The 72,089-nt window shown below is 34.0% G+C and overlaps 7 protein-coding genes and 1 pseudogene across 7 annotated transcripts; 3 read left to right on the top strand and 5 right to left on the bottom strand.

Moving 5' to 3' along the window:
* Nucleotides 1-4,827: 4,827 nt before the first annotated feature.
* Nucleotides 4,828-6,495, top strand: LOC132047755 (uncharacterized). The gene is made up of 2 exons (XM_059438753.1): nt 4,828-5,846; nt 6,183-6,495. Exons 1-2 carry the CDS (start codon nt 4,828-4,830, stop codon nt 6,493-6,495), a joined length of 1,332 nt encoding a protein of 443 aa, XP_059294736.1.
* Nucleotides 6,496-22,671: 16,176 nt separating this feature from the next.
* On the bottom strand, nt 22,672-24,128 carry LOC132048196 (uncharacterized). The gene is made up of 2 exons (XM_059439106.1): nt 23,961-24,128; nt 22,672-23,281 (listed from the first exon to the last, which is right to left on the bottom strand). Exons 1-2 carry the CDS (start codon nt 24,126-24,128, stop codon nt 22,787-22,789), a joined length of 663 nt encoding a protein of 220 aa, XP_059295089.1. The 3' UTR covers nt 22,672-22,786.
* A 342-nt stretch (nt 24,129-24,470) lies between these two features.
* On the bottom strand, nt 24,471-25,841 carry LOC132048195 (uncharacterized). The gene is made up of 2 exons (XM_059439105.1): nt 25,638-25,841; nt 24,471-25,186 (listed from the first exon to the last, which is right to left on the bottom strand). Exons 1-2 carry the CDS (start codon nt 25,803-25,805, stop codon nt 24,632-24,634), a joined length of 723 nt encoding a protein of 240 aa, XP_059295088.1. The 5' UTR covers nt 25,806-25,841; the 3' UTR covers nt 24,471-24,631.
* A 1,972-nt stretch (nt 25,842-27,813) lies between these two features.
* On the top strand, nt 27,814-30,028 carry LOC132047754 (trans-resveratrol di-O-methyltransferase-like; annotated as a pseudogene).
* A 9,501-nt stretch (nt 30,029-39,529) lies between these two features.
* On the bottom strand, nt 39,530-41,754 carry LOC132044757 (trans-resveratrol di-O-methyltransferase-like). Its single transcript, XM_059435267.1, has 2 exons — nt 40,452-41,754; nt 39,530-40,023 (listed from the first exon to the last, which is right to left on the bottom strand). Exons 1-2 carry the CDS (start codon nt 41,214-41,216, stop codon nt 39,715-39,717), a joined length of 1,074 nt encoding a protein of 357 aa, XP_059291250.1. The 5' UTR covers nt 41,217-41,754; the 3' UTR covers nt 39,530-39,714.
* Nucleotides 41,755-47,477: 5,723 nt separating this feature from the next.
* On the bottom strand, nt 47,478-48,167 carry LOC132047752 (uncharacterized). Its single transcript, XM_059438752.1, has one exon. The coding sequence runs from the start codon at nt 48,165-48,167 to the stop codon at nt 47,478-47,480; it is 690 nt and encodes a 229-aa protein (XP_059294735.1).
* A 967-nt stretch (nt 48,168-49,134) lies between these two features.
* LOC132047751 (secreted RxLR effector protein 161-like) lies at nt 49,135-52,936 on the top strand. Its single transcript, XM_059438751.1, has 2 exons — nt 49,135-49,718; nt 52,864-52,936. Exons 1-2 carry the CDS (start codon nt 49,135-49,137, stop codon nt 52,934-52,936), a joined length of 657 nt encoding a protein of 218 aa, XP_059294734.1.
* An 11,431-nt stretch (nt 52,937-64,367) lies between these two features.
* LOC132048194 (pluviatolide O-methyltransferase-like) lies at nt 64,368-67,271 on the bottom strand. Its single transcript, XM_059439104.1, has 2 exons — nt 66,280-67,271; nt 64,368-64,777 (listed from the first exon to the last, which is right to left on the bottom strand). Exons 1-2 carry the CDS (start codon nt 66,892-66,894, stop codon nt 64,469-64,471), a joined length of 924 nt encoding a protein of 307 aa, XP_059295087.1. The 5' UTR covers nt 66,895-67,271; the 3' UTR covers nt 64,368-64,468.
* Nucleotides 67,272-72,089: the final 4,818 nt, after the last annotated feature.

The following is a 72,089-nucleotide window of genomic DNA, read 5'->3' as shown; positions in this document are numbered from 1 at the left end:
ATGTCTATTGTGTCCCCTTGTTAATCAACAAATCTCTACCATGTCCCTTTTAACATTATTTTAATTTTCTTGGTTCAAAATTATTGACTCTAGATTTCCAGACACAATAATATTTTATTCATTTCTTTTTTGGTTTTAACTAAAAGAATGCAATAATTTTGGTGCTTTTTTTATAGAGTTTTTTCTTTGTTGATTTTAAGGTACTTTAGTTCCATAGGACCATATTTTATTGTGTGATTCATGAAGACAAATAGAATGAGTTATTTCTTCAATACTTAGCAACTTCCTAAGCAGAATGTTCATTGTTCGACGTGCATCTCGTATTAAACTATAAGTATGTTTTTTTTAAAACAAAACACAAAAAAGTATGTTTTTCAATATGATGAAAATGCATGCCGATGAAGTTCTTAACTTTTATGTTGGTCAATAATCTGCTCGAAGCAGATTTGAGATTTTACTGCAGTACATGTAAAGTATGATTGCACCTACTGAACTACTTTTTGTAATAAAGAGTTAAACGTTGTCTGTGTCTATACATCTTGAATTAAATGTACGGCGGACAAGCTGCCTATAATATTCAATCATTTTTAAATTGTAAAAGTATAAAAATCTTCTTAACAAAATAATATGAGATAAATAATATTGGCTTGCAAAAGATTTAAAAAGTGGGATCGTCAGGGGTGGATATACCTTGTCCCAAGTGGTATCACGGACATCGCTAGCTTCGTCTAAATATTTTACTATGTAAAGCTAAGATAATAAGTAAAATGAACGTATTGGGTATAAATATTTAAAAAATTGGCACTACTTGCTATTATGAAGTATTCATTTTATTAATTTTTTTCAAATATTAACACCGTCAATGAAAAATCATGCATACACCATTACATTAATTTAAAAAACTTTGCAAAACTAAAATTAAAAGTAAAAAAGATCTATACTTGTGGTGGGTAGAAATCACCTACTATAATATTTTGTTAATTATAAGGGACTTAAATAAAAGTACATGTGTTAGGCTTATAAAGTTGCAAGTTAGGAGAATCGCTATTATAGTTGTCAATTTGTCGTTGTCTAAATTGTAAACTTTGCTGAAGGAATTAATTAGTATTTCGAGTCCATTCAATAAACAACTTGTCGACCCTAGTTTGGTTACTACAAAATTAATTAGTGGGTGTATAGTACTCCTAGCTTACTTATTTTGTTGTGAGCTATAATGGCTAACATGTCTCAAGCACAAATTGGGGGGTGGCCTCTATGGTAGGTGTGAATGAAATGTGTGTGTCTAAACTCTCAATTTTAATAGTGCATTAATTACAGTTGTTATTTCTAACTTTTACAGACAATATGTTAAACATTAGATTGATAATTAAAAAGCAAACTTAAGAGATCACTGAGTTCTTGATGATCTCTTCACTTAACTCGTATGGTTATATAAGGGTTTTTAATGGATGATATTATTTTTCTTTTAAGTAATTATTCGTTAGATCATTTTTTTTACGCTTGATTGAGTTATGTACACTACTTGAAAACAGGAAATTAGCGACGCACAAAATTTTGTAGCTAAACATCAAAAATCCACGCTAATCCCTTTTAGCTATGGATTAGCGATAGCTTTAAGAAAATTCAATTAGCTAGGAACAATTTAACGACGAATTAGCTGCGGATTACCGACAAATCTGTAGCTAATTCCACGTTCTCTAGTAGTGAAAGTTAATGAAATATGGCAATGCAGAAAGTGGAGAATAGGGTATTGGAATAATGCAATTATTCGAAAGAAGTGCATGCACTAAATATATCAATTTATCATGATTAAGTAATAAATTAATATAAACAATACATGTCAACCATACACAGTGAAGTTATACAGGTTATATAAAAAATATATGACATTAAGTTATTATTTTGGTGCATGAACCAAGTGCTCTCATGCGCAATACAACAAATACACCAACTTCTTTTTCCTCTTTTCGTTCAAAGTTTTCTTATCACTAATTGCCTTGCTCAAACAACAAATCTAATAATGAAAATGAAACATTTACTCAAAAAGGGTCAAACAAAAGCTAAAAAGGCAATCAAAGTGAATGGTTTGAAAGTTCTTATTGAACTAATTATTTCTATACTAAATAGTGACACAACAAATTGCATGAACCATTAGCATGGTCTAACAAACATAGTTAATACTGCATCAAATTGCCCAAGAAATAAAGGAGGCGTTTAATAGGTAAGTAGAAAGGACCTAGCATAAAAGTGGTCCACATGAATTTTAAATTTGGCAAAAGAATAAGGCAAAAAGGACAATCCCAATTTGATACTACCTCATTTATGAGTACTAATTATGATAATTACTTATACCAAAAGGGTAGCTGTGTCAACTTGGTCCTAGTCTGGACAAAGTTGTCTCGCAGTAATAGAGAAGGGAAAAAAATGAAAGGCAATGACTTTTTTTTCAGTGGTCTTTGAATTGAATTGCTAAGAACCCAACACATATAGTAGCTTATAGGGGGGCCACAGCCAGCAAATTGCTGTTTGGCTTTAGTACGCCTGAGAGAAGGATAATACTAACTCGGACAAAAAGGGTTGTAGTTCCGGTTCTATCCTATTTCTGGATAATTTTCTCTACCGCGCGCGTTGACGTTGCTGTTCAAATTACTCAAAAAATTTAGAAGTTACTCTACTTATACTTGTAATTACCATCTCAAGTGCATATGTCTTGTAAAAGCTCAATTGTAATGACGGAATTATAATACTTCTATAAATTAAATAATAGTAGAATTATTCAGTCGGCATACTTCTATTGATAGATATTTTTATAAGATTAGAAATAGAAATTTTAATCTTAAAATTTTATAGGACTTAAGGAGAAAGACATCTTGGTCTTTTTGATGTTTTATCCCGAAATTAGTAATTTTGAGATTATTATCCTGCATTGAAGTTGAATAAAAATGATATCACAACTATGGTAGATTATCCCTAGTAGTGGTGTAATAAATCCTAGGACTGCTAATTTCAGAATTAAAAAATCAATCAAATACGAAATTATTCCACAAACCCAGCGACCCCTCAAGAGGTCATTTAATTCAAATCAGGTTATTCCAAGATTATAATCATGATTATAATAATATATAATTTCACCTTCTATATGAGTTGTATAATCTCATGATTTGATATAATTTTATTCTAGTTTAGCTAATACTCACAACTAAACATTGAATGAATTTAACTCATCTTTTTTGTCATGACTCAAACGCATGACACATATTGTCCTCTTTGTTCAACACATCTCACTGATTTATTCCTTAAAAGATTTATCACTTTCTTCTCGTATTCCGATAGGCGGGTCAAAACGGGACGACGACCGAGTTCAATTCAATAGCCTAGCCCTTCATTAGAAAGGCCTTCAAAATGTTAGTCCCAATCCAATCCTGAACGGGCAGCAGGCTGGCTCGTGGATTAGTCCTGTAAATTTTATTTTGTATGAAATTTCTATGAGATAACTTTTTAAGAAGAAAAAACATTTAAATGTTAAATATTAATACGGTTCATTATTTGCTTTTAGTTATTAAAGATTAAATAATAAAATTTAAAAACTACATATATTTAATTAACTTTTCTTTCGAATAGTTAAAGCAGTCACATTTTCCTCTAAAGCTTCCTAGTTATACTGCAATATTATAGTAATATTTTCCCCTAAAGATTCTTAGTTACACTGCAATGTTGAAAAATTACCTCAACTTCAGTATTTTTAATGTGTATACATTTACTACATTTACCAAATGTGTAAGAGGTCAGTAAAAGAAAATTGCGTAAAGAGAGAACGTAGCATTTTTTAACTCATCATAATATTGACTAATGAATATGATTTACACGTCAATGTATATTACTAGTCCAATTTAAGTACTTCTTACAAATTTGATCAGTGTTAACACGATATTAATTAGTCTTTATCCTTTCTTATAATTGCATTGGTTGTACGCATCAAGGCTTCGAAATAAAAAGCACTTGTGGGGTTAATAAGAGTCCTAAAGTCAAAGTGCTGAACTAACAGCGTGTTTTACCAAACTTTCAATATCTGTTTATTTTTGTATACGGACCAAATCGAGGGCAAGGTTGCCCTCGATTTCCCGTCGAGAAACTTAAGATTACGATGGTCGTTACTGGCTCGGACGAGCCCCAATCGGGGTCAAAATCAAACGAGGGATCGTAACAAGATCGAGCATAGCTGAGCCCGAGTTACTGAACTCGGTTGGAATTGGATACCGAGATAGGACAAGAGGCGGTTAATAGTGATAAACGAGAGTCCGGAAAATCCACTATCAGCGAGATATGGCGGCGCCGATTTCGCTCATCAGTAACTGAAGATTTTGTACCTTATTTAGACTTGTACTAGGGTTAGGACTCCTCTACTATATAAAGAGGAGGACCCCTTTTATTTTGAGGGGATTCTTTTCACACACAAGCATACTAAGCAATACAATTTGGTTCTAAGTGTTCTACAATTGTTCATTGATTGACCACTGAAACACGAGCCCGGTTCTGAAGACCCGAGCCAACAGGTCGGTCACTTCTAAGGATCCATCGTTGTTTTATCGTGGTTTGATTGTTCTTATTCGCCTTTACATTATTTATTTATTGCTCTATAATCATTCGTATTAAATTGACCGCATATCCTTTGAACCGCGTACAAGTTTAATTAATATCCAATTTTAAGGGTAAACAGTTTGGCGCCCACTATGGGGCCTAGAATAATAGTGGTGGTTTTATACGAATTTCAATAACGCACGTTATTTTACGCTTGCTCTTTGAAGTTTGATTTCAGGACCATTCAACATGTCAGACTCTCACTCCGTTAACTTTCATACTGAATCAAGCCACCACGAGGAAAACGACAACGGGGTACCTAACAATAACGTGCCCCCAGTTGATCCAAATAGAGCCTATCCTCACTCTCAAAACAATGTGAACACCGACCGATCATCGGTGCGTGACGCTCATGCAGATGAGGGCAACGGGGCCACATTTCAACAACTCAGGAATCAATTGGAGATGGATATGGCACAATTGCAGGCCCAACAAGCGGTTATAGCACAATTGCAAAACCAGAATCGAGCACCCAACGTTGTTCAGTCCGAACAGACCGAGAAAATCGCCCCGAGGGAGGAAAGGACCATTGCTGAGAACAACGGGAACGGACCCGGGCAAACTGCTGAACTGATGAGAATGCTCGAAGAACTGACAAAGTGGGTAGAGGCAAATGATAAGAAAGTGAAAACTTATAATTCGAGGGTCGATCAAATTCTCGGAGCACCCCCGATATTGAAGGGACCGGATTCCGAGAAATTTGTTCAGATGCCTTTCCCCCCAAGCGCTGCACCGAAGCCGATCTCGAAGAGATTCCGAATGCCTGATATTCCCAAATACAACAGGACCACTGACCCGAACGAGCATGTGACCACGTACACATGCGCCATTAAAGGCAACGACCTCGCAAAGGACGAGATAGAGTCAGTACTACTCAAGAAATTCGGGGAGACCCTATCAAAGGGAGCAATGGTATGGTATCACAATTTACCCGAACATTCTATTGATTCGTTTGCTATGCATGCAGATGCCTTTGTCAAAGCTCATGCTGGAGCCATAAAGGTGGAAACGAGGAAATCGAACCTGTTCAATGTCAAAAAGCAAGAGAACGAGACCCTCCGAGAGTTTGTGGCCCGATTTCAAATGGAACGTATGGATCTACCATCAGTCCAAGATGATTGGGCCGTTCAAGCATTTACTCAGAGACTCAACCCAAGAAGCTCGATCACATCTCTAGAATTGAAGCAAAATTTGGTAGAGTACCGAGAGTTCTTTCGGGCCGATGTACACACAATGATATCAAAAATCGGTCAAAGACGATCAATTTCTGAGTAAAGCATCGAAATCGTTACGTCCGGACAAAGAAAATGATCTATCGAGGAGGGCGACAGATCGAGAATCAAGACAATCTCGTGATACGTATCAACCTTATCCACCCGATCGAAGAGGAAACGGATGCGATTACAACTTTAATAGAATCAATAAAAGGAACGACCGTGGTCCGAGTAATCGACGACTAATGAATAAGAATGGGTCCGACAAACCATCGGGAAATAAAGATGCCCCGAGAATATCAGAATACTCTTTCAATGTGGATGTAGCAGGCATAACAGCAGCTCTCGGTCGCATTGGAGAGACAAGTTGGCCAAGCTTCTCCAGTCTGACCCAGAGCGAAGAGATAAAAGCTTGATTTGCAAGTTCCATGGCACTCACGGGCACAGAACAGAGGATTGTCGGCAACTAAGGGAGGAAGTCGCTCGGTTGTTTAATTTGGGATATCTTCGAGAATTCCCAAGTGCACCAGCTAAGACTCATTTCAAAAACAAAGATGCCAACAAGCAGGTCAAACAAGAAGAACCTGAACATGTGCTCAACATGGTCATTGGGGGAGTGGACATTCCCAGGGACCGATATTGAAGTGCACCAAAGCCTCCATCACAAGAGAAAAGCGAATTCGGAGTTATGATCCCGAGGGTTTCATCTCGTTCTGCGACGAGGACATAGAAGGCATCGTTCAGCCTCACAACGATGCACTGGTAATATCTGTACTAGTCAATAAATTTCGAATTAGATGTGTGTTATTTGATCCAGGTAGCTCGGCTAATATCATTCGATGGAGAGTCGTTGAGTAGCTGGGATTATTAGACCAGATTGTTCCAGCAGTCTGACTACTTAAGGGGTTCAACATGGCATGTGAAACGACGAAGGGTGAAATCAGTCTGCTAGTCAACACGTCTGGAACCACACAACAATCTAAGTTCTAAGTGATCGAATGAGACATAGGGTACAACGCCTTGTTTGGAAGACCGTGGATACATAACATGAGGGCATTACCCTCAACTATATATCAAGTGCTAAAATTCCCCGACCCTAGAGGGAATTAAGAGGTCTGTGGTAAGCAGCAAAAGAAATGTTCGTGATCGAGGAAGTAGCTTCGACCTCTAAGGCTCTGGTACAGAAGGATGAGAAGCCGACCGAGGGAAAAGACGATAAATAGCAATCACAGGCCCCGATCCCGATGGCCCCGGAAGATCGGGAGGAGTACGCTGCAGACGATGAGACCGATTATAGGGTCCCGAGATCCTTTGTGGAACCCGATGATTCGGATGCTACTAAGTCCACGATCGATGAGCTGGAACAAGTCATACTATTTGTACATCTATCGGAGAGGAAGGTATACTTGGGCACGGGGTTAACCTCCGAGCTCAGGGAAAAATTCATTGAATTCCTTAAAACTAACGATGATTGCTTTGCTTGGTCCCATTTAGACATGACAGCTGTTGCACCAGAGGTGACAACTCACAAGCTGAGCTTGGATCTAAATTGTCATCTGGTTAAGCAGAAAAGAAGGCCGCAGTCCGAGACCTAATTCATCCATTCTTTAAAATCTTCCAAACTTGGTCAAAAGCATCGAGGCTTCGAAATAAAAAGCACTTGTGGGGTTAATAAGAGTCCTAAAGTCAAAGTCTTGTGAACTAACAGCGTGTTTTACCAAACTTTCAATATCTGTTTATTTTCTACTACTCAAAAGCACTTTATTTTTTTTGTAAAATCTTGGTCAAACACCTCCATTCTTTAAAACAAACACTTTAAAAAAACAAACTTTTAGCTTCACAGTAGCTTAGCCAAACAAATGATAACTAATATTCCTAGTTTGAAGTCTTCAAACAGAGAAAATCTAATTCCAGGAGAACAACTATTTTTGTTATAACGCTCACTTGTGATTTTTTTCCCTTAGTTTTTCGTCATTTTCTTTTCCTTTTATACTTTTTGTGTTAAAATTAATTAACTTTTTTTGCCTCAAGGACCAACCCAACCCAGCCTCATGAGACCGGATGGCTAACTGACCTGGGCTTAATAGCCTCGGTGTAAAGTAAGTTGAAAATTCTTAACCCAGCCTCACCCATCCAGGGACTAGCCTCATAGGTCAAGCCTATTTTGATGGCTCCACATTCCGATGTGGGCGTTGTCTAAGATGTCTTGTGCATCATTCTTTAGAATCTTGTCAATCTAAAAGCATGGCAATCCCTCTTTAACTCGTCCTCGTCACATCACCCCCTCCCCCCTTTATGTACTTAGTGTCCTCATTATGTTTGCTCCACCATTACACTGAGGGGAGTGTCAGCTCGGATATCATACTTTTCACGATATAAGCTCATGACATATATATATATTATCTGCTTTGACCAAACATCCCTCACAAATTTCTCTCTTGAGGTTTGCCACACCATCGAAACCAAAACCACACATACTATGTGAACTTGTTTTAATACCTTATACAACTCTTTACTTTCGAAAGGGCTCCTCACTTTTAGTTTCTGGACCAAGCCGGCTCAGTTGACAGGTACAACGGTTCAAGGTGAACGATCTAACAATGAATTACATTAATATGAGAATCTAAACATACGCCGACCTAGCAAAAAACAAAAATATACAGGAAGAAATCATCATGGTAGGCAAAAGTTGATCTCCTTTTACCACAGATAAATTATGAAAAAGAATGCAAGGGTAGGGCTCACGTGTGCCATTTTGGAAATCAACCAAATGAAATGGCAAATGCTGGTGCCATCATTTTGTTACACTAATCATTTTTTAGCGTAAATCTTATCTTAATCTTATCATTATGTTGCCCTTGACCAATTTTTTGATAATGCTGTTTAACTTTGTCGCTTGTGGTAATGGTCTATTTAAGTGTTTTCTCTTTTCGAATTCACTTGCTTTCTCTAACTTTAGTAGAAGTTGATGATTTTTACTATGAGAATGCAAATCATTACTTATGCACCATCTAAATTGCTTGTTAAATAATCCAAATATACTTAGTACTTTAATAAAACGAGTAAAGGTGCACCCTGTTTCAAGAAAGTGTACTTTGTTAAATGAAGCCAAGAGAAATAGAAAGAAATTATGGGGTCTTATAGAAAAGAACAGTTCTTCTTTTATTGCTACTTTCAAGAGTTTCAATGTGCTCATCAGTCATCACACACAAAAATCCTCGTATTCCTCCACAAGCGTAAATATAAGTACCTAAAGCCTAAAAGTAAATGATATTTTACTTCTTTTTTTTTTTCTTCTCATTTGGTGTCGATATCTACTTTGAAGTTGACTCTCGACTAATTTGAATTTGTACCCCGTAAGGACTCGTGAAAAGGAGAAGAGTTCCTATTAAAGCATTCATTAATCTAAGGTTTAACCCGAAATCTCTAATTAAATATAAATTGATCCTTCCCACCACATTGATGCTTTACTTTAACTTTAGTTAACTGCAAATGAATTGTAATGGTTTACTACTTATCTAAGCCAAAGAAAGAAACAGAGGGGAAAAAGACTAAGCAAGAAATATACGTACTTCTATGTATTTTTTAGAATAGATTTCCTCCCAGAAAAAAATAAAAAGTATGGTTTTTCTCCATTATTTAAAAATTCTGGTAACTGTGGTCGCCACAAATTAAAAGGAACTGCCATACGATGGCGTGTCCTTATTGAAAAACAGTAAAGATGTCCGTACTGCCCATTTCTCAAAGATTCATCTAAATTAAGAAACTACATAGGAATGACTAATATATTAAATTAACTACTTTTAATTTTAAACTCTGATATGACATTTCCATGTCAAATTACTACTTTATCTTTTAAAAATTATACTACTGGGGTGCGCAAATATTAGATTATATCCGTTCTAACGTTCTTTCCTCTTTTTAGATGAATAAAAACATTAGCTAAAAGAAATTTTGAGAGATCAAATGAAACATTATAAAGATCAAAGATAAAGCCTAATATCTTTTTTGAGTCAATCAAGCTGGCTAATTTCCTTAACTTGCTTCAAAGGGTGTATAGACCGGAGGAGTTTTGACTCTAATGATTAGATTTGGTCCATAGATTTGCTATCTGGGAAATAGCCATTCACAAAACCTTATCCTAAAAAGGTAGGATTATAATAATTGTAATCATTATATTGCACTAACCTCTTCAGGCATGATATTTTATGTGTTGAATGCTCGGATCCTCTATTTCTTTCTAAAGAATTTTTTAAAGTATTACGTTCATATTATTTGTCATTTAAGTTTTTTTTTGTGCATCCATTAAAAACATACTAATATCCTTAATCCGTAAGAGTACCTTAAAATGCTCTTTATCTCAATTAATTAACACTTATTGAAACAATAAGGGTGAATCTGAAAAAAAAAATACTCCACTTCGTATTTCTAAAATATCAAATATTGTTAGTTAATTTTTTTTGTCAAAACGACTAATCGTTGAAACTGAAAAGAGTTTTTTTTTTTCTAACCAATTGATCAAAATAATAGATTAAAAAAATAGAGTGATGGTTCTACAATTATTATCATACCATTGATGATCACTCGACAATTTTGGTGGCAAAAGTTGTAAGTTGTAGCTATTTTTAACTAATTTCAACTCTCCAATACAAATTAAAGAAGGAAACTCAATTGATGACATTATCTATTCAATTATCATGGATATGACTAATAACGCTTTTGTTTAATTGGTTGTACAACACTTAAGATAAACAATCGAAAAATTACTTCTGTTTTAGCCCAGAAAGGATTGTCGTCATTGATTCCCCATGAATAAGTCTCGTTGCAAAGTCTACTTAGTAATTATTTTGTCGCTCATTGTTGTCTATTCCTTTATTTTTCTCAATTAATTAATCGAAATCTGAAATGTACTAACTCATCTAATTTTTGCCATTGTAACAAGAAACAGAAATAGAAAAAGACATGGTTGCAGGTTGTTTGTTAAGTTATTAATGTAAGTCCCCTCAAATATATTAACGGCAACGTTAGCCATCTATGATATATGTGTCTGAATTCCTTATTAGCAAATATTATTGTTACGTTTATTTGGATGTGAAAAAACAAATAGTGGAGAAAAATCCGATTTAACATTTGACAAGAGTTTGGTACTTCATTATCTTCACTTTGAATTAATCTTCCTCTCCACTTGAGTCTCCTAGACTTTAGCAGACACTAAAATGAATGCCAACACGTGTCTAGAATTGATTGACTTATTTTGTTTCATTAAACAATACAATCAATTGTTGTCAATTGTAGCAACCATGATTACCACTCCCTCCCGTTCAAAATGAGAGCCCAGTTAGGCTCTTTCACATTCTTTAAGAAAAAATTAACTTCTAAAAAAAATAAGTATTTTAATTAAACTATTCTTAATTAAAAAGACTTTTATTTATTTATTACCTTGAGTAAGTATGGGTAAATCTGAAAAAATAAAATTAATTCCATCTTAATTAGGTAAGTGGACAATTATTTTGAACCAAAATAAAAAGGCTAAGTAGACACTTATTTTGAAATGTATAGAATAATACTCCCTCCGGTTCAAAAAGAATGTTCACTTAGTCATTTGCACACCCCTTAAGAAAAGAAGAAAATAAGTAATTTGACTAAACTATTCCTAATTAAATATGCATTGGGATTTGATCAATTAACACTTAATAAGGGCAAATATAAAAAAATAAAGTTAATTTTTTTTAGATTTATAAGTAAAACTCTTTTTGAATCAAGAAAAAAAAAGTTAAGTGGACATTTTTTTTTTTTTGAATATGAGGGAATATCTACTAGTAAAACAAATGAATCTAATACTACAAATATTAAATTACTAGGTAATTACCAAACATTTTGAACATTTGTAAAGGAGAAAGAAAAGAACAAAACAGAGATTATGAAGATTGAAGATGCTCCCCAAAAAACGGGTGAGGATAAAAAAAATAAAGTGATGACTGCCAAAAGATATATGGTCTTAAAAAGCAAATTTAATAGCGCAGTGGTTATTACTTTGGTCTGCAACAACTGCGTCAGCTAGTTTCTGTCCTGTTGTGTAGGTAGAAGATAAAAGGCGTTTACTGACAGAAACCCCTCGACTTTTTCGCGGGGTTGCTTTTACTGTATGCACAGTCACCCCCTCTCTCTTTGTGTCTGTTAATTTGTCTCTCACTTCTCATCAAAAATATCAGCCTTTTGCTTAGTACTTTAGTCATATCATTGAAGGTTGTACACGTTCTTTCATGTAATGTTGTTGTAGTGGTACTGTTTTAATTACCAGTAGGCAGAGCAAAGGGTCCTAATCCAGGAGCCACACAAAGCTTAACAGGTCATCCCCCCTTTTGTCTCCTTTCTCACCCTTCACGTGTTCCCCTCATCTTTTTCTAATTTAATTTTAAAGGTGAGGAAAGCTAATTATTGAATCTTTGTGAAAAAACATTGAAGTTCATACATTCAATTCATTGCTTGTTAACCTAAAGTTTGTTTATTGGGTCAATTAATCAGATTATTTAGGGTGATTCACAAACAACGTAATTTGGTCAAATTATACTATTCCTTCGACAATATAAATATAATGAGACTGGCGTAATAAGAACACCAAGACACATAATCGGATCAAAACACTACAAGAAAGTATAGAAATAACAACTTTTTTTACAACAAAAATAATATAGTTGGCAAAATTTAATATTTGGCAACAACTTAATTTTATTGTTGGCATATATGATTGATGAATCTTTTAAAAATAATTTTTTTTTTGTTACCAAACAATTTAATTTTATTGTCATAGTATTAACTGTTGTTGCGAAAAGTATTTTTGACAACAACAAAAAAGTTGTTGCATGTCGTTGTAATAACAGCCGTTGGGAAAAGTTTATGTAACAACAAAAAAATATTATTCTTCAAAAGATTTTTTTTAATAATAATGCATATCTACAACAAAAATATTTTTGTTGGCAAATGTCTTCTTTCTTGTAGTGAAATAATTAAGAAAGCAAGAGATAAATAGATTCTTAGTAGTAATCCTGGTTCAGATAAAGTAAATCTCTAAAGATCAATGATCAACAACAAATTCGCCAGAAAATAAGAGTAAATTCATGTGTAATCAAGCGAAATTAGATAACAACAATAGTGGGAAAGTGGATAGCTAATGGTAACTACTTTCGTAATCCTCGCATGTTTCAGTCATTACACGGCTAAGATCATGGACGGTCAAGTGAGATTAAATTGTATCCTTAGGGTCTGGCTGTTATTTGAGTGATTCTTCATTCAAGCATTCTGAACCTCTCCGGATGAATCCTCGTGGGCTCCAGCTGTCCGGTGTGAGTAAGGTGAGTTGATTCTCACATGGTCTAACGAGTTCTTGGTTCACCTACATTGACTGATTCAACAATTGACTGTAGTCCTCTCAATATTTGCCATGCATCCGGCCAAATAGTCTTCGCTTCCGTTTATTTCTACCAATACAGGTACAATATTTTATTTAAACGTTATTAAGTTAAATTGTTTAACTAATTGCGGGACCCTTTAATCATATATTTTTTCAACAAATTAGACTCTTCCATCGTCTATGAAATCGCATCGATACTTATTATCAAATTCAGTATCTTCAACTCAAACGCAAAACTAGTTACTTTAAAAAATAATTTCAATATAAATAAATATTCATCAGCACTTAATATTTGTGAGCTATTTTTAATCAGCTAATTCAACCACAATCCAGCCTCATTATTTGAACAAAAGGACAAGAGAAGCAGAAACAATGTATAGGAATTGGGGAAGGACTTTATATTATTTTGAAGGGCAAAGAGAAATAATAAAAAAAAAGTGGTGAAATATTGCAACTCTTATCCTGAGGCGTTAGGATTAACGTGGCAATAGTTGATTGGTGTATAATGGGACCGTAGTACGGTTTGCCAAAAGGAACTAGACCGGTCCTTTTCTGAGCCAGTAGTGTGTGTGAGCTACTCACTCAGTTACATCGCTGCTCCAAAGCTGGGTAGAAGTCGTGGCTGTGAAAAAATTTACTCCTATCCCACTTTTACACTATATTCTATTAGTAGTACTAATTTACTCTAATTATATGATGAAATGATTTGAGAATTTATATTACTTCTTTATAAGTTGGTGATAACGATGTGAGGAGAAGGGTTGCTCATATGATAAGTATCTTCTACCTCCAATTCGAAGATTATAGGTTCGAATCACTAAGGGAGCAAAAAAGGAAAACTTTGGGAAGGAAGGTAAAAAATAATGATAACCTGTGAGGAGTAAAATCCACGTGCTAAGCTGAGAGCCTGTGGTAATACTTTGTTGAATGACGCTGATATTTAGATCAGCAAAAGGGCACATTGGTCAATTCACTGGGTGACCCTCAGCTGGTCTAGATAGCAGCTTACATATAGGTAGTAATACATGTCATTTGACTGATTTAGTATCATTCCCTCTCAATTTTATGATACTACATTGATATGTTTATAAAGAATTTTAACTTTTTTTTTTATTGTATATTCAATGAGAAGCTTATGTAACCTTACCACTGTTATAAATTTATCCCAGATATATTTATACCTCATAATCAATAACAAGAGTCTTTTTTTACCTTCTTATAGAATTTTATATCAAAAATTAAAAATCAAACCGAATCGAACTGAAATTTCAACAAACCGAATCGAACCGAAACTTCAACAAACCGAATCAAATCGAACTAGTTTGGTTCGGTGTTTGGAGTAAAAAAATCGAAATTTCACATGTTATAAAACCGATAAAATCATTATCACAAAAAAATTAAAATATGTGATGATTTAAAGAAAAAAAACCCAATTGTAGCACTTTGATTTGTATCAATTTTCCACTTCAGATTGAAAAAATCAAATATCCTTAACAAAAAAAGGAAGATGTCTTTTTAATTATTTGTTTGTTTTCTTAATTATTCATTTATATAAAGATTAAACTTTTTTTATAGTTTTCTGAATGTGTATCATGTTTGTTTGATTTTGATTCGTCAAACAGGTTTTATTTTTTAATATTTCACTGGCTTCTAATATTATATTAAAAAAACCGACTCCACTAAAAATCGAAACCGTTCAACCGAACCGATCTGCAAATACCTTCAAAAAAACAACCCGAAAACCATTATATGAACAAATAAACTGCCCAAATTAGAATGACACATTGATATGTTTAGAAAGATTTTTTTTTTTTTTTTTATTGTATATTCAATGAGAAGCTTCTGTAACCTTACCAATGTTATATGATATATTTAGTCATAATCAATAACAAGAGTCTTTTTTTTCTTCATAGAATTTTATGTCGAGCTAAATTAGATCACATAAATTGGACCAGATGGAGTAATACATTTCAAATGTTATGATAAGTCATTATCACATATTGTGATGATTTATTAAGTAGCACTTTGAACAATATTAGATTGAAGTTGACAGGAAGAGTAAATTTGTTTGGACATAAATTTCATTTGAAAAAGATTAAACTTTTTGAATGAAAAACTTCTTCACTTAAATATTCCTCAAACAAGTTTCTTTTTAATATTTCACTGGTATTTTAAATACTACTCCACTAAAATTCAGTATCTGCAAATACTAATCGGTAAACCATTATATGCAAATACTGAAATTAGATATAGGTGTTTCAATTTCGTTTGGTATATCTAAAGCTTAAACAACATATTCCTCTGAATGGTCTTTATCTAAGTGATGTTGCGGCCAGTAAACACATTTTCTTTGTAATCTCAAGATTAGTTTCGTTTAGGTTTGAGGAAAGAAAAATTGGAAAAATCAAAATCTGCAAGCTTCATATTATCATATAGACAGACATCGCCTAACAAAGTCACTAATGCTTATTTGCTACTAGCCTGCTACATATTAAGAGCTTGACTCAAGCAAAAAACAAAGAATCCTACATATGATAATTTAACGCAGTTAAGAGCTTAACGTAAGGCCGATGCATTATTTCTCATTTATATGTCCAATTTTTAAAAATAAAATTTTAATGAAAAATAAAAATAACTATTCTAAAAATTACTAGTTACGCTTATGTACTTTATAGACTTTTTGCCGATAGACCATTGGTGTACATAATAATCTTATTAAATGAATAACTATTGGAAAGTTGAATATTCAGATTTTGTACAAAAATAATAAATACTAAAGAACATATGTTTGCACATTAACTTTTACTCCATCTCTTAATCATGATTAATTTTTACATATTTTCACTTCATTTCATATATCACGTAACTAATAAGTTTATATAGTTTGGTTAAAAAGATTAGGTTCGCATAATTAGTTTTCTACTAGGCGTCCTTGCGGTATGTAGAGGTTAATCTAATAAAAGAGCCCACTTCTTACGGGTTAGGTTCAACACATTAAATCAACATTTAAACTTTAATCAACTAAAAAGCACCTAAACAAGTACTACATATATAAATCGGCCAAAATCCTTACAATTTGCCACATTAAATTTCTATAGTTAGGAAGCACCCATGAATAAGTAATAAATACAATTTGGTGCCCCTACTAAGGTAGTAGCAGTTTCGAAACGTAGGATACTCATTTAAGTGTTTGTTTTATGAGTAACATCTACTATAATTGAACTAAGGTAGTTCTAAAAAGTAGTATACTGAATTAAGTGTTTGTTTACTTTTATGAGTATTATTATATATGTAAACTCATAGTAGTACTTCATATTTAGGAGGGTTAAATAGCATAGGTGGTAGGACCATTTAAACTTTCCTAGATTGATCCACATACTGCATAATTGTGGCGCAATCACTAATTACTCCCTCCGTCCCATAATAAGTGTCATCTTAGCAAAAAATAAGCATATTGAGAAACTAATAATGCAATGCGAAGTTTACCAAATTACCCCTATATTACTTTTTCTTCTTGATTAGAGCATGCACAAGTAGTAGACCTTTTGACATTGGAAATTCAACAATACCAAGTTACTATGTGGCTTTTCCAATCATCATTTAGATGTTGCTTTAACTTACCAATTTTTGTCTAAGGGTAGAAATGAAAAAAGCTAGCAAATTTATGTCTTGGTTTCCTAAGGTGACACTTATTATGGGACAATTTTTTTTTTGGCTAAAATGACACTTATTATGAGACGGAGGGAGTAATAGTTAATTTTCCTCTATTTTGTTAAGTGTTACATTCTACCTTAAGATACACCTTCACTAGAAGAAAATTAAGAAAAAAAAAATCTCAAGAAAAGAAAAGAATATTATAACAGGAAAACTTCTTTTGATCTAAACTCACAATTCACAAACAAGAAAGCCATAAAATAAAATACTAAAAATCACTAGCTATTCCACGTAAGCTCAACTGATCATGTCATCAATGTTAGCGTTTGCTTAAAAAATCATAAAAGCTTGTTCGTGATTTGTTTTTCACGAGTTTTACATAAATTGTTTCCGACCAAACTCCAAGGAATATTTTCTTTAGATTTTAGAAACAATTTTTTTTAAAAAAAACTATCCACTTCCGAAGAAATTGAAAAAAGTGTGCAAAAACTTTCACTACAGCTGTTGGAACAAAGGCCCGGCTTTATAGGGACAATGGAACAGTAATAGTACAAACATTATCTTTACTTCGAATATTTTAAAGTTCTAAGGATACAGGCTTTTCAAGCATCAACCCAGGTGATGGAACAACCATCAGAAGTGCAGCTATAAATAGAAAACAATATATAAAAAGAAGAATATTTACGTATTCTTTTTTAACTTCAAAATGGAAGCCTCAATATATCCAACGTGCACATATTTGTAGAGAACTGTTGGATTATCCATAGGAGTCATGTTGTAATTTACTTTTGTGAGTTGTGAATGTAACTAAGAGTGGTAAAAAGCCCAGATTTCAAAAGTAGTTTGCCTGAGTCTAAGCCTTTAGGGCCAGCTTTTAAAGAAAAATAGGCCTAGCCTGTCAAATTTGAATGTAGGTTTGGAGGGTGGGGGTTAAGGGGGTTTTATAGTACAAATTACATTTGTTGTGAACCATTTTAAGCAGGGGCCACTACAAGAAACCTAGAGATAATTAATGGATCTTCCTATGTCTATACTTAGATTGGTATTTGGTAAAAGAAGTTAATATTGATAATAATGAGACGCAATGTTTGGAAGCTCTACAGGTTGAGATAGTTAACAAAGAGCGGAAGATGTCTAAAATTGAACAATGACCACAAGAATTTGTTCTCGTACAATTGAGTTTGAATGCAATTTGACCGGTCTCCTTGTTAATGTGCAACATTGATTGAAGATTCTTCTTTGCAATAACTACACCTATGACCTATGACCAAACTCATTTTATATTGGGTTGTTTGCAGCCGCTATGAGCTATCCTAGACTTTTATAGGTCTTTTTTAGCCTTGGGAAAAAAAAAATTCATTTTGATTTTTGATTTTTGATTTAGACGATTCCAACGTCTTATTAATTGGTGGTGTCTGGTTCTTCTGCGACAGAGCAATCTTTAATTTGGTTTGCCAAGGCCCAAGAGGTAGTTATTATGGGCCTTCCAAAATATATAATTTTCTGTTAAATAAATATAAGAAGCTAATGAAATAAGTACTCCTTTCTCGCTAGCTAGTCGTCACGAACTTAGACTGGTGGGCAAAATTGCAGCACTTTGTGGTAGGCCGTTAAATTCAAAGTTATCCCGTTCGGCATAACCTGTGAACAAGATAATATGTCCCCATTCATTAAGACTTGTTAACAATTTATACCAAAGTTATGATCCCCTACATAACTTGTTGTGTGAAAGTGTAATTATCCAATATTCCACCCCGCATAACTTGTGAGAAGTCATGACCCACGAGATTGTTTTAGCAAAAATCCTTTAAGCAAGGACAAAATTTAAACAACGATCTTAAACGATTGTATTTGTGCAAATCGCCCATTAAATCAGAGATTTTTTCATGGGCTAGTTGCCCAGTTTATTAGCATTTTTTTTTGCGTGGATTACCCTTCTTTTGCGGTGGTCTTTAATTTTTGGCCTTCGCTTAAAAAGGTAGCCGAAAATATCTCGAGGTTCTGGGTTCGAACCCCACTCAGTAAGAATTTTTTTTTTTTGCAAGACAAGACTTTTGCCAAAAATCTACCTTATGCGGCAGACTTTGCCACAAGACATAGCTAGAAGTCTGCCTTAAGGTAAGACACAACTAAAAGTTTGCCTTACAAGGCAAAGTCTGCTGTCTCGGGCAAAGGTTCTATGTTATTATTTTTTACTTTACTAGATTTCGAACCCAGAACCTCGGGATATTTTCGGCCACCTTTTTAAGCGAAGGACAAAAATTAAAGACTTGTTATATGCGTAAAGAGTATAGGTGTTTGGGTCCAAGAGATGATAAAGGGTCCAATTTCCAATTTTTTGTGCGAATTTCCTTCAAACGCGCTGGTCTTTAATTTTACCCCTCAAATTGCTGGTCTTTAAGTTTTTTCCTTCTCCTAAAAAGTGACCGAAAATACCCCGAGGTTCTGGGTTGAATCCCAGCTCAGTTAAAAAAAAAAAAAAAAAAAAAAAAACAATTTCGCAAGGCAAGGTTTCGTAAAAGTTAGTTAAGCTGCAGTTCCAAGTTACCTTATAAGGCATAACTTCTATAGTTCTAAGTTATGCCTGAGGCAAAATTTTGTGCCAGACAAGGGGTAACTTCTATATAGAAACTATGCCTTACAAATTTTTTCTTTACTCTGCTGGAATTCTACGGAAGTTAGGCCCTAAGACCTAACTTTTGCCCGAATAGACCTAATTTGCTAATGAAATTTTGCCTTGCAATTTTTTTTTTTTAATACTCTGCTGGGGTTCGAACCCAGAATCTTAAGGGTATTTTCGACCACTTAAAGTGCCGAAGGCAAAAATTAAATACCAACAATCTGAGGGGAAAAAATTAAAGACCAACCCCCAAATAAGGACATTTGTCCAAATGGCCCTCCAATTTCCTGCTTTTTTAGGCCACCATTTAAATTTTGTCCATATTTTAAAAGTTATGCAGATACAGCCCTTAGAAAATTAAGCTTCCAGACAATGTTAGACTCGGGTCTAATATTTGCTCATATATTGCTTAATCGTACAAACAAAACACTAGACTCCTGTCTAACATTTGCAATTATGTATAAAGTTTAGAGCGTGGTCTAATTTTTTTTTTTTTTTTGGTAAGATTTTTAGTTTGCTAAAATTGGATCTCTAGACCATGATTTAGAAGATCCGTAAAGAGAAATAAAAAAAAGGCCATTTATTAAATGATTATTCCTAAAAAGTGACAACCGACCCAAATTTCAGATCAAACGATATATCAAAATAGAAGATTATAAGACACCCTCCCTCATGATTGTTACACCCCGTATCTTAGTACTAAGGTTAGACTCATATCATTAGAGTTTTAGTGGAAAAACTGAAGGTTTGAACGTTTTGCGAAAATGGTTGATAGGAGAGATAGGCCTACTTCGGGCAGTGATAACTCCTTGATTAGTTGGGAATTTGGGAAAGTATCCTCAATGAAAGTTGTAGTACGTAAAAATAGCTTTCTAACGATATAAGTACCAAGCCAATCAGAGATCGGAGCAAGGAGATATGATCGTCTCAATATGGCTAATAGTAAGGCATTTAAAAGTCTATAGAATCGGCTAAGTTTTGATACGTACGCACTTCCAGTCGAATTTCGTGAAAATCCGTTGGGAATTTGAGGAAACTTAAAACATGAAAGTTGTAGCCCTTTGAAATATCTTTCCAACGGTATATTATGGGCCTTGAACAGAGCTATGTAAAAGAAGTTATGCCTATTTTACCGAACACTATGCAGAACTGATAGTGTCGCGCGTGTGGGAGTGTGCGGGCGCGTGCCATGGCTCCGTATCGCGGGCCGATCGCACAATCTGAATATTTACCTGTAGGATGTCGCGCAATGCCCGTGCATCGCTGACCCAACGCGCAAAAGGTCGGGTTTCGAGTCAAAAGTTGGGATTTCGCGTTTTAAGTTATATTTAAGCTTGGGGTTTATTTCCCTAACATCCCTAGTCACGAAAAATCACCCTAAAGTCAGAGGGAACAAGTCCCAAGCCTCAAGAACCCTTCAAGGTAAGTTTTATCATGATTCTAGGTTGAATTCAAGTCCCTAATCCCTTTCTAACTTGAGTAAACCCTACTAATCCATAGAGTTGTGATTGGAACATTATTGTTGGATGTGGAAACCCCAGAACCCAAATTCAAGAGGATTGAACGTCAAAAAGGTAATGCTTCTACACTCTAATCATTTATAATAGTGAATTGATGAGTTCTTGGGAGAATAGTAAATGGGTTTAGTAAAGAGAATTACACGAACTATAGTAGGGTTTTAAATTGTTGACTTGAGATTGTTATAATCATATGGGTGATGGAGAATGATGTTAATTACACCTAATTGAGATTGTAGAATCAGCTAGAAGTAATAAAATGGGGATTGGGTGAAGAAAACACCATTAATGAAGGTTGTGGAGCTTCATGCCCACCAAGTTTTTGATAAAATGCTTAGATGACCAAAGCATGAATATTATTGCTAATATAGAATCCCTTTGACTTGTATTGATATAGATCAAAGTTGAAAGGGTTGACGAACATTGTATTACGCTCAAAGGCTGGAATTAAGGTATGTGAGGCTAACTATCTACGTTAGGGAATGTTCATGATTCTCCTTACGCCTCATTCTTCATACTTGTCAGTAATTTGACTCAGAATATAGTTTAGCCCTAGTTTCATGATATGATATAGAACTGTTATCTTCTAGGGTTGCAGTTACAGAATTCGTTCATGGTTGTCAATTTGAATATCATGAACTCAGCACGTAATCTTTATAGACTTATGTATTGTTACCACATGAGTCTCGATCTAGAAATTCGGTATGCTCGAAACGGTCGGTGTTTTCAATTCGGTCCAACATGTCTATTTCGGTTCAAAGATTGTTCATTGTTGTTATGGTCTCGGTCCTTATTAATTAACCATAATTAAACATATGTGATTTTGCCCAAGGGCACGGCACGATCTTGTGTATACGTATACATAGGTCGAGGCCATTGGTGACGCACTACTAGGCCGAGGCCATAGCGTGCGTTTATTATTGGGCCGAGGCCCCACATATACAAACATAGATAATACGGATGATTCGGATACGGAAGCGGGGAGTATTCATATCTCTACTTCCTTGTTATTACGATTACGATTACGATTATCGGTTTCGGTTTCGGTATTTTATTGCTTGGTTGCTTTACATACCGAGACAATTCAAATGTGCGTGCCCTTTTATTGTAGGGGCTGCGTCTCGCGATGCGGTAACGACTATCTGAGTTGACGATCCAGCTACTTAGAAGTGTTCGTATCAGCTACTGTGGTGAGCCCCAGTTTCCTTCGGGGGCGATAGCGATCATGCGATTCTTACGACTTTACTGAACGATTTACCTTTTGTATTCATTAGAGGCTTCATAGACACAATTCAGACAATCAGATATTTGTTATGTTAGTCTTGTTGACAGTTATACTCAGTTGTTCAGTTGTTTTGGTTTAGCCATGTTGGCTACTTTCAGATATTTTCAGATTGTCTAAGTATTTCCGCATTATGATATTTCAGTCAGACCTTTAGTATATCAGCATGTGTTTAGTTGTTTCCACATTCAGTTATGTTTTTGATATCACATGTTGATTCAGCCCGACCGGTTGTTCGCTCGGTCACGTACGATCGGGCACGGGTGCCGTGTTACGTCCAGGCCCAGGTTCGGGGCGTGACAATGATACCAATGAAGGACATAAGCTGAGGGTGAATATTCATGAGCTATTTATCCAAACTAAATGAAGCTTTAGCTCATATTGCTGATATTACTTTAAAATTCAAATTTTTTACAAATTGACCTGACAAGTAACAGCCTTTCCTCTATGTTAGCAGGAAGAATGTTGTAGCAATGGACTCTTGTTGGTGTCAAGATAATTAAGAAGAAAAACCATCCCAATTGAAGCAACAAACATGGGAATTGGACCAAAAAACCATAACAACAAAGTGATAGCAAAATAAAGAGCTCTAAGACCAATAGACCAAAAATCACTTCCCCTTATCACAGCCAGTTCCACATAGCTTGAAGGTACTTCACTATTTGGTATACTAATTAGGTAATTTGCATGGATGAAACATCTTGATGATTGAACAAAACATGAAAATGCCACCAAGAAAAAAACAAGAAGGCTTATGTACTTAATAGACATCGTGGCTGGCCTTGTATCACCATATATCAATTCACTCATAAAAATAGTTGAACTATTTGCCATCCATGCTCCAATTAGAGAGCTCATAGTTAAACAGACAGTTGCCAAGAATGTTGCTCCTGAATTATTTGATGATAGAACATCTAAGGCTGTCTGAACATCCCGATTTTCGGTCTGAAAAAAAAAAGAAAAAAAAATCACAGATCTTAGTATGTTTGGCGTGAAAGTTATTTCATCGGGAAATGCTTTTCTGGAAAATGATTTTGAAAAATATTTTTTCTAGAAAATGTATCCCGGTGAAAAATATTTTTCAGAAAAGAATATGTTGAAGATAATATTAACAAATCATGGTATTTTGATGAAAATTTTGAGTAACAAAGATTAACATTAATAATGTGTAAGTATTAATTGGAGCAAGTGATATGCAACTAATTAGAAGCAAAATTTGACGTAAAAAAATGACTTGCGCCAGCAAGTGAGAAAAATAATTTTTCCCTGAAAATTTTAAGTGACCAAACAAGTAAATGATTTCTTCTTTCCATTTGGCCAGGTTCCAAAATTTGAAATAATATCGGGAGATTATTTGAAATAATTGTTTGTTTATCGAATAGATTCGTGATTTCAACTTCAAACTTGAAATAGATAGAAGCTTGAAAAACAGGTTTTAGGAGTTTTCAGGTTTTTTCAAGTTTCACTCACAAAACTTACTTATGCGTTTTCATGTCCAAACACAACTTCAACTTCAAATGCTATATTTTTTAAATCTCAACCAAATCATGTCCACACGCATGCCAAACATGTACCTCCAGAAATTTTTGATAGGCTAACAGAAGGAGATTTAATTAGTACCTACCTGCATGATTTTTTGAACCCAAGCTATTTTGTCATTGTTCTCAAAGCCAAAGACTGTGGTGTGTGGATTCTTGATGTATCTTTGTAGAAGAAAGAAATGGTAAGCAAACATTATGAGCAATCCACTAGGCACCAAGTAAATATCAAGTTGCTCTTTCTGGAATACCATTTTTCCCTCCTATCTTTTCTTCTGTTAAATATTTGTTCGTAGATTTGAAAGACTGGAAGAAGAAAGAATATATGGTTCTTGGTACATGAAATTGGTAAAATTGTTGTTGCTTCAAAGGAACATCACAGTTTGCTATTTGTTTAACTAAAGCAAACCTCTGACTTAACGTATTGCAAAGGAAACTTGTCAATATAAACCTCTTGCTTAAGCTATTATCTACATTCATTGACTTGTTAATTAGATAATCTTACAGGGAACATTCGTATAATTTTCTACACTGACCAATAATAATAACAAAATTTACACAATTAGAATTCTTGATGTGGTGGCTGTGATTGTAAGTAAAATTATTTACCAATTGAATTACAAGGAAACACCAAAAGTAGTTGTTGGCATTTTCTATTTTTGTACAAATTTATCAAATAAGTTCCTTATGTTCCAAAGTTCATTTAGAATTATTAATATTACATCAAGATTGTGTACTAGCCAGGGTGAAATTTGGCCTAAAGCAGAGTTGTCCTGCTTGTACTTCCCTCAACTCTCTTGTAAAACTCCTTTCTTTCTCCAGACAATCGATGATCATGCAATTGCTTCGTGTTTTTGTCAAGGTAATGGAGGAGGAAAACCATGCCTATTGAGGTTACAAACATAGGAATTGGACCAAAAAACCATAGGAGCAAAGTGGTTGCAAAATAAAGTGCTCTAAGCCCAAGTGACCAAAACTCACCTCCTCTTATCACTGCCAATTCAACATAACTAATTGGTATATCAGTATCTGGTGTGGTTATTAAGTAATTTGCATGAATGAAGCATCTGGATGATTGCAAAAAGAATGCAAAAGCCACTAAGAAGAAGATTAACAGGCTTATGAACTTGATTGACATTGTTTCTGGCCTTGTGTCACCATAGATTAGTTGACTACTGAAAATACTGTTATTAGACATCCAGGCTCCAATGAGAGAGCTCAATGTTAATGAAACTGATGCCAAGAATGTTGCTCCAGTGTTGTTGGATCCTAAAACATTTAGAGCTGTATCTATACTCTTGCTATCTGTAGCCTGCATGATTCAGCAGAAATTATTAGGAAGTTCCTAAAGTTCCTTTTTATTATTTTCCTATGTGAAAATGAGGAAAATCGAGCATATACACGCGGGCTATACATACAATATATGCGAATATATACCTCATCTGACACCGCTTCGCAAAAAAACAATTTGTTCAATATTTAGTGTTAATAATATTTTTCAATATTTTTCTTAAAGCAAATATGTTAGACTATATACAAAGTGTAGACTTTGCTTGAAAATAATAAATCGATATTGGCCACACAAATTATCAAAAAAATCATAAATAACTTGTCAGCTTATAAGTAAAAAATAGCTATTGGCACGGAGTTTAAATCCACCAGTGAAGCTCCAAGACAATTCGTTTGTGGATTTTGAAACTACAGGAAAGTAGCTATTTTTCAAAGATACGGCACAAAAATGAACGCTATTTCTAAGATATTACCTGCATAATTCTTTCGACCCAAGCTCTTTTATCATTGTTTTCAAAGCCCATGATAGTGGTATGAGGAATGGTGAGGTATCTATAGAGCAGATAGAGATGGTAAATGAACAAGATGGACAGTCCACTTGGGACCAACAACAAGTCAAGGTACTCTTTTTGGAAAGCCATTCTGTTTCTTCTCTTCTCTGAGAGGCCAGAGTAGTGAAGAGCAAGAGTTCTAAAATTTCAATCACAATTTGTATTATTATCTTTTAAAAGGAATTAAATGACATCATTTATTTTTTTAAATGTAAGTGGTGCCTACCTTACGTACATGTGTAGCAAAACTAACTTGTATCAATAGTCCGACTAACTTAACAGATTGTGCAGAATTTTGATTAGGAAACCTATAGCTAGTTGTTATGTTTTGGTGTCCATGTGATTATTTCTTCAAATTCATGGCTCTCGTCATCAGCTTAACATAGGAATGACTTCGAATACGATATTTGTGCAAACTAATTAATTGACCCTTTTTTAATCCTTGTGCAGAATTAATAGAATCTAACTCATATACACTTACAACATAAAGAATTCTCATTTTATCAATGTATTTTAACTTCTTGTACCAGGTTACTACCCTTATTTTCCAGGTTACTGATCCGGCTTATTATCGTTGGTGTTATCTTTTCGTAACTTAATAGTGTGAAGATTATTTTACACGGTTAGTGTATAAGAATTAAATTCAATTATATTACAGGTATTTCAAAACGGCAAAATACCAATAGATCTTGGTGCCTGTTGGATATAGAGATGGCAATACTTTATTGTTTTTTCCAATTTGGGTAGTTCAAAAGTGGATTTTTTTTTTGAAAAAAATTTCCTTGTGCAAGTTTAACTATAGTTTGTGCGGTAGACATTTTACTCTTGATCGTAAAGTATGGTTGTATGAGGACCAGGCTGTCAGGGATCAACTTGTTAAGTAGCTGTTTCTTCAATTTACTGCAATACTATATATGAATGTTGGCACACGATATACACTGTATGGACAGGCACAGTTGCAGTATCAGTACAAACTAAGGAATTTGATTTGTCATTAAATTGATTCTAAAGTTGAAAAAACAATAATATTACCACTTTAATAGCCAAAAGGCACCAAGATCTATTGGTATTTTGTCGTTCTGAAAGACCTGTATATTTAATTGAATGCATTTTTATGCACTATATTGTACTAAAAGAACTTTCACACTATTAAATCAGATCAGTAACATGGAAAATAAGGCTAGACACCTATGACAAGAAGTTAAAATATTAATGATATGAAGATTCTTTATATTGTAAGTGCATATAAGTTAGTAAATATTATTTAATTCTGTACAAGGGTCAAACTCTAAAGGGTCAATTAGTTTGCACAAGTATCGTATTGAAAGTCTATTATTACTATATATGTTCAGCTGATGACGGTAGCCATGAACTTGAAGAAATAATTACATGCATGTAGACGAAAACATAACAACCAGCTATTATAGAATTCTTGCCAAAATCTCGCGCAATTCTGTTAAGATAGTTGAGATATCCATACGAGTTATTTTTTTTATGTACGTAAAGTAGGCACCCTACAACAACGACAACATATCCAGTGAAATCCCACAAAGTGTGGGGTCTGGGGAGGGTAGAGGGATGCAGATCTTACCCCTACCTTGGTAGGTTGAGAGGTTGTTTTTGGTAGACCCTCGGCACAAGAACAAGCAATTCAACACAGTACGAAAAAAGAAATAATGGACGTAAAGTAGGCACCTCTTGAAATAAAATAAAAACATAAAAGATGCCAATTAATTCCTTTTGAGCGAGCTAGAATAATACACAAATTATGATTGAAACCTTGGAACTCTTTTCTTCAACTCTGGCCTCTCAAAGAAGAGAAGAAACAGAACGGCTTTCCAAAAAGATTTGTTGTTGGTCCTAAGTTGGCTCTCCATCATATTCATCTACTATCTCTATGTGCTCTATAGATACCTCACTATTCCTCATACCACTACCATGGCTTTGAAAACAATGACAAGAGATGGATAGATAAAAATAAGAGAAAATGGTCAAATTTGTACGCAAACTATCCAAAATGTAGCAATTTTGTCATCTGCAAGGCTTTTGGTCTAATTTTGATCTGCCGTTTGGAGTAAATCTCATTTTTGTCCTCGACCATAACATAACTCCACTGTGAGAGATAAATATACATCTTCTATTCTGTAGAATTTGAACACGTGGAATCTACTAATTTCAAGCTAAAATCACGTTAATGGCAAAGGCAAATGCGAGACCAAAAGTTAATTTGGACCTTTTCCCTAAAAGAGTGAGCTGTCACAATTCTAAGCATTCCATCACAAGCCTAATGCCATGCATAAAGATAGCTCATCACAATTACCTATTATCAGCAACAGGTTGAAAACTTTGTGAGCTAATGGAAACAGATAATAATGTTGAAACAGCCAGTGAACTCTTCAAAGCACAGGCTCATATTTACAAACATGCATTCGGTTATGCAAATTCCATGGCACTGCAGTGTGCCATTCAGTTAGGTATATCAGATATTATACATAATCACAAAAAACCAATTACTCTTCCTGAGCTAGTTTCAGCACTCAAACTCCCCTCATCGAAATTAATTGCCATTCATCGACTAATGCGCCTGCTGGTGCACTCTCAATTCTTTGCCACAAATGAATTAGGATATGTTTTGACAACTTCTTCAAGGCTGCTTCGGAAGAGTGGAATCCCAAACTTGCACCTTGCATTCGAGTAATGGTTGATCCGCTCGTTATCACTCCTTGGCAATTATTGGGAGAATGGTTTCACAGTAACAATGAAAAAGCCACAGCATTTGAGACAGCACATGGGGTGTCTATGTGGGAGTTTTGTGCACAAAATCCAAGATTCGACAGAATTTTCAATGAAGGAATGGCTAGCGAATCCCAAATGATAAGATTAGCTGTGAAGGACTGCAGGGAAGTTTTTGAGGGATTGAAATCATTGGTTGATGTTGGAGGGGGCACTGGGATTATAGCTAAGACAATCTTGGAGGCATTTCCTCAATTGAAATGCAATGTCCTTGATCTTCCACATGTTATTGCTAACATGCCACAAAGTGAGAATTTAAGCTATGTAGGAGGGGCTATGTTTCAATCTATTCCCACTGCTGATGCCATTTTGTTTAAGGTAAGAAGATGCTAGTTTTTGCTTACAAATTGACTTGTATGATATTTGATCTCTAAGTCCGTATAGAGAAATTTTGTTCGTGGGGTCAGGGACAGACCCACATAGAATATTGTGGTGCTCGAGCACCCAGTAAACCCGTCTCAGAATGTATATATTTATATATAAACCTATAAAAAATAGATATATAGAATCGATAAGCACCCATTGCACAAATGTCTGATGGGTGCTCTGGTTTGAAAGTGGAATGTGAAATTGCATTTCGCGTGAGGTTAGGGGTTCGACCCCTCCATTAAGATTGTTTTAGAAACTTGCTGGTTCTTATTTCTATGTCTCATTGCTTTGTTTCTTAATTTCTTTTAATGCATATTCTTCTTTTTTATTTTTACCAGTTGATTTTTTCTTTCACTATTTACTTTGCTTTTTTTTTTTCCTTTCTAATTTGTCAACTTCATTGTGGCAAAATCCCAAGAAAAAGAAGAAGAGAAAAATTATCATTTCCTAACCTGAATAGAGTAATTTTTCTTTATTTTGGTTTGCTTTTCTGGACGATCTTCATTTGCCATTAAAGGCAAGCACCCAGGACCGTGAAATCCTGGATCTGCCATTGCGTGGGGTGGGGGGTCACTTGTGGAAAGCCATCAAGGAAGCATAGGATTTTAATCTCATGACGTGGTCGTCCAAAAATCCCTTTGTAACTTCCTGTAAGTTCATACGTTATTATATAGTCTTTCAATTATTAAATAGTTTAGTTTTCTTGCTAGAAGTAGAAGGAAGAAAATAGGCAATTAGAATCCCCATTCTTCTGATTTCTTCTTGTCTGCTTTCTTGCTCATGCCGAGCCTAATAAAACAGTTAAGATTGTCCTATGTCTGAGAAAATATGAGTTTTTTGCAGCACGTTATGCACGATTGGAGTGATGAGGATTATGTGAAGATGCTAAAGAGAAGCCGAGAAGCTATCAAGGATAGAGACAATGGAAGGAAAGGGAAGGTCCTTATCATTGACATGGTATTGGATAGAAATGAAGAAGAGCCAGAGATGACTGAAGTGAAGCTCATTTTTGATCTAATGATGATGGTGCTTCTGACTGGGAGAGAAAGAACTGAGAAGAATGGGAAAAACTATTCCTTGAGGCTGGCTTCATGACATACAAGATTACTCCTGTCTTTGGCATAAGGTCCCTGATTGAAGTTTTCCTCTAAATTATTATGTAAGAATCATCATATCATATCATATATAATACTAAAAATGGGAAGCTCCTATCTTTAAAGTTGGATTAACATTAAACCAAAATGTAATAATATCCCAAAAATGTTGATGGATATTTATATCCTTTTAAAATATAATAACCAGTTAATATTATTAATAATAGAGATAATGATTAAAAACACACCTCAAGTATCACCTTTTTTTGAGTTTCCTACCTGAACTATCACCAATTAGTTTGCAAAACACACCTCAACTATCACTTGTTCACTTACCTCAACTATCACTTGTTCACTTTTCCTACCTGAACTATCACCAACTAGTTGGCAAAACACACCTCAACTATCAATTTTCAGTGTGTTTTGCAAACTAGTTGGTGATAGTTCAGGTAGGAAAAGTGAACAACTGATAGTTGAGGTGTGTTTTGCAAACTAATTGGTGATAGTTTAGGTAGGAAACTCTCACACCGAAAATTAGGTAGAAAACTCAAAAAAAGGTAGTACTTGAGGTGTGTTTTTGACCCATAATAATAATAATAATAATAATAATAATAATAATAATAATAATAATAATAATAATAAAAGCAGGAAGCTCCTATCTTCAAAGTTGGATTACCATTTTGCCCCTGTAATAAACCAAAATGTAATAATATCCCAAAATTGTTGATGGATATTTATATGCTTTTAAAATATAACAACCAGTTAATAATAATAATAATAATATTAAGTAATATAACAGTAAATGCATTTACACCAAATAACTCATCTTAGTATTCCCCGTAGTCTTCCACTTTCCAGTCATTATTACTCTTCCGTTACCTTTCTCATTAGAAAGATAATACTCTCTCCGAATAAAACAGAGTGTTCACTTAGCCTTTTCTCTTGGATAAAAAAGAGTGTTCACTTATCAAATCAAGAAAGAATTAACCTTATTTTCTCAGATTTGCCCATAGTAAGTGCTATGTGATTAAATCCCAATACCTATTTAATTAGGGGCAATTTAGTCAAATTTCCTATTTTTTCTAAGAGTTAGTATTTTCTTAAGAGGTATGCAAATGGCTAAGTGAACATTCTTTTTGATCCGGAGGGAGTAACCTCTAAGTATTTACCAAAAAGTTTGCCTTGAAATTTATAACAGTTTAATATGCCATATTGATGTGAGTCTATTCATTTTCAGTTACATTTTCAAAGTCCCATACTTTTTGTTGCCGGTACATTGAGTAGTCTTTCTTTCCCATACTTTTTGTTGCCGGTACATTGAGTAGTCTTTCTTACTCATAAAAGGTGAGGAATTCAAAAAGTTGCACTCAACGATTTATTAATTAGCATAGATCAAATTCATCCAGATGATGGCCAATTGCATATGAAAAGTCATTCCTCACTTCTATAAATATAAAAACTTATGGTTCAAAGAGGTGCTCCAAAGTTTAGATGAAAAGCCAGAGGAATAAAAAGAGAAAGAGTAAGTTGAGTGCAGGCGAAGAGCATAAGGAGAACGACTCTTCATTATTGAGTACAAAATCTTAGCCACCGAGTGTAATTGTGTGTATATGTTTTGCAATGACAAGCCTCAAGAAATCTTGATATAGTTGAGTTGCAAACAATTACATAGCTATGTTGAAATGAACATAGATAGGCTGAAATAAACAATTATATAATGTTGTAGCTAGGATTCAACGTGTAAAATATCTACATATTTGTACGTTGCTTATGTACTTTTTGTTTGCTCTCAGTTTTTTCTTTTTTTGCTTATGCACATCATTCAGACGCCCATAGAATTGTTTAAATGGGCACTTTTCTTTTTTCTTAGCTAAATTTCTTACTGGTCCAATAAAGTTATATAGTACACACCATTAATGGGTTAGCTTTTATTCTCTCCAATATTTTATATTGAAATCTATGTCAAGAGTCTTGCTTTATTTTCTTTCTTAACTAAGAGGTAGAACTTTGTTCACCTTCCTCCGATCGATGATACAAGAGCAAAAACAAAAAGACTTCTCTTCAAGTCATTGCTTTATTTAAACTTATAATCGTCAGTCACTATATGTCCTTTTATAATATAAAGCGTGATTTAAAAAAAAATCTTTTCATATTATTTTTCATCTGAGTTTTGTTTAATTCTGTAATTCTTTTCTTTGGTTCTTCTCAACTACTTATCATACATGGTAATTGAATAGTAAGTAATGAATTAATTATCAAGTCTAGACAAAAATTTGGCATATCAAAAAGTAAAAGGTGGACTACAGTTTGGGATTCGTTGTTCATAATGTTTTTAAATATTTCTTGATTTGTTATTGTATAAAGTGAATTTCTTTTTGTATGATTTTTTTTGCTATGATGAAGTCCTTCATTTAATCGTGTATTTCAAGTTTTTCTTGGTGAAATAGTGCTTTCTTTGTTAATTTTTTCTGTGGTACGTTTTGCAAGAAGTTTTGTTTGCTACAAATCTTTAATGTATTTATTCAATCATTCCGGCCAATTTTGATTTTGGTTGAATGTACACTTAAACTTTCTTTCTCTAATCAGTAAGAAAAGAAAGTCCTCAACTGGTTAATAAGAACCCAAAATAGTTAATTAATTTAGTTATTACAAGCTATATTAAAATTTGATATTTTGTGGACCAAATGATATATATATATATATATATATATATATATATATATATATATATATATATATATATATATATATTATCACTAGAGACTCTGGTTGAGTGGTAAGTACTTATTCATATATTTTGAGTTTAAGCCTCAATGGAGTATTAGGAACCACTTTTAATAAGGAGCGGCCCCAAAGTGGAACTTCACGCGCTAATCCGGATTAGTGGGACACTGAAAAAGAAAAGTCTCATACATGTTCAGTTAAATTTCCTCACATTAGCCTTTCATTATTCTCATTGAATCCATTTCTATTTAACCTGGGTGATTATTTAACAACATTCTTTTTAGAATTATAATTTTTTCTTTTAGTTTATTACAATAATTGTAAAACATTGGTACTAATTAGTATGAAATACACGTGCGTTCCGAAGAGAGAGGAGTAAAATTTTGACACTTCTATTTTTAAAAGGCAACATTTCAGTAATAACTAAGGAAAGAGAAAATTTAAATTGACACTTTTAAAAGGCAACGTTTGTGAATGAGGACGCAACTGTTATGTGACGATATATTAAATTAGTACATTTTTTTCCTAATTTATTTATTTATTATACAATTTAAATATGAGATAAAGGTAAAAAATTGAGAATAAAGATAAATAGGTTTTCTGGCTTAAGAGGCATACCACATCACCTCTCCTAAGCCCAGCTTTATAATGATATATAGATTATCACTAAATACTATGGTTGAGTGGTAAGTATTTATTCATATATTTTGAGTTTAAGCCTTAATGGAGTATTAGGAATCACTTTTACTAAGGAACGGCCCCAAAGTGGAACTTCACGCTCAAATCCGGATTAGTGGGACACTGAAAAAGAAAAGTCTCATGCATGTTCAGTTAAATTTCCTCATATTAGCCTTTCATTATTCTCATTGAATCCATTTCTATTTAACCTGGGTGATTATTTAACAACATTCTTTTTAGAATTATAATTTTTTCTTTTAGTTTATTACAATAATTGTAAAACATTGGTACTAATTAGTATGAAATACATGTGCGTTCCGAAATCTAGTTAAAATAAATTGATGAATCACATGCATTAGTTAACAACCAGATGAAATTATAGAGATGGATAGATAAAAATAAGAGAAAATGGTCAAATTTGTATGCGTACTATCCGAAATATAGCAATTTTGTTTTCCGCAAGACTTTTGGTCTAATTTTGCTCCGCCGTTTGGAAAAAATCATTTTTGTCCTAGACCCTAACATAAACTCCAATTCGAGAGATAAAATATAAATCTTTTATTTTGTAGAATTTGAATGCGTGGAATCCACTCATTTCACTCTAAAATTTCATTAAAATGTACTGTTTCAAATGGGGTGGATTCATTTCCTAGAAACCAATCTCCCAAAGATTGCCATGAATTCAGTGGCGTACGCAGAATTTTTCATCGGCGGTGTCACATTTCAAAGTGAGTAATAATAGACGAAATAATATAACACCACATTAAAAAGGAACAAATACTAATAAAACACAATTCACTTACATTATTATAACTTTTCTGAAAAAAATACTATTACTTTTCTGGATGAGTTTTTTTAAAAAATGTATTCAAAATTACCTCATTAGAAATAATACTAAATACTTTTTTTTTTTTTAATATTTAGAACCAAATATTCACCAAAACAACTGATTATTCATTTGATTTCGTAAATTGTCTTGATCAATTTTATTGGCGAGAAAGAAGGTGAGGGGAAAAAACATAAAAAAGAACCGCACCTACAACAGATTACTATCTATGAAAGCAAAGAAGATTCTTCTTTAGTTGAAGATGTTTATTGTCGCATCAACAGATAAGTGTGAGTTTAGACCGATGGGTTTTAGTTTTGTTAACTTCCAAGAGGTCATAGGTTCGACTCTCACAAGTATCATTTGGCAGAAAGATAGGTGGTGACCAAAACTTTTATATAAAAAAAAAAAAAAAATGGTGCTGTGAGGGGTCGAACTCACACACTCACTAGATAATCTCAGCGTCTAACCAGTTGAGCTGCACAATACTTAGTGTTAAGCAGTGTCACTATATTATATATATCTTGCATGTTAGCTTCTGCCTTTAATTATATATACATATTTAGCAAAAATTTCCGACGAATCAGTGTCACGTGACACCCCTCGACTTAAGGTAAATCCGCCCCTACATGGATTCATCATAGGAAGGTTAACCATTGCTCTAACAAAAGGTGATAAAGTTGGGATTTCATTGGGTATGTTGTTGTTGTTTGTTGTAAAAGCAGCTTAGAAGAAGCTGTAAGAACATACCCTTCTTCATTTATGAGTTTTAATCAAGCTTTTTGGTAGTGGCAAGGAATCAAGAGTATACCAATAAGCGCATCGAACGATGAATTCTATTTGATTTTGCAGGAGGAAGCTTCAGCTATGAAACTAACTCAGACAGAGTCATTGGGTGCTTATGTTTTATGAATTATATCTGGTATGCCTAATTGAGTTGCACAACCAAGAACCATGTAATTTGCAAAATTGAAGGCATGCTTGTAGATATAAAGCTTGAACTTGGAACATTTCTGACTATTCCACCGAGTACCAATCAGGAGCTCCACTGAGTACAATCAGAAGCATATCTTTTGTGTGTTGAGGGGGGGGGGGTGTGTTCACGGGAACCCATGTTCCTTCCGTCCCATAATAAGTGTCACCTTAGCCAATGATGATTATTTTAGGCATTTTAATATTAACAAAATATATCTTATTAAAGTGCCTCAATAAATAACCATTTCGGTGGTGGCAGAATAGTGACCATTTGGTTTCCCTTTGAAACTCATTCAGCCACCATCTCTTTAATCATATTAATGTGTCATTTATATTGCCCAATTCCTCTTCACACGTTAGTGCTCTTTGGATGGGAATGACCATTACTCTCTTTGTAACCTCTTTTCATTAATCACCCATATTCATCCTCTTTAGTCTTGTAACTTCCAAATAATAATTCTTCATTATGTACTCACTTTACTACCCCATTCATTTCCTATTCAATTCAAGGATGATTTTCCTAGCTATAAATAGTTAGTCATCCTTACTTTGTGGAGTAGAGATAAAATATAGAGTGCATGAAAAGTGAGTTAGTAAAAAAAAGAGTTTTATTTAGTTGAAGGAAGGTGTTCTTGTTTATGGAGCTTTGGACTCAACATTTTGTCCAGAGTTTGTTGAGTTATATGACGTAGTCGGGCTGTTGTATCCTGGAGGGGACAAGTCAGAAAAATTATTGCTGGACCGGTAGATTTGCTGCAGTGGGCTTAAATCTCCTTAAAGAGAGCGAGCCGAAGACATTTTTACTTTATTTTTCAATTGTCATTTTATTTTTATTGTATTATCACCAACAATTTTAAGGCGATTCAACCCCAATGCAGCAAATCTACCGGTCCAGCAGTAATCTTTCTGACTTATCCCCTCCAGGATACTACAGCTCAAAATCCAGACCTATAAGGAGAAAACATAGTACTGTGAGATCATATTTGACAAGTGGTACCATTAACGTTGATTATGTCAAATCTTGTGATAATCTTGGAGATCCACTAACCAAGGCCTTGGCAAGAGAAAGGGTCTGGAGCACATCGAGGGGGATGGGACTGAAGCCCATAGATTCATGAGTCGTATATGAGGAAATCCAACCTGGGGACTAGAGATCCTATAACCAGGTTCAATGGGAAAAACGAATCATATGATGACTTATTGAGAAAATGCACTATTTTATTTATTCTCTCCCTATGGTGTGAGTGCATTATTCTGTAACGATTTGTGGAGATTGAGTTTATAAACTCTTAATGAAATGTTGTAGCTCGTATGAGTGGGGTGTTAAGTTACAGAAGCACCCTTGACAGATTTCACCTATGTGAGTGTGGAAGTAGGCCGCTTCCTATGAGAATTGGGAGAATTGGGCTCGTTCTCAAAAGCACTCATGAAACCGGGATAGCACAAGGTCGTAATGTGCTGGCTGTGAAAGCTCATATTAACACCTTGATTATTATGTGTAAGCAATAATTCTTTATTTTCCTTAAGCAGTCATAGTTCAAGTCTGAGACCACTACGGCTCTGGAGTAAAGATTATTGTTTTACTAAGTGGAGATTCAATGCAGAGCACACCTTCATTATACATAATAGTCTACCTTTAGCTAGTAAACTCTCTTATTTTAATATTAAAATGAGTGGGGGATTGATGGCTATTTTAAGCATTTTAATATTAACAAAATATATCTTATTAAAGTGCCTCAATAAATAACCATTTCGGTTGGTGGGAGAATAGTGACCATTTGGTTTCCCTTTGAAACTCATTCAGCCACCATCTCTTTAATCATATTAATGTGTCATTTATATTTCCCAATTCCTCTTCATACGTTAGTGCTCTTTGGATGGGAATGGCCATTACTTTTTTTGTAACCTCTTTTCATTAATCACCCATATTCATCCTCTTTAGTCTTGTAACTTCCAAATAATAATTCTCCATTATGTACTCACTTTACTACCCCATTCATTTACTATTCAATTCAAGGATGATTTTCCTAGCTATAAATAGTTAGTCATCCTTACTTTGTGGAGTAGAGATAAAATATAGAGTGCATGAAAAGTGAGTTAGTAAAAAAAGAGTTTTATTTAGTTGAAGGAAGGTGTTCTTGTTTGTGGAGCTTTGGACTCAACATCTTGTCCAGAGTTTGTTGAGTTAAACGACATGGTCGGGCTGTTGTATCCTGGAGGGGACAAGTCAAAAAGATTACTGCTGGATCAGTAGATTTGCTGCAGTGGGCTTGAATCTCCTTAAAGAGAGCGAGATATCCGCGCCTCAGCCGAAAACATTTTTCTTTTATTTTTATTGTATTATCACCAACATCCAAAAACACGCATATTAAGAAATTGATAATGCAATGTGAAGTTCACTAAATTACCCCTATATAATAAAAATAAATGACTTTTTCCTCTTGATTAGAGCATGCACAAGTAGCAATCCTTTTGACATTGGGAATCCAACAATACCAAGTTACTATGTAGCTTTTCCAATCATCATTTAGATGTTACTTTAACTTGTCTGTTTTTGTCTAAGGGTAGAGTCGGAAAAAACTAGCCAATTTATGTCTTGATTTCCTAAGGTGACACTTATTATGGGACAATTTTTTTTTGGCTAAGGTGACACTTATTATGGGACGGAGGAAGTAATGTTATATTTAAGAAAAAAAATACTTAAATATAGATGTGTGCACCCAAGCTCAACGTATCATATGATGCGATGATGATTAGATGCACATCTATATGTGAGTTTAAGGTGTTCAAATCTTATGTCTATCTTGATTGGTCAAATTTTTATCCTTGATCCACCTCTTTGTAATAGTGCACACATCTTCTCGAAATCCTGGATCCGCCTCTAGTACCAATTACCTCTCGCTCGCACAGATATTTGTCAACTCTATCGACATTGCTTTAGTAGATGAGAAGAAATCACCTGGTATATTTTGTCTCTACAGAGATTTGGACCCTGATAAAGATTTAAACCCTTGTCTCCCATGATTCTCATCTGCCTTCATTGGCCACTAGGATACCCTTGGGTGCATGTTTCTTTGATGAGTTGTACATGCGGAAAGCTAACAAGTTCTCCTCGCAGGGGTCATTTAGTTGGTGGAATACGGATTAGCAAGTGTGAGATCGTATTATACCATGTTTGGTACAGTTTTTGATTCTGAGATTAGCAATCTTAGGATTGTTTATACCACAATCGTGGTGTTATTTTTTACGATATCCTATGTCTGATAATTGTTAGAAAAATAACGTGTATCTCAAAAGAAAGTGTGACTTCATTAATTAGGAAGAGCTCTCTTTTTCGGTTATAAGGAATCGTCCTTTTAGCAGGCTTTGTGAAGAGCTAGAGAAAGAGAATAATTGTCTTTTGAAGAGCAATTGAATAAATGCAGCATTGAATAATTGTCTTTAAAGGAGCAAATAGAAGAAAAATATTTTCTATACCTGGCATGGCTTCTTCTTTTTTGCTCTCTCTATTTTACTTTCTACTCCATCTTTGTTTTCAATATACTGATTTTCTGCTCAGTCCCTCTTCTCTTGTGGATCTCTCCTGTGATTTTTCAGTATGCTACTAGAGTGAGATTAAATATGTACATTTTCACAATGTCCCCATAATATGAATGGCATATTAATTTTAGGGCAACTTACATAAATAACTACCTTTTAAGAGCAATTAACCATCCATAACTACCTTTTTCATATTTACAATTCGTATTTCAACAAAATTTCAAAATACACTATGTACATTCAAAATACGTATGATGCCAGATACAAGACAAGAAGCAAAAATACATTCAGATACAAGATAAGAAGCCAAATACATATGAGATACAAGACATATGAGATACATATGACGAAATACACTCAAATACACTTATACAAAGGAGAAGAAGCTGTGAAAAATATGTAAGAAATATAATGTGGTCGAGTCGGAGTTCGAACACAAGGCGAGCAAAGCCCACACCTAATAACCACTCCAGCCACGTCTGCTTGATGTATCATGTAGCTACAAAATGAAAATATAGCTACAAAATGTAATTGTTGCAAAAGGTAATTATTATCAATAATTACCTCTTAGAAGAAGCTACACCAAATAATTTTTCCTTAATTTTATCGATAAAAACTTGTTAGTTCTATCCATAAAACAAACATTTTATCCTTCCTTCTTTAGGGGACCAAGGTTTGCAATTGATCCATGTCACTGTAAGTTAGAAATCTTGAACAAAAAGAAGGTGAAAGAAGTATGGGGTAGCATAGAAGAAAACATAAAACGCGTACAACAACTAGAAGTAATTATTAAATTAACAGAGTAAGAAAAAAAATAATCCACAATTCTAATCGTCCATGGACTTCTTTATGCAGAAGAACAACCTGTAATACGTCTTCTATAATAAAAACTTACATGTAATTATCTTATTATAACTTGATTGAATGAATACGTTCACACATTCAGTACTTAGAACTTAAACTCAATGAAAAAAACATACAAACTAAGGAACATATTATTTTAAGGGAAAACTTCAATGAGGGACCATATGCCAAAGACGAGAGTAATTTTGTAGCTCATGAAGCCAGCCTCAAGGAATAGCTTTTCCCATTCTTTCTCAGTTCTCTCCCTTCCAGTGAGAAGCACCATCATCAGTACATCAAAAATGAGCTTCACTTCTGTTATGTCTGCTTCTTCTTCATTTCTATTCAATACTATGTCAATGATAAGAACCTTCCCTTTACTTCCATCCTCTTTATCCCTGATAACTTCTCTGCTTCTTTTTAGCATCTTCAAACAATCCTCATCACTCCAATTATGCATAACATGCTGCAATGAATTAATATCTTCTCAGTCATAGGACCAAATTACCAACAAAACTGACGACATAACCAGAAGAATAGAGATTTGAATTGCCTAGTTTTTCCCCTTCTTGTTTGCAAAGAAAAAGTAAAGTAGAGTAACTGAATTGAACAGACCCTTCATAAATATCATAACCAATTACCTATAGCCTTTGTTATAGAAAATATATGGTAGTTGAAAGACTGCAAAACAAAGTATGAACGTCCAGGAAGTTGCATAGGGAATCTCGAACAACCAAGTTATGATGAGAATAAAAACGGATTCTTTGTCGTGTGTAATATGAATCAGCATTATGTCATTCCTACGAGCGATAACCCACCCAGGATTGCTATTTACAGACTTAGATATCAAATGTAAAATATGTCAAATTGAAAAGAAAAAAAAAGAATTCTTACCCTAAACAAAATGGCATCAGCAGAGGGAATTGACTGAAACATGTCACCTCCCACATACTTCATATTTTCTGTCTCCGGCATGTTAGCAACAACGTGAGGGAGGTCTAACACAGTGCATTTTAAACGAGGGAACGCAGCCAAAATAGTCTTAGCAATAACACCAGTGCCACCTCCAACATCAACCAAGGAATCTACCTCTTCAAAAACTTGTTTGCAGTCCTTTACAACCAAACGCATCATTTGGGAATCACTAGCCATTCCCTCATTGAAAATCTCGTTGAATCTTTGATTTTGGTCACATAATTCCCACATGGGTGCACCATGTACTGCTTCAAATGGGTTGGTTTCATTTCCAAGAAACCAATCCCCCAAAGAGTGCCATGGATTCACCATAACAGGATCAACCATTAATCTAACCAAAGGTGACAAATTTGGGATTTCACTCTTCAAAAGCAGCTTAGAAGAAGCTGTAAGAACATACCCTTCTTCATTTTCATCAACCTTTTTAATAGTAGCGAAGAAGCCAGAATATATCAATAGGCGCATCAATCGATGAATTCCATTTGATTTTGTAGCAGGAAGTTTCAGCTCCGAGACCAACTCAGACAGAGTCATTGGTTGCTTATGATTATTAATTACATCTGGTATGCCTAATTGAATTGCACAACCAAGAACCATGGAATTCGCAAAACTGAAGGCATGCTTGTAGATATGAGCTTGAGCTCGGAACATTTCACTGGCTGTTGGGACATCATTGGCCTCCATTGATCAGAGTTTCCCTGCTTTTTTTCTTCTTAAATATGTAGTCTTGATATACAAAGAAAAATCAAGGAAGATTCACTTGTAGGGGAGACTGTTGGGAAAATAATAATCCCACGCAGAATAATATCCACATTAAATAGCAAGAACAAGAGAATAACAACGACACCGAATCTTTTAACAGGGATAAAGTACAATACACAAGAGAAGCAATATAATACCACTATAGTGAAAAATATTACAACTTGGTAAGACTACACCACACCCAAAAAAAAAAAAAAAACGAAACACCTCACTATAACATCCGCTCACACACTTTATTTTCCATCGCAGACTATTTTCTATAACTGTCTGTGAACTTCTCTCAAACCCTCTCTGTATTACTCTCTTTGTTGGTGTATTTGAATGCTAGAAACGGACTCCTATTTATAGGATAACTTGCCAAACTTTGGACCAATCAAAATTATTGGGTTTCTACAACTTGCATGGCTGCGATTGCAAATTGCAAGTCAAGACTTGTGTCCAGCTTTGGTCATTTTTATTTTCTTTTATTTGATTGGGTCCCACAGAGACAAAACTATAGTCTTTGACACGAGTTTAGTTTCGGTAGCCATTAGCCAATTATTTTATTTATTACATTTATAGTGGACATAACGATTCACGTGAATCATGATTCATCAGGTGTACTGTCTTTTTCTAGGTGTTATACCACACTTCCCAGGTAGGGGTGTTGAAAGGAAACCACAAATCCTACCAAACCATAAATCAGATCAAATCGAGAAAAAGAATCGATTAATGGTTTGGTTTGATTTGATATTAAAAAAAGGTTTAAGAACTAAAACGCACTCGAATTGTAGCGTTTTATAGAATCCTTATCCAAACTATTGATGGACTTCAAGACACCCCTTTAACTCTGAATAGGGTAAATGGGTTTATTACACCCCTACCGGAGTGAGTGTAGTCACTCGCGGGTCGGTAAAATAAGGCTTATGTGGCCTCCATGTGTAAAATATTAATGCCACATGGCATTTTCATCTTATGTGTCCTCCACATAGATAAATTGTTTTGAAAAAAATGTAAAAGCGATTTTTTTTTTTTAAAAAAACTGAACAATGAAATATTTATTTTAAATGCGGAATATTTGATTTACAAAAAAAAAGCGAAAAACTGCAGTTTAATTAAAATATCCGTAAAAAATGATTTTTTTTTATAAAAAATGAAAACTTGATATTTTTTTAAAAGTGTCCTAAAAATTCGTATTTTCATGATTCTTTTAAAAAATGGATTTTTTTAAAAATGTAGAAAACCCATTTTTTTTTAAAAAATAATCCTCGAAAATTAGATTAGTTTTTAAATCTAGAAAAAAATTATCGATTTTTCACTTTATTATTAAAAAAAATCGAGCATCCCATTTTTAAAAAGTCCAAGTTTTTAACCAAAAATTCAATTTTTCAGATTATTTTTTAGAAAAATGAGTTTATTTAATTTTCCAGATTGTTAAAAAGTTCAAGTTTTTTAATTAAAAAAAAATTCCAGTTTTTTTTTTTTTTTAAATAACGGTTCTCTCAGTTTTCAAGATTTAAGAAGTTCCAAATTTTTTAATAAAAAATTCAGTCCAGATTTATTTTTTTTTTAAAATGGGTTTTCCACATTTTAAAAAAAATTAGTTTTTTTTTAATTTTAAAAATTTATACTTTTTTTTATGAATTTTCCAAAATTGATTTTTCTTTTTTTTTTTTAAAAAAAAAAAAAAAAAAGGCGGCGTGGCGTCACGCGCACGTTGGCGCGTGACTACACTTTTGTGCCACGTGGCGACTCGAGGATGAATTAAAACCCATTTTGTCAAGTTTAGGGGTGTCTTGAAGTGCAGCAATAGTTTAGGGACTAAAGTTGCAATTCGTGCCAAGTTCAGGGGCGTTTTAGTTACTTAAGCCTAAAAAAAATGATCATAACTGGTTGAAGGATTGGAAAATGTAAAATTGGAGTTGTGATGAATTTTCTGTGTATTTCATTCATGAACAGTTCCTGTATTTATACAGGTATTTTTGTACAAAAGAAAAAGAAATACTGAAAACAGAAAAACCTAGACTGTACACTTGTCTCTTATCTATACATTGTATTCTATCCATGTAACAATATTTATTCCTTTCCATGTTTGTACAATGTAGTATCCAGCTGGTCTTTATTCTTGATCGTGTGGCTAGCATTTGATCCATCATGTAAGCTTTCAATGGTCTGATAAATGCCACGTGTCCTTGATTTGTGTAGATCTGTAAATGCCACGTGTCCTTGATTTGTGTAGATCTGATTTGGAACACCAAAATGTGTCTGAAGTTCATTTCACTTCGTTCTTTCTTTCTTCACTAAAATGGGTTCTTTCTCTTTGTTTCTTTCTTCACTGAAAATGGGAATGGGATTTCTGCCAACACCCCCCCTCAAATTGGAGGGGGAGGAACGAACACCCAATTTGCCTAAAAGATAACGATGAGAAGTACCAGGAAGTGGTTTGGTAAAAATATCAGCTATTTGAGAGGAAGAAGGGAGAAATGAGAGAGAAATCAGTCCGGCGAGGTACTGTTGACGAACGAAGTGGCAATCCAAGTCAACGTGCTTCGTTCGTTCATGAAAGACTGGGTTTTTAGCGATGTAGATCGCAGCCTGGCTGTCGGAGTGAAGAGGAATTGGAAGAGACGGTGGAATCGTGAGATCGGAAAGGAGGCGCACCAACCATGTCAACTCGGCAACCACTCTGCGCATAGATCTATATTCGGCCTCAGCCGATGATAAAGAAAGAGAGGGTTGCTTTTTTGATTTCCACGAAATGGGACTTCCACCAAGGCTAATGTAAAACCCACTAACAGATCTGCGAGAGTCCGGGCAGGTAGCCCAATCGGAATCGCAAAAAGCTAATAGAGTGAGCGAAGGAGAAGAATTAAGAAAGATCCCTAAACACACGGGTCAAGAAGAAGGTAGCGAAGAACATGATGAGCAGCAGATAAATGAGCTTGATGTGGAGACTGCATGTACTGACTCAAATGTTGAACGGAAAAGGCGATGTCGGGTCTCGTATGAGTCAAAAAATTTAGCTGGCCTATCAAACAACGATACACAGTTGGATCTGGGAGAGGAGAACCCATGTCATGGTGCAACTTTTGAGTCGGATCTAAGGGAGAAGGAGCAGGCTTGAGATGATGACAATCATATTCAGAGAGCAGGTCCAAAGCAAATTTCCTCTGGTTAAGGATTAAGCCGTGAGGTTCACGAAGGACTTCAATCGTAAGTTACCCAAGTCCTTGATCTTAAATTCTGAGTCAAGAAACAATTTCAAAGCATCTAATTCATCTTGATTATTCCCGGTGAGTAGAATATCGTCAACGTATACCGCCAATATAGAAACTGAGGAACCATGAATTTTGTAGAACAAAGAATAATCGTTTAAAGAATGAGTAAAACCTTTAAAACTCAAAGCTGCTGTTAAACGTGAATACCATTGTCGCGAAGCTTGTTTTAAGCCATAAAGAGACTTCTTTAAGCGACAAACTTGAGTAGGATCAACCACCTTTAAGCCTGCTAGAAATTTCATATAGACTTCTTCGTCTAAATCGCCATGTAAGAAAGCGTTATTAACATCAAGCTGATAAAGTCCCCAATTTTTCTTAACTGCAATAGCCAAAACACATCTGATAGTGGTAATTTTTACTACAGGGCTAAAGGTTTCTGTAAAATCAACACCCTCTTTTTGAATATCACCTCGAACCACCAAACGTGCTTTAAGCCTCTCAACAGTCCCATTGGAGTTTAATTTGACTTTGTAAACCCATTTAGATGGAAGTGCCCTCTTAACAGGAGGTAAAGTCACTACCTCCCAAGTGTCATTGTTGATTAAAGCCTCTAGTTCTTTTGTCATGGCAGCCTGCCAACCTGGGTAAAGAATAGCTTGGGAAAAACTAGTAGGTTCCTTGATTTGTGAAAGTGTAGTGAGATACTCTTGGTTAGAATTAGAAAGAGCAGAAAATGCAAAAGGGGAAGGAGAAATGGGTGTAGAAAAACAAACATCAGACACTTTAGAAAAATGCACAGCATTACAAATATAATCCTCTAAGTAGGCAGGGGTCTTGACTGATCTAGTAGATTGTCTTATGGCACTAGGAGGAGGTACAGAAGACATGTTAGGCCCAGGTTCCATAGGAAATAGAGTAGTAGCAGGATAAGAAGGAGGAGTATATGTTGATGTAGAAGTGGTAGTGGTATTGGGAGAGGAATCAGGACTAGCAGTGGAGGAAGGAGATATAGGAGGTGGACTGTCTAGTGTAGCAGGAGGGAGAATAGGATCAGAGGTGGTTGGGAAAGAATCAGGTGGTGAGGGAAGATCAGGACTAGAAGAGGGAGGAATAAAAGGAAACATAGGAACAGTAGGAAGGGCAGTAGCAAAAGGGTAGGTATCCTCATAAAAAACAACATTTCTGGAAATAAGAAATTTATTAGATTTTAAACTTAGCAGTTTATATCCCTTCTTTCCAGAAGGGTAACCTAAAAAGATACAAGGTTCTGCTCTAGGATCCAACTTAGACCTACCATGAGAAAGAGTAGAAGCAAAAGCAAGGCAACCAAAACATCTCAAATGGGAGTAAGAAGGAGGTTGATTGAAAATTCTCTCATAGGGTGTTTTGAAAGAAAATAACCTGCTAGGACATCTGTTTATTAAATAAGTAGCAGTCATAATGGCATCCCCCCAAAATTTGTGAGGTAAGTGTGACTGAAAAAGTAATGCTCTACAAACTTCCAATAAATGTTTATGTTTCCTTTCTGCCACACCATTTTGTTGTGGTGTGGCTACACAAGAGGTTTGATGAATAATACCTTGAGAAGTTAGGAAATTGGTATGTTCAAAACTAGATCCTAATTCCCATGCATTGTCAGATCTAATGATTTTTACTTGTTTTTGAAACTGTCTCTCTACCATTGTTAGAAAAGATTTGAGTATAGGGAAAGCATTACTTTTAGTGGATAAGAGAAAAGTCCAAGTGCCCCTGCTAAAATCATCTACAATGGTCAAAAAATATTTATAACCATCATAGGTAGGTGTTTGATAGGGTCCCCAAGTATCAATGTGAATTAAATCAAAAACAGCTTTGGAGGAAATTTCACTGATTTGAAAAGGCAGTTTATGTTGCCTGGCCAGTGGACAGATAGAACAAGGAATAGAAAACTTAGAACAAACATCAACTGATATTTCATTAATATTCTGAATATTTGAAAGGGGCATATGACCCAACCTTACATGCCATAACTTGCTCTTACTATTAGAAAAGGAAATACAAGACAAACTGGATACATTATCCTTCTTGGAAGTAAAACTAGACTTAGATACTTTAGAACTGGAGTTTGCATATGAGGAAACAACTGGAGAACTATTCTTGAGAATATAGAGACCATTTTGACTTTCACCAAGGAGCATTGGCCTCTTCATTGAAGGGCCCTGCATAAAACAATGAGAAGAGGTGAAAAACAGAATGTTAGAAAGCTGTTTGCACAACTTATGGACAGATAGGAGATTAAAGTGAAAAGTAGGAACAAAAAGGACATTGTGAATGATTAGATTGGGAAATAGCTTGACTGATCCTGAATGGGAAACATTGACCCTTTGTGAATTAGGTAGGTTTACAGAGATGGTCTTAGGCAAGAGTTTAAAATTAAAAAAGAATTCCTTATTATAACTCATGTGGTCTGAGGCACCTGAGTCAATAATCCAACTTGTTTCTTGTATTTCTTAGAATCAACTTTCAAATTTAGAGAGAATGGACTATGACATAGAGTTATACCAGCACAGTTAACAGAGGCTATGACATCAGAACTAGAACCTTGATCAGCATTTTTCACATGCTGAAGCATCTGCATGACTTGTGCTAATTGCTCAGGGGTAAGAAGCTTCCCTTGCTCAGCTGAATCTGTGTACATAAGACCATCTCCAGAATTTTCATTAGAAGTGACTGCATTACCTTGAACAGAATTTTGAAAAGTCCTTTGTTTAGTGAATTTGAAATTAGGTGGAAAACCATGGAGTTTGTAACACTTCTCAATAGAATGTCCTGGCTTCTTACAATACTTGCAAATCATTGTCATTTTCTTATTGTCATAATAACTCCTCTGAGACTTAAAATCAGTAGCAAAAGATTTTTGTCCAACATTGGCTTGATTTGCAGCAACAAAAGAAGATGATTCACCTGGGAATTTTGGTGTGTGGTGTACTTCCCTCTGTTTCTCTTCTTAAACTAACAGTGCATAAGCATTTGAGATAGTAGGTAAAGGTGAGATCATAAGAATATTTCCCCTAGCACCACAGTATGAATCATTCAGTCCCATCAAAAACTTAACTAGTCTTTCATCTTGTTTTGACTTAATGTTTTTCTCCTTTGCCTTACAGGTACAATCACAAGAACATGGAATAAATGAGTCTAGAGTGTCTAATTCATCCCACAGTCGTTTGATTTTAGTGAAATAAGTGGCTATATCAGATGGTCCTTGAACGAGGTCACTGAGTTCTTTTTGGAGCTGGTAGAGTCTAGCACCTGAACTCTGACCAAATCTAGCCTCCAATTCCTCCCAAATGTCTTTAGCAGTAGCATAATAAAGCACACTCTCAGAAATATCTCTAGACAAGGAGTTTAACAGCCAAGAAATTACCATATTGTTGGATCTACACCAAGCACTGCGCAGATCTGATCCCTCCATTGGTTCCTTAGTTGTTCCATCAACAAAACCAGACTTGTTCTTTGCGGTTAAAGCTATCCACATAGCTCTTTTCCACCCACCAAAGCTTTTTCCATCGAAAACCGAATTGACAAGGAGAGTACCAGGTGAATCTGAAGATGATATGAAGTAAGGATGAGAGGAGTCAATGACTGCTTTTGAACTAGCAGCATCAGCAGAGGTTTGAACTTGAGATTGTTCAGCCATTGTAAAAGAAATAAAAAGCTATGAAGATGATAAAAGAAAAGAGAGGAGCTGAGATTGGATCTCAATGCTCTGATACCATGAAGGATTGGAAAATGTAAAATTGGAGTTGTGATGAATTTTCTGTGTATTTCATTCATGAACAGTTCCTGTATTTATACAGGTATTTTTGTACAAAAGAAAAAGAAATACTGAAAACAGAAAAACCTAGACTGTACACTTGTCTCTTATCTATACATTGTATTCTATCCATGTAACAATATTTATTCCTTTCCATGTTTGTACAATGTAGTATCCAGCTGGTCTTTATTCTTGATCGTGTGGCTAGCATTTGATCCATCATGTAAGCTTTCAATGGTCGATAAATGCCACGTGTCCTTGATTTGTGTAGATCCGTAAATGCCACGTGTCCTTGATTTGTGTAGATCTGATTTGGAACACCAAAATGTGTCTGAAGTTCATTTCACTTCGTTCTTTCTTTCTTCACTAAAATGGGTTCTTTCTCTTTGTTTCTTTCTTCACTGAAAATGGGAATGGGATTTCTGCCAACACTGGTTTAGTTTGATTTTAACTAAAAACAGTTAAATCGAAATCAAATCAACCTGACATTATATTTATACAAATCTTATAAATATTTATCATAATATAATTTGTAAGTATTTCTTATACTTTTTTCACAATTCATGTTTCTTAACATAGTTCTTCAAGTTTGAACATACAATTTTTCATGGTACAATAAGTATTTATAGAATTACTAGTTTTCGATCACGTGTGTTGCACGTGTATACCTTATTACTGGGATATACTTTTTAAACTGTGGCCAAAAATAAGTCACGTAGAAACATAGCCTAAGCCCCATGGTTACAAATGACAGATTTGTTTGATGTGCAATATATGTGTTGCTTAGTTACGGGACTGAAATATCTCCTCCTTCTTGTATGATCTTGGTCTGATGACTTATTTCCTTGGAATGGAGATTACACAAGGAAAAGATAGAGTTTTGCATTTGCCAGAAAAATACGCAAAGGAAATTCTCAAGAAATTCGACATGGAAAACTGCAAAGATATGAATACTCCTATGAACCAAAAAGAGCAGCTATGCAAAGATGATGGAGCTGAAAAGGTGGAGGAAACATACTTCAGAAGTCTCATTGGGTGTTTGATGTATCTTACAACAATAAGACCCGATATATTGTATGATGTAAGTGTTCTACCAAGGTTCATGCATTGTCCGAGTGAAGTACATTTGAAGGCAGCCAAAAGAATTGTGCGGTACATCAAAGGAACCATCACTTATGGAGTCAAGTTTCAGAAGAGTCAACCTGTGAAGCTTTTTGGGTATTCTGACAGTGATTGGGGCGGTTCCGTGGATGATTTGAAGAGTACTTCAGGATACTGTTTCAGTCTTGGTTTAGGAATTTTCTTACAGGATATTGTGGCTCAATCTACTGCCGAAGCTGAGTTTCTGGCAGCTACATCAGTAGTAAATCAAGCATTGTGGCTGAAGAAAATTTTGGTTGATCTGCATATGGAGCCAACAGGAAGCATTGAATTGTTTGTGGACAACCAAGCAACAATAATTATTTCTCACAATCATGTGTTTCATGGTGTCACGACCCAAATCGCGAGTTGTGGTGGCACCTACACTATCCCCCCAAGTAGGCGAACCACTTCCTAAAAACAAGTTAAATAAGCGGAAAGTTTAAATAAGAAGAACTTATCAAGTCTTAAATACTTATCATAACTAGAAATGTCTCAATATTCCCAAAATCTGGTCAAAGGGTACAAGAGCGTTAAACATAGTCAGGAATACAAGTCTAAAAATGCCCAAGGGCTACAAATTATCTGTCGAATACAAAAACATAAATAAATAAAGAGGGTCCTTCAGGGGCCACGGATGACCAAGTAGCTCACCCTGAATGACCGAAAGATGTCACCCTCGCTTATCAGCCACGGGGCATAGAATTGGAGCCTGGATCATACTCTACACTCAACAAAAAGTGCAGCAAGAGTAGTATCAATACAACACTAGTACTGATAAGTATCATAGGCTGACAATGATTAGATAACGCATGAAGAAGTGGAAACTAACAAGTAGCACATAGAGCAAACATGTATGGTCACGTATCATACACAAGTAAAGTGTAAAGGAATCATGAAATCAACCAAGACAGATATAGTTCACCAAATGATCAGTCAAATATATGAGTGGATGAATGCACTGCAATGCAATAGTCACCTCTCTCCTTCCACTCTCGTACACACATGCTAAGGGCAGTGCCTTAAAGCCATGACCCATGGGGAACCCGTGAAGTCCATGTACCACTGGTGCTCCCCGGCAGAAACCTCGAAGGCTATCAATCACTCTCAATCTCCTGCAAAGACCTCGGAGTCTCTCTGTCACTCCCAATCTCCAACAAAGACCTCGGAGTCTCTCTGTCACTCTCAATCTTCGGCAAAGGCCTCGGAGTCTCTCTGTCACTCTCAATCTCCGGCAAAGACCTCGGGGTCTATCAATCACTAATCTCATCATCAGGACAACATAAGAGTAATATGGAAAGCATGCCGTGCATGATATCAGTCTCAACAATATCACCATTATACAATCAACAAGTACAAGTCATGTTACTGATATTATACTTCCCTTTCATGTCATGAGTGAGCTAGTATATGACAGAGATACAAGTAGAAGATAATCACAGAAAATAAAACATATGGCGACAAGCCCACATAACAGCTGACGGAACCAACCTAATTGGAATTCACCTCTACTTCATGCCCGAAGGCCTATCATGCTATCCACGTCACTTTTTACAACTACATACGATTCTCTAATCAGAGTCTGACTAAAGTAAGCCATAACCTACCTCAATGCCGAGCGGGTTCCACGAACGATCAAACCAATGCCTTCCCTTTGCGTAGAGCCTCTGAACGATTGAAATCTATCAAATATGCGATCTATGTTAGAATACGAATCTAAGGACACCCATATTGCTATACTTATATTCGAAACCCAAAAACGCACCCCAAAAAGTGACCCGGGCCCCACAAGGGCAAAACTGAAAATTTCTTTAAAAATCATTTTACCCACAACCTAAGGGTCCTATATTCCGAAAATTAGTCAATTCCATCCACAAATGGACTCTCAAATCATAAATTCTCATTTCTTAAGACTAGGGCTCAAAATCTTTAATTACCCCAAAATCTTAACTTGGAATTAAAATCTCACTTTTCGCAACTCAATACCATGAATTTGAAGGTGTACAATAATCCAACACCCTAATATTCATTACATATGCCCAATATATTACTTACCCGAAAAACAGTGACTTTGAAATTAGAAAAAAAAAAAAAAAAAACATACAGGGACCTAACCTTATTCAATTCTATCATTTTGCCCAAATGATTAGTTCATCATTCCTCTATCATTAGCCCTCAATCATTGTGTCATCATTAACCAATAATAGGCAACCACATTTTTATCTCCTAGCTTTAAAGGAACCAGCACAAACAATTCTAATTAAATGACTACTGTATTTGGAAAAGTTCACTCCACCAACAAATGTTATAATAATCATAATCATGAGACACATTTCAAAACTTGAAGTAAAATGAAAACTAAAACAGTAATCTCTTCATCCTAGCACATACATAGGACCAAATAACAATACACCCATCCTATCATTTTTCCCAATTATTAGCTCATGATTGACCCACTAATTCTTGTCTCCTAACACCTTAAAGACCAAACACCCACAGAGGCAAACAAATCAATTGAACTAAGATTCAACTCCACCAAACGATATTAATATCATTTATGCCAATTGTTATATTCAAATGTCCAAGTATTGGAGCTTTACTCTTACCTGAAGTACGAAAATCGATTCTTGTTGATGCCGTAATCCTCTGCCCAGCCACTCTTATTTGGAATCTCAATGTTATCATTTAACATGTCAATGTTACATAGGGTATTAAATCTATATATAATATAAAGCTAGGCATAGATAAGGTAATGTGGCACCTCTCCATGGCCTAGAAAAACATTTATCTTTTATTCTCCTTTTTTTCTATACTTCCAATTATTTCTTGCTTTTTATTTCCTCTCATGCTTTACATTCAATTAGCCTAAATGTTATATTAAATAAAATTCAAGAACACTTAACACCACTACCTTTTGTAAGTCGAAAAGACACAACCGTTCGGCATTGAAAAGTTCCCCCACTAAGATAAAACATTTATTTGCTCTCCAATGCTTAATTTCCCACAGTTCACCCATTCCTCTTTAACATTTTGCAACAGTGTGGTTGTGGCCAACACTTTGAGGAAAAGGAACACCATAATTCATAGGTGGCAATAGCTTTGGGCAAATATATCATGGTGGTGGGATGCTTATTGAAGCTTCCCAAATATGACACTACAGGTTTTTGCTAACACTTGAGAAGTATTAATTAGCTTCAACCAAATTGTGAGCTTGGTCTCTATCAATTCTTAATGTCCTCTCATAAATTCCCGCTAAATTTAATTGGTTTATCCTAAAAATTTCATTGCAATTGGAATTTGGTAATTCATCATGTATGATAATTTTAACAGTAATTTTTATTTTTTGGCACTTAGATGGTTGAATGTCACAAGTAGGAAGAAGTTTTGTTATGACCTGTTATGTTTCCATAAGAGCCTTTTCTACGGAAATTTTTATTAGGAGTGGTGATAACGGGTTAATTGGTCAGAAGTTCACATTATGTGAACATTCCAATGTTCACAATATACTCTAAACTCCGTCAACGAGTAGGGTTGAACCGTAGAACCGGTTTCGTAACCAGACTCGTTGGACCTGTTTACCGGTCGCCAGTCTATCGGGGTTCAATACTAGGTCGGTTTTCAAATATTGTGCCCGATTAACCGGTAAAAAAAAAAAAAAATGGAGGCTGCCTACTGGACCGTTGGCCAACGGTCCATTTTGCAAAAATGGCTGTTGGCAACGGCTAAAAACGGCCATTTTGGCCTCCCTTTGTTCCCCAACCCCCCAAACTTTTTTTATACACTTTAACCCATCCCCCACCCCCCCCCCCCCTACATAAACCCCTCTCCATTTTATTTTCATCCACACCAATTCACTCTTCTCTTTCTCTCAATTATAGCTACTTTGCAACAATTAGCCACTTTAAATTTCTCTCAATTAAATACTATAAAGTTTTATTCTAGTTTCAAATTTCTATTTTATAACTTAAGTATATTTATATTATAAGTATATTCTTAGTATATTTTAGGTATATCTAGTATAAATATACTTAAGTTATAAATAGAAAGTTATAAACTTAGAAAAAAAACTTAAGTTATAAACTTAGAAATAACTTAAACATAGTGTATATATATAAGTATATTTATATATAAGTAATATACATAACATATATCAATATACTTAATTATACCTACAATATGCTTAGCTACTTATGTTATATAATATACATATACTTGACCTTGAGTTATAAAATAGAAAGTTATAACCTTAGAAAAAAAACCAATCTAGAATTTTATAAAATTCATAAGTTTTTAGTTAGTAAATATATAAACTTAATTTATGATACATATAACTTAAGCATATATATATATGTTGTTAGTAGTAAATATATAAACTTTAGTTATAAACTTATATAACATATATAAATATACCTACAATATACTAAGAAATACTATAATATGTATATACTTAAGAAAAAACAAAAAATAAATAAAAAATTTTAACCGGATACCCGGTTTTAGGGGTTGTACCCGGCTGGGTACGGTTTTCAATTTTCAACCCGGTTAACCAGTAACTACCACTGTTGCCGGTTTTTTAACCGGTAATCGGCCGGTTGGGCAAATCGGTGCCGGTTCCGGGCCGGTTGAGACTGGTTGACAGGTTTAATATACTCTATGGCTGAAAAAATGTTATTTTGTGTATATTGATATGAAACTACAGATGTGTTTAGTATCATTGTATACAACACAAACCTTATGCAGTTGAGTTTCACAATTATTTGGTTTCCTATTTTTTATTTTAGAACAGGTAGTTGGACGGGTTGTCGAGGAAGTTTTTCTTGCAGTTATTTCTCTTTTAACACGACTTCAATATTTAATTTCTAATATTAAGATGACTAATTCATATGAATGAGATATTTTACCTATACGGGGCATGAAATAAAATGATGTTTCTATTCCTAATTTTCTGTCAATCGCGCAAAGCTTGATAGAAGAATATCACAGTGTAACCAAAATGTATCAACGATGATAATAAAATCAAGCTTCGACGAACGCACAAGATATTTAGACAATTTTGATTTAGATCTTTTATTGTTTTGTCGTTATAGTTATTTCTTTATATTCTTACTTCTTTGTTTAATATAAAAATGCAGGTGTTTAATATTTGATTTTTTGTTTTACAAAATAAGTATGGATTGAAATTACAAACTTTTATGTTTTTGATAACCTTTTGAAGAAAAATTAAAGATAACTTTAGTATGTGGAAACAATAATTTTGATTATGTTTTAATATTAAATAGATTATATTATATATTTAATAACATATTCTAAGACCGCGTGAAGCGTGGGTAAGTTTACTGGTGAATTATGGGCTTGGCCCATTAACTACCAACTAAAATAATCCATTTTTTTGCGCGGAGTGCCCTTCTTTTGGGCTGGTCTTTATATTTTGCCCCCCATTTATGTCTTCTTTAAATTTTGCCCTTCACTGCTTTAATGAAAGTTTTTTGACGAAATTATCCTTACCCCATTAAAATCCTTTTTATTTCGTCATTTGCCCCTTTTTTTTTTTTTTTTTGCTTCTTCTTTCCTCCTCTGTTTTGTGTTTATCTCATATGTTCTAAAACGTAGGTACGAATTTGGATCTTTTGCTCGTTTCAATATTTGTTTTTATGTTAAATTGTTATTTGTTGAATTAATATCTTTGTCTTCATCGTTTTTTATATTTAATTGATCCTTTTTTATTTAAAATGATAATGTCTTGTTATAGTGTACGTATGATTTTTTGAACTTTAGTTTCATTCCCCATGTATATATTTTAGTTTTTTGAATGTCGTATTATGAATGTCGTAATATGTTTTAGTTGATTTTGATATGCGTTTTGGTTTTCTCTTTGTTGAATCATTGAAGTTTTGCACTCGTGAACTTTGTTTTATGTTGTTCTTCTTTGTTTTTATTTAATAATGGGTTTTTGTGAAGAATGTGTTTGTTTGAGGCAACATATGCCTGGTCCGGCAGAGTTATTGATTTTTGAAACTGAAGTTATGCCGGTTACGGCATAAAGTTATGCTTGTTCCTATAACTTCATGAATTAAGTTAATTTATGTGTGCTTGGTTTTATGGTGTTTTCTTGTTAATAATTTTGATTTTTATGCAATCTTATGTGTTTTTGGTGTTGTTTTGTTAATAATGTTTTGTTTTGGTTATGAAAAATGAAAGTTTGCCTCTCACGGCATACTTTGTAATTTTGTAAATCGAAGTTATCTGGGATTCGGCATAAAGTTATGCTTGTTCCGGCATAACTTCATGAATTAAGTTAATTTATGTGTGCTTAATTTTTTGGTGTTGTCTTGTTAATAATGTTTTTGTTTTGCTTATGAAAATGAAAGTTGCCTCTAACAACATACTTTGTTCTTTTGTAAAGTAAACTTCCGCTCCTCCGCATACTTTTCTAGTTCTAAACACTTGCGTAAATTTTTATTTTGCTCATGAAAATAAAAGTTTGCCTCTAACAGCATACTTTGTTCTTTTGTAAATGAACTTCTGCCCCCTCCGGCAGACTTGTCTAATTCTTAACGCTTGTGTACTTTTTTATTTTGCTTATGAAAATGAAAGTTGCCTCTAACAGCATACTTTGTTCTTTTGTAAAGTAAACTTCTGCCTCATCCGGCATACTTTTCTAGTTTTTAACACTTGTATACTTGATGTTTTGCTTATGAAAATGAAAATTTGCCTCTAACAAAGATAATTTGTTCTTCTGTAAAGTGAACTTTCTGCCCGCTCCGGCAGACTTGTCTAATTCTTAACACTTGTGTACTTTTTTATTTTGCTTATGAAAATGAAAGTTGCCTCTAACAGCATACTTTGTTCTTTTGTAAAGTAAACTTCTGTCTCCTCCGGCATACTTTTCTAGTTCTTAACACTTGTATACTTGATGTTTTGCTTATGAAAATGAAAGTTTGCCTCAAGATAATTTGTTCTTCGTCATTTTTTATATTTAATTGATCCTTTTTATTTAAAATTATAGTGTTTTGTTATAGTGTCTCTACGATTTTTTCAACTTTAGTTTCGTTCCCCATGTATATATTTTGATTTTTTGAATGTCGTATTATGAATGTCGTAATATGTTTAGCCTGATTTTGATATGCGTTTTGGTTTTCTCTTTGTTGAATCTTTGAAGTTTTGCCTGTGAACAACTTTTTATGTTGTTACTGCTGTTTTTGTTTAATAATCTGATTTTTGTGAAGAATGTGTTTGTCTGAGGCAACATATGCCGGGTCCGGCAGAGTTTATGATTTTTGAAACTAAAGTTATGCCGGTTCCGCATAAAGTTATGCCTGTTCCGGCATAACTTCATGAATTAAGTTAATTTATATGTGTCTTGATTTTTTGGTATTGTCTTGTTAATAATTTTGATTTTTATGCAATCTTATGTGTTATTGGTGTTGTTTTGTTAATAATATTTTGTTTTGGTTATGAAAAATGAAAGTTTGCCTCTCACGGCATACTTTGTAATTTTTAAAGTGAACTTCTGCCTCCTCAAGTACTTGTCTAATTCTTAACACTTGTGTATTTTTTTATTTTGGTTATGAAAAATGAAAGTTTGCCTCTCACGCATACTTTGTAATTTTTTAAAGTGAACTTCTGCCCCCTCGCACTTGTCTAATTCTTAACACTTGTGTATTTTTTTGTTTTGGTTATGAAAAATAAAAGTTTGCCTCTCACGGCATACTTTGTAATTCTTTAAAGTGAACTTCTCGCCCTAGGCAGACTTGTCTAATTCTTAACACTTGTGTATTTTTTTATTTTGCTTATGAAAATGAAAGTTTGCCGCTAACGAGATACTTTGTTCTTTTGTAAAGAGAACTTCTCCTCCCATAGACTTGTCTAATTCTTAACACTTGTGTACTTTTTTATTTTGCTTATGAAAATGAAAGTTGCCTCTAACAGCATACTTTGTTCTTTTGTAAAGTGAACTTCTGCCTCCTCGGGCATACTTTTCTAGTTCTTAAAACTTGCGTAAATTTTTGTTTTGCTCATGAAAATGAAAGTTTGCCTCTAACAACATACTTTGTTCTTTTGTAAAGTGAAATTTCGCTCTCCTCAGGCATACTTGTCTAATTCTTAACACTTGTGTAATTTTTTATTTTGCTTATGAAAATAAAAGTTGCCTATAACAAAGATACTTTGTTCTTTTGTAAAGTGAACTTCCTCCTCCGACATACTTTGCTAGTCCTTAACACTTGCGTAAATTTTTGTTTTGCTCATAAAAATGAAAGTTTGCCGCTAACGACATACTTTGTTCTTTTCTAATGTAAACTTCTCCTCCTCAAGGCATACTTGTCTAATTCTTAATACTTGTGTATTTTTTTTTTTTGCTTATGAAAATGAAATTTGCCTCTAACAAAGATACTTTGTTCTTTTGTAAAGTAAACTTCTGCTCCTCTCCGACATACTTGTTCGAACTTTGCCCCGATTATTTTTTGTCAACCGAAGTTACTATAATTTCAAGTCTAAGTCATTGAGCATTGTATACTAATCAAATGGAACGTATAAACTAATAAAAATCGAACAAAGCAATAAATTTGATCAATTCTATGTTGTTGAGTAAAATTATGATTCGCAATGTTGAATCTCAACGCATATCGATTGTTTAGTTCATAGAAGATGATTTGTTGTTATTTTCAAATATTAACAAATCTAAACTTAATAAAGCATGAAATTGAGTTGAATTACATTCAATTGAAACGCTATATATTATATATTTTATCTTTTTCGATGTTGTAGCAGTAAAATCAATGGAGATTTCTCCGGTGAAATGTTGGAACGATGGAACGATTGAAAGGTTTGTTGTTGAAATGATGGATAGGTTTAATTGGATGTTTGGGGTTATTACGGACTTTTAGATTTTTATATGTTATGGGTAGGGATAATAAAGTCTTTTTCTTATTATCTTTTAGCTTAGAAGGGCAAATATTAAAGACCACGCATTACGGGGGCAAAAATTAAAGACCAGCGCATTTGAAGGGCATTCGCGCCAATTGCCCAAAATAATCTGTCCAAAATATTCTTTTAGTAAGAATTGATCCACTTAGTCAATTACATTAGGGAAAACAACACAAAATACCTATTAAAGACTAAATATTTACCCAAATCTGCCCCCTTGAAATTTAATTAGTTGTGCTACCTACACGGAAAGAAAATATTACCCGTGAATGGCTGCGTTTTATGCGAGTATTGCGGCGTCAGTTGAGGGATTATTGGGGCTTCAGTTCCTTTTGAATTCAGTTGGGGCTTTATGCCTCCTTTTGTTTTGATTTTGTTTTCCTTTTTTTTTTTTTTTTTTTTTTTTTGGTTTTCTATTCTCCTTTTATCCATTTTTCTTTTAATTTCCTTTCTTGTTTGTTTTGTTTTCCTTTTTTGGTTTTTTTTTTTGGTTTATTTCTCTATTTTATCTTTTTTTTTTAGAAATATAAAAATATTAACTAATTATTTGTATATTAATATAATACAGGAATTAAATAAATTAGACTACAATAAGAAATAATTAAAAAGTATTAAAATTACTATCTTATTTATTAAAATCTAAATTAATAGAAAATAAATTATAATTTTTTTCTCTTTTGTGATGAAAACAAAACTTATATCTAAAATATGACTCTATTTTCTTGTAATTATTTTTCAAAAATTAACTTTCTAAGAATGACATAAAAATTAAAATATCAGAATTAAGCTTTAATTTCTATTTGTTGTATCTTTATTAACTTCTTTTTTTTTTTTTTTTGAAGGAATGAGCTTTTTCTTTATGATATTATGTCAGTATATGATATATACCATGTGACTGAGTATCATAAAGGACATAAGATTTTTTTTTTTGAAGGAGTGAATCAGTCTTTATGATACCCTGTCAGTATATAATATACATATATACACCATATGGGTATCATAGAGGACTCAGAAATATTTTTTTATTTTTAAGGAATGAATCAGTCTCTATGATATCCTGTCAATATATGATATATAGTATGTGGGTATCATAGATGACTGGGCTCTTTTTAAAAAGAATGAATCGGCCCTCCGTGATATCTTATGAGTATATGATATATCATGTGGGTCAGTCATCCATGATACCTTGTCAGTATATGATACATACCATGTGAGTATTATAGAGGATTAAGTTATTTTTTTGTTGTTGAAGGAATGAACAGTCCACTACGATGCCTTGTCATTATATAGTATATGATATATACCATGTGAGTATCACAGAGGGTTAAGTTGTGTTTTTGTTGAAGGAATGAACCAAATCCACTACGATACCTTTTCAGTATATAGTATATAGTATATGATATATACCATGTGAGTATCATAGATGACTTAGCAATGTTTTTCTTGAATATATGAACCCGGACCTACTTGATACCCATGTCGATATGATATATATCGTGTGGGCATCATAGAGGACTGAGTAGTGTTAAAATGAATCTATCATTATGATTCCGTATCAGTTTATTATATATACCAGGTTGGTATCATAGAGGATTGAGTGTTTTTTGAAGGAATGAACTGTCAATCCTTTATGATATCCTGTCAGTATATGATATACCATAGGAGTATCATAGAGGATTAAGTTGTATTTTTTTGAAGTAATGAATCAGTCCACTACGATACCTTGTCAGTATATAGTATATGATATATACCATGTGAGTATTACAGTATATGATATATACCATGTGAGTATCACAAAGGATTAAGTTGTGTTTTTGTTGAAGGAATGAACCAAATCCACTACGATACCTTTTTAGTATAGTATTATATGATATATACCATGTGAGTATCATAGATGACTTAGGAATGTTTTTCTTGAATATATGAACCAGACCTCTATGATACCCTATCAGTATATGATATATATCGTGTGGCATCATAGAGGACTGAGTAATGTTGGAATGAATCTATCATTATGATACCCAATCAATATATTATATATACCAAGTTGGTATCATAGAGGACTGAGTGTTTTTTTGAAGGAATAAACTACCAGTCCTTTATGATAGATACCCTGTCAGCATACGACATACCATATAGGTATCATAAAGGACAAAGTATTATGAAAGGAATGAACCAATCTTGTATGATACCCTATCAGTATATGATACACCATGTCGGTATCATAGAGGACACCGTAATATATTTTTAAGGAATGAACCAATCTTTCTATGAGTCAGTATATGATATATACCATGTGAGTATCATAATATACTGCAACAGTATACTTCAACTGCTATTGATTTGACATACTATATGGTAGAATAAATTGTTTTGAGATATAGGAAAAAAATAAAAATAAAAATAAAAAATAATAAATCAGTTATCCTTTTTATTGATATATATAAAAAAATAAAAAAAAATAAAAAGAGCCAAAAGGTGTGTAGAATTAGATTATGAAAAAAAAAACAGAAAATAAAGGAAAAAGTATTTGAAAAAAATGAAACTAAACAAGAAGAAAAAGTACTAAAAATCACCAGAAAAAAACAGAGGAATAAATAAAACTAGGAAAAAAGGTGAATGAAATTAGATTATTGAGATAAAAAAAAAAAAAATCTAAACAGGAACATAAAGAAATAAAAAAAGAAGGAAAATAGGAAGAAAAAAAAAAAGATGAGTTCAAAGAATTAAATATGGAATCAGATTATGGTGAAAAAGAAAAAAAAAATTAGTATGATTTGAGAAAAAAATAAATAAACAAAAAGGAGAAAAAAGAAAAAAAAAAACGAGAAGAAACAAAAGAAGATAAGAAGTAGAAAAATTATAAAGAAAAGAACAAAAAAGAGACAATTATCTACAAAAGCTACAATAGGTAGAAAGGGTAAATAGTTTTGGGGATATGAAAGTAAGGGAGGCATGGAAGGGTAATTATTTTATGTGTAGTGGGCATTGGCGTTCTTTTCCCATTACATTATTCACCAATTTATACCTTAAACAAGTGCAAATAAAATTCCTATGAATCTACTTTTCACACACATTAAATAGATATATTCTAAAAATTGTCCGTCAGTTATATAACTGTACCACCTATCCCCGCAAGTCAAGAATATCATTACCAAGCTACGGGAAGGGAATTTTGGGGAAAAGACTCTGAAACACCAAAACGACCAAACGGGTCATTACACATGGGAAAACTAAGCACTTCAATATCAAGTTTTTCTTCTTGAGAGAAGTGCAAAAAGATGGAGATATAACTCTTATCTACTGCAAGACGGAAGGATAATTGGCTGATATATTCACTAAGCCTTTACCAGTTAGCAAATTCGAGCTTCTCGAACAAAAAATTGGAGTTTGCAGTTTCTAAAGCAAGAAGGAGTGTTAGGAATTTGCTTTACAACTGCAGTAAATTTATTTTTACTGCTTTAGTGTTGAATAAGACTTAGTCAAATAGTTGTTAGCTATATTTTCCTATTATTTAGGAGTTAGTTCATAAAATCAGGATTCTGTGAATCTACTAGGATCGTGTCGCCTTTTTTACTTCTTTTGTTTTTCCAGGTTTTATATATGTAACCTGCAGCAGTCAATAAAATTTAGTTCTACTGCTATACATCTCTGCTTTCTCATATCCTTGTGTTCTTAAAATTACCAACAAAAGCTAACAAGTTCTCGCATGGGTCATTTAGTTGGTGGATAGGGATTAGCAAGTGTGAGAAAGTATTATACATGTTTGGTACAATTTTTGATTGTGAGATTAGCAATCTCAGGATTGTTTATACCATAATCGTGGTGTTATTTTTTACCATACCCTATCTCTGATAATTGTTAGAAAAATAAAGTGTTCCCAAAAGAAAGTGTGACTTCATTAATTAGGAAGAGCCCTCTTTGTCCGTTATAAGGAATCGTCTTTTTAGTAGGCTTGTAAAGAGCTAGAGAAAGAGAATAATTGTCTTTTGAAGAAATTGAACAAATGCAGCATTGAATAATTGTCTTTAAAGGAGAAAGTAGAAGAAAAATGTTTTCTATACATGGCTTCTTCTTTTTTGTTCTCTCTATTTTACTTTCTACTCCATCTTTGTTTACAATTGATCCATGTCACTGTAAGTTAGAAATGTTGAATAAAAAAAGGTTAAAGAAGTATGGGGTAGCATAGAAGAAAACACAAAACACGTACAACAACTAGAAGTAATTAATAAACGGACAAAAGTGCAAATATACCTCTTAACTTTGCGATTTAGAGCAGATATACCCGTCGTTAAACAAGTGGTGCAAATATATCCTGTTGTTACACAAATGGTGCAAATATACCCCTGTCATTATACAATGGTGCAAATATGCCCTTTTCGCTGCTAGATTTTTTTTTAAAACCATTTAGTTTATTTTTAATTAAGAAAATATCACGTGACTTTAAAAAAATAAGTTTGCCCTTTTTTTGAAGACTTATTTTTTTAAAGCCACGAGGCAATTTTTTTTCTAGTGGGGTTGTCTTGTTCACTTTATAAAATATATGCTTGACTTTAAAAAGACATAAGTCTACCCAGTTTTGTAAATGAATTAGATCCGACCCACCAGGAAAAAAAATTACCAAGTGGCTTTAAAAAAGTAAGTCTACTAAAAAAAATAGGTGCACTTATTTTTTTAAAGCCATGTGATTTTTTTTTTTAATTATAAAAGAAGCTGACTAGTTTTTAAAAAAAAATCAATTTACAAAAAAGGTATATTTACACTATTTGTGTAATGGCAGGAATATATATGCACCACTTTTTTTATGAGGGGCATATCTGCTCAAAATCACAAAATTGAGTTATATTAGCACCTTTTCCCTTAATAAATTAACAAAGTAAGAAAAAAAAAATCCACAATTCTAATAGTCCGTCGACTTCTTTACGCAGAAGAACAACCTGTAATAGATTTTTTATTATAAAAAGGCTGAATCCATCGGGAGACACCTAAAGTTGACACGATTTTTCACTTAGACACCTAAACTTAAGGGTGTTCCTATTGAGCACTTGGACTACGCGAATTTTGTTCCAATTACACACTTTTTGCTGAATCAGCCAAATATGTAAAGTGTGTGTAACACACTCGCAGATGACGTGTTAAAATGACAAATCAAATGAAGACATGTGGCATATATACCCAAAATAACTATTAAAGAATGTATTGTGAATAAAAAAATCCTACTTTTAAAACTATTTAGCTAATTACTAAAAATGGAGCTTTTCAACAAAAAAGAAAATAATAAGCAATTGCAGCTTCTCGCCAACCACCAGCGACGTGCCCTTCCACTGCCGCCGAGGCGCCGACCTTCACCCGCTACCACCCACACTTCAAATAACTAGATTGACAAAGTAGGACTAATTACCAATATTAAATTAGTTAAAACAATTAAAAGAAACTAATTGGAACAAGAAAAATCAGAAAAGGAAGCAAATCTGCTCAAAGAAAATGCAAAACTGGTTGCAGATTTTTTTTTTTGTCACTGTGCAATATGTTCCTAGTCAAACCTAGCTCCAAAAATCATTCAAACAACTTTGATTCTCAACCAAACTCTTGAATACTTCATGAACAAGTTCTTAATGCTCTTAAGAACAATATTTAGCACACCTAATTGATTTATTTTCTCTTTCCGAGCTTCTAAGCTCCTTCCATAGAGGTCATATTTTTTTTCTTTTAAAACGCAGCCTTCTCGACTGCAATTTTTTCCTCGAAAGTGGCAGAGTGCTGGTGGATGGTGGAGGAATGTTGTAAGGAGAGAAGGAAGAAGAAAAGATAAAAAATTAAAATTTATACCATTCACACGCCTCTTTTAGGTGAATCACACACACCTTGTCGTGTCAGCAAAAAATATTTAATTGGAATAAATTTCAAGTAATCTAGGTGCTCAATAGGAACACCCTTAAGTTGAGGTGTTTAAGTGAAAGATCGTGTCAACTTTAGGTGTCTCCCGATGGGGTCAGCCTTATAAAAACCTACATGTAATTGTCTTATTATAACTTGATTGAATAAATATGTTTGCACATTAAATACATAGAAAACTCAAAGAAAAAAGAAACAAACTAAGGAACATTAAGTGGATTATTTTAAAGGAAAACTTCAATGAGGGATCTTAGGCCAAAGACAGGTGTAATCTTGTAGCTCATGAAGCCAGCCTCAAGGAATAGCTTTTCCCATTCTTTCTCAGTTCTCTCCCTCCCACCGAGAAGCACCATTATCAGTACATCATAAATGAGCTTCACTTCTTTCATTTCTGCTTCTTCTTCATTTCTATTCAATACTATGTCAATGATAAGAACCTTCCCTTTTCTTCCATCATCTTCATCCCTGATAGCTGCTCTGCTTCTCTTTAGAATCTTCACACAATCCTCATCACTCCAATTATGCATAATATGCTGCAAAAAGATTAATATCTTCTCAATGCAAAGGAAAATAAAAAGTAGACTGAATTGTAAATACCCTTTGTACATATCATAACCATTAAGTCATTCACAGCCACTTAAATTTATCCACAGATTTCATTTCGATACCTCAACCTAGACCTGTACTGATTGAACACCTATTCCACTCCGAATTTGAATCACTTAGATACTTTTTTGACAACCAACTACAAAATATAAAGTGCGTGTAATGCACACCCAATGACGTGGCAAGGTGATGACACATGGCATGTGGGTCCTAAATAATGATTAAAAAAATATTTTATGAGTGAAAGAAAAAGAAAAATTCTTTTAAGAGAAAAAAACAAAAATTCTCTAAACCCTACGCACCCCACCCACCAAACACCCGCTATGCAACAATACCAGCCGTCCACCGCCACCCCCATTTCTTCGTTTCATCTATCATACCAAAAAGTTCTCTTCTAAAGAAAATTCATAATATAACAAGAATGGCCAACTCATATTTGAAAAAGAGGAAATTGTAATGGTGGTAGCATTTTCAAATCTGAAGAAAAAAAGAACGACTAGGCGGCGGCGGCGGCGATAATGGTAGAGGTGGTGGTCATCATCTGCAATCTCTGGCTTTAAAGTTCTTGCTAAACTTATCTACTTTTTATTATTGAGAAGCTCAGTATATCAAGAATTGCATATGGGTGTCTTCTCCTCCTTTTTTTTTTTTTTTTTTTTCATTTCATTTTTAATTTTTTTAACCGGAGGTTGTAAAGAATATGGAATAAGTAAAACATGAAATCAGAATGCAGAATCTGGGGTGACTAGATTTTTTTTTTTTTTGAAGAATCTCCTTTTCTATTATAAATTAGATAATTCTTTACAGCTTCTTCTTAATGAAAACACCTTTGAATTGTTGTGCTGATCAAGTTCTGATGACGGTAGATAGCAGCAGTAGCGGGGTTGGTAGCGGATGGTGGCAAAGAGAGATGAAAAAGAAGAAGATATATTTTTTAAAGAAAAAGAAATTTAATTTAATGCCTTCCAAGCGCCTCCCATGCGTTGACTTGGAGTATCTCACACACATTATGCCAAATCAGCAAAAAGTGTCCATGAAGAACATATTTTGAATGGAATAGGTGTTTAATTGTCATCGCCATGTTGGCCCATCTAAGTTAGGTGTTTAATTGGTATGGAATGTCTAAATGGAATCTGTGGACAAGTTTAGGTAGTTGTGGACGACTTAAGCTTATAGCCTTTTCTATAGAAACTATATTGTAATTGAAAGACTGCAGAACAAAGTATGAACGTCCAGGAAGTTGCATAGGAATTCTCAAACAACTAAGTTATAATGAGATTAAAATGGTTTCTTCCTTTGCCTTTAAATATGGATTAGCATTATGTAATTCTTACAAGCGATAACCCACCCAAGATTTCTATTTACGGACTTAAATATCAAATACAAAATATGTCAAATTGAAAAGAAACAAAAGTTAGCATCTTGTTACCTTTAAGAAAATGCCATCAGCAGAGGGAATTGACTGAAACATGTCATCTCCTACATATCTTAAATTTTCTGTCTCTGGCATGTTAGCAACAACATGAGGGAGGTCTAACACGGTGCATTTTAAATGAGGGAATGTTGCCAAAATAGTCTTAGCAATAACACCAGTGCCGCCTCCAACATCGACCAAGGAATCTAGCTCTTCAAAAACTTGTTTGCAGTCCTTTACAACCAAACACATCATTTGGGAATCACTAGCCATTCCTTCATTGAAAACTTTGTTGAATCCTGGATTTCGGTCACAGAATTCATACAGGGATGCACCATGTACTGCTTCAAATGGGTTGGTTTCATTCCCTAGAAACCAATCCCCCAAAGATTGACATGGATTCACAAAAACAGGATCAACCATTAATCTAACAAAACGTGACAAATTTGGGATTTCACTCTTCAAAAGCAGCTTAGAAGAAGCTGTAAGAACATACCCTTCTTCATTTTCATCAAGCATTTTAGTAGTAGCAAAGAAGCCAGAGTATACCAATAGGCGCATCAATCGATGAATTCCATTTGATTTTGCAGGAGGAAGTTTCAGCTCTGAAACTAACCGAGACAGAGTCATGGGCTGCTTATGGTTTATGAATTATATCTGGTATGCCTAATTGAATTGCACAACAAAGAACCATGAAATTTGCAAAATTGAAGGCATGCTTGTAGATATAAGCTTGAGCTCGGAACACTTCTGACTATTCCATCAAGTACCAATCAGGAGAGTATCTAGGGGGGAGGGGGGGTGTTCTGGGTTCACGGGAACCCAGGCTCCCTCCCTAAATCATGTATGTTTTTTTTTTTAAATACTTAAATATAGATGTGTGCACCCAAGCTCAACGTATCATATGATGCGATGATGATTGGGTGCAGCTCTCTATGTGGGTTTAAGGAGTTCAAATCTTATGTCTATCTTGTTAAACTGGTCAAATTTTATCCTGGATCCACGTCTTTGTAATAATGCACACATCTTCTCGAAATCCCGGATCCTCTTCTGGTACCAATAACCTCTCACCAGCACAGGTATTAGATAACTTACCGACAATGCTTTAGGAGATGAGAAGAAATCACCTAGTATATCTCGCCTCTACTGAGATTTGGACCCTGGTAAAGATTTGATCCTTGTCTCCTAGGATTTTCATCCGCCTTCATTAGCCACTAGGATATCCTTAGGTGTATGTTTCTTTGATGAGATATACATCTAGAAAGCTAACAGGTCCTCCGAGCAGGGTCGTTTAGTTGGTGGGATAGGGATTAGCAAGTGTGAGATCCTATTATACCATGTTTAGTACAGTTTTTTATTTTGAGATTATCAATCTCAGGATTGTTTACACCACAATCATGATTATCAATCTAAGGATTGTTTACACCACAATCATGGTGTTATTTTTTACCATACCCTATGTCTGATAATTGTTAGAAAATAAAGTGTATCTCAAAAGGAAGTGTGACTTCATTAATTAGGAAGAGCTCTCTTTTTCAGTTATAAGGAATCGTCCTTTTAGTAGGCCTGTAAAGAGCTAGAGAAAGAGAATAATTGTTTTTTGAAGAACAATTGAACAAATGCAGCATTGAATTATTGTCTTTAAAGAAGCAATAGAAGAAAAATATTTTCTATACATGGCTTCTTCTTTTTTTGTTCTCTCTATTTTATTTTCTACTCCATCTTTGTTTTCAATATACTGATTTTCTGCTCAGTCCCTCTTCTCTTATGAATTTCTCTTGTGATTTTTCAGTATGCTACTAGTGACATTAAATAAGTACATTTTCACCATGTCCCCATAATATCAATGGCATATTAATTTTATCTGTAAAAACTTGTTAGTTCTATCCATAAGACAAACATTTTATCCTTCCTTCATCAGGGGACCAAAAGTTTACAATTGATCCATGTCACTGTAAGTTAGAAATGTTGAACAAAAAGAAGGTGAAAGAAGTATGGGATAGCATATAAGAAATCACAAAACACATACAACTAGAAGTAGTTAATACATTAAGTAAAAAAAAAAAAAAAATCCACAATTCTAATAGCCCATGGACTTCTTTATGCAGAAGAACAGCCTGTAATACATCTTTAATTATAAAAACTTGCATGTAATTGTCTTATTATAACTTGATATAATAAATATGTTCACACATTCAGTATTCTTAAATAGTAAGGCATGGACTTATTTAAAACTTAATTACCCCCTAAACGCTGATGCCCAGATATGGGAGAGTGACATACACTCTCCTTGCCACGTGTCTTTATTTGTTTTCTTCTTTTTTTTTTTAATTTTTCGGCTTTACGTGTCAATTTTTTTTTTTAAAATAAAAATAAAAAACTGAATTTTCATTAAAAAAAAATGAGTTTTAAAACCCGTCTTTTTTTTTAATTTGAAAATTTGATTTTTTTTTAAACCCATTTAAAAAAAAAAAAAAAAAACTAAAAACATGGATTAAAAAACTGAATTTTCTTTTAAAAAAAGGATTTTTAAAACCCTTTTTTAAAAAAAAATTGAAAATTTGTTTTTTTTTTTAAAACCCGTTTTTGAAAAAGAAAAAAAAAACTAAAAATGATTTTTTTTTAAATATGGAAAAATGGATTTGTTAAAAATATGGAAAACTTGATTATTTTTTAAAATGTCTTAAAAAAATCTTGATTTCGTTTTCTTAGGACACTTTTATTTTTCAAATAAAATCCGAAAAATGTTTTTCTTGCCAAAATGTGAAAAAAAACTGAATTTTTATAAAATTTTGAAAAAATTAATTATTTTCTTAACATGTGGAAAACCCGTTTTTAAAACTAAATGTGGATAGATTTATTTTCAAATTTTTAAGAAAATGCGTATTTTAAGAAAAAAAAAATTAAGTTTTCTCCTTTCTCACTCTCTCAAAAGGTGAAACACACTCTCTTTCTTAGCTACAGCGTTTAGCCAAATTATTCCGTTTTAAATAAGTTTGGGGTAATAAAAGCTTGTCAGAAGAAATTCGGGCGGGGTAATGAATGTGCTGTATCCCTAAATTCAATGAAGAAAAATTATAAACTAAGGAACATAAAGTGGATTATTTTAGGGGAAAACTTCAATGAGGTACCTTATGCCAAAGACCGGTGTAATCTTGTAGCTCATAAAGCCAGCCTCAAGGAATAACTTTTCTCCGGTGTAATCTTGCAGCTCATGAAGCCAGCCTCAAGGAATAACTTTTCCCATTCTTTCTTACTTCTCCCCCTTCCAGTGAGAAGCACCATCATCATTACATCAAAAATGAGCTTCACTTCTGCTATGTCTGCTTCTTCTTCATTTCTGTTCAATACTATGTCAATGATAAGAACCTTCCCTTTTCTTCCATCATCTTTATCCATGATAGCTTCTTTGCTTCTTTTTAGCATCTTCACACAATCCTTGTCACTCCAATTATGCATAACATGCTGCAATGAATTACTATATTCTCAAGCAGAGGACCAAATTTCCTAACTCTTTTATTAAGGCATTGGCATAAGCAAGAAAACTGACGCGATAACAGAAGAATAGAGATTTGAATTGCCTATTTTTCCCCTTCTTGTTTGCAAAGAAAAATAAAAGAGTAACTGAATTGAACAGACCCTTCGTAAATTTCATAACCAATTAGCTATAGCCTTTGTTATAGAAACTATATGGTAGTTGAAAGACTGGAGAACAAAGTATGAACGTCCAGAAAGTTGCATAGGGATTCTCGAACAACCAAGTTATAATGAGAATTTAAGAATAAAAACGGATTCTATGCCGTGTGTAATATGAATCAGTATTATGTCATTCCTACAAGCAATAACCCACCCACTCTTGTCGATTTGATACGGTTTATAGATTTACAAAACCAAATAGGCAATGAAAAAACCGACCTATTCACACCCCCCATTCCTACTTCTAGGTATGTACCAATTACGTCCTGTCAGCAAAAGTAATTGGATAACTCCGTTGCTAATGCTTAGCACATGAGAAGAAATCACCTAATAGATTTTGTCTCCTTAAATATTCTGGTAGAAATTTGAACCCTTGTCTCTCATAATTTTCATTCCACTTGATAGGCCACTAGAACACCATTAGATGCATATTTCTTTGATGGATTGAACAAGCGAAAACTAAAAAAATCCCCTCTAAATCGTTTCCCTCAACTCCTTTGTGATTTTTTTTTATTTTTTTATTTTTTTTTGTAATATGGTCACTAAAGAGTATGGCTATAATGACATTTTTATTCACAATGCACGTCTTCCAAGAAATGGTAACTGAGGAAAATTTTGAAGAACAAATGCAGCATTGAATAATTGTCTCCAAAGGAGCAAATAGAAGATTAATAAAGAAAAGAACTCTTCAACAAAAGTCGGCAACTTAAATCACCAGAAAAATGTTTTCGTTAATGCAGTTCCCAACAAACTGAGAATTGATAAAATCACTACTTAGCCACTCAAATATATTTTCTTCTGTGATTACCAGGAAAGCACTAGAAAAGCTAGATATAAACGTTAAATAAATCATGTTGAAGCTTTATTTTCCTTGCTCGACCTTTGTCTCCTACTAAACAAAGGAAGACAAGATTATTTCTTCATTAAATACTTGACATTTCATTGTACAGTACATGGCTTCCATATATGCGTCACATGATTCAGTTCTAGATTCTCCATTTGTTCAGAGGTTGAAAGAAACAATCAGAAAGAAAGAAGATTCAGTTTCACTTTGTAGAAAAAGTACGAAATGGAACACCCCTAATTAAAGGCATTTAGCTAATATAAGTGCTAGTGCAATTTATCTTATGAGAGGAAACAAAAGCAAAGTAGAGAAGAAGAAGAAGAAGAATGCATGAGAACAAATTAAATTATGTTTTACAGCCAAATTTGATTTTGAAAAACTTGATTGTGTCTTTGCATTTAATCTTCTTTTGCTGAGGAAAAAAGTGACTGATCAACAAAGAAAGTAATTCATTTGAAAGCTTTACCAGGTAGCTTTGTTATTACTCCATCTGTTAACATATTTATGCAGCTTTAAAATAACCTTTCAAATTTTGATCAGTTGCTATAAAGGTACAGCAAAATTAGCTTCCCTGAAACTTATTCAACTGCGCTAACTCCAAGTTTGCGAATGTACTAGTTGTGGTTCTAAATTCAAGTCTCGCCGCCACCATCACCAAAGAATTCTCACTAGCTTTGCAGGAAAAAAAATGTGATCTCACACATGAAGGAACAAGTTAAACAGATAGTAAACAGAAAGATAAAAGTATCCTAACAGGTTAAGCTTTCACATAAATTCAACAGAAACAATGTTATGAATTCCAACCTCGGTCAGTGCTTCCACTCACACAGCCACAGATACAATCGGAGAAGGGAAACAAGGGGAGGTTAGGTGGAAGCACGGGGAGGTTGATAAAGGTGGAACACACACAAAAGTCTGATAATGAACCAACATTACAACAGCCAGTCTAATGAAAATGTTGGAAAATATGAACAAAGACACTGGATTGAAGGCTTGAAACACATACGAAACACTTTTCTAAAAACGATATTTGCTCCCTCTCCTCTGCGAGATTGCTATGGGATTTACGCAAATAGTTTTAGCGGATATGACAAGCCTATGAATTTTTTGCACTAAACAAATAGTGAAGAAAGCTATAGGAAAGCAAAAACTTGATCTTTTGGAATAGGAGAAAGAAAGTGTGCTTGCAAGGTTTTAGAAGAAGAAAAAGTTACTTTGCAGAGAAAGAAAAGTTGTCTGCAAAGTCGTTTGATAAATTATTTAATAACCAACACATCCTTTCATT

This window comes from Lycium ferocissimum, chromosome 2 (genome assembly GCF_029784015.1).
Source record: "Lycium ferocissimum isolate CSIRO_LF1 chromosome 2, AGI_CSIRO_Lferr_CH_V1, whole genome shotgun sequence".
NCBI classification, from domain to species: domain Eukaryota; kingdom Viridiplantae; phylum Streptophyta; class Magnoliopsida; order Solanales; family Solanaceae; genus Lycium; species Lycium ferocissimum.
Note: the sequence above shows the minus strand (reverse complement) of the source record. Positions and strands in the feature narration are given on the sequence as shown.

Excerpts from the sequence above, each read along its gene's own strand:
- LOC132047751 (XM_059438751.1), top strand. The coding sequence starts at position 49,135 with ATGGAGATTACACAAGGAAAAGATAGAGTTTTGCATTTGCCAGAAAAA. Across the intron at positions 49,719-52,863 it reads CCAACAGGAAGCATTGAATT|GAGTGGTGATAACGGGTTAA; the intron begins GTTTGTGGACAA and ends AATTTTTATTAG.
- LOC132047755 (XM_059438753.1), top strand. The coding sequence starts at position 4,828 with ATGTCAGACTCTCACTCCGTTAACTTTCATACTGAATCAAGCCACCAC. Across the intron at positions 5,847-6,182 it reads AATTTGGTAGAGTACCGAGA|GCATAACAGCAGCTCTCGGT; the intron begins GTTCTTTCGGGC and ends TGGATGTAGCAG.
- LOC132044757 (XM_059435267.1), bottom strand. The coding sequence starts at position 41,216 with ATGGAGGCCAATGATGTCCCAACAGCCAGTGAAATGTTCCGAGCTCAA. Across the intron at positions 40,024-40,451 it reads CTGATGCCATTTTGTTTAGG|CATGTTATGCATAATTGGAG; the intron begins GTAAGAATTCTT and ends AATTCATTGCAG.
- LOC132048196 (XM_059439106.1), bottom strand. The coding sequence starts at position 24,128 with ATGGTATTCCAGAAAGAGCAACTTGATATTTACTTGGTGCCTAGTGGA. Across the intron at positions 23,282-23,960 it reads GGGTTCAAAAAATCATGCAG|ACCGAAAATCGGGATGTTCA; the intron begins GTAGGTACTAAT and ends TTTTTTTTTCAG.
- LOC132047752 (XM_059438752.1), bottom strand. The coding sequence starts at position 48,167 with ATGGCTGAACAATCTCAAGTTCAAACCTCTGCTGATGCTGCTAGTTCA.
- LOC132048194 (XM_059439104.1), bottom strand. The coding sequence starts at position 66,894 with ATGACTCTGTCTCGGTTAGTTTCAGAGCTGAAACTTCCTCCTGCAAAA. Across the intron at positions 64,778-66,279 it reads CTGATGGCATTTTCTTAAAG|CATATTATGCATAATTGGAG; the intron begins GTAACAAGATGC and ends ATCTTTTTGCAG.
- LOC132048195 (XM_059439105.1), bottom strand. The coding sequence starts at position 25,805 with ATGGCTTTCCAAAAAGAGTACCTTGACTTGTTGTTGGTCCCAAGTGGA. Across the intron at positions 25,187-25,637 it reads GGGTCGAAAGAATTATGCAG|GCTACAGATAGCAAGAGTAT; the intron begins GTAATATCTTAG and ends TGAATCATGCAG.